This window comes from Dendrobates tinctorius, unplaced genomic scaffold (assembly GCF_039654945.1).
Source record: "Dendrobates tinctorius isolate UK_male_01 unplaced genomic scaffold, ASM3965494v1 ptg000015l, whole genome shotgun sequence".
In the NCBI taxonomy this organism is placed as follows: Eukaryota; Metazoa; Chordata; class Amphibia; order Anura; family Dendrobatidae; genus Dendrobates; species Dendrobates tinctorius.
Genome location: NW_027361683.1, coordinates 34,761,970 through 34,834,058, shown reverse-complemented (window position 1 = coordinate 34,834,058; position 72,089 = coordinate 34,761,970). Strand labels below are relative to the sequence as shown.

Below are 72,089 nucleotides of genomic sequence, written 5' to 3'. Positions count from 1 at the left end.
TTCTCGGCCCTCAAAATCGGACCGATTTTTTTTATATGGTATGGGTGACTCCAGCCTTATGGTGGAGTCATGAACACTGTCACTGCGCTCTTGGGGTAATTGTGATCTGCCGGCCACTCTTTTGGTCTACATCTCTTTGTCAGGCAGGTTCTATTTAAGTAATTTATTGATTGAGAACAGGTGTGGCAGTAATCAGGCCTGGCTGTGGCTAGGCACTTAGAACTCAGCTTCCCAAAAATGTGATAAATCACAGTTAATTTATGTTGTTTTTTTTTTTTTTGGGGGGGGGGCAATCACTTTTTCTCACAGGGCCTTGTAGGTTTGGATTTCTTTTACATTTAATAATAAAGACCTTCATTTAAAAACGGCATTTTGTGTTTACTTGTTATCAATGTCTAATATTTACGTTTGTTTGGTGATCTGAAACATTTAAGAGTGACAAACATGCAAAAGAATAGGGAACCAGAAAGGGCAAACACTTTTTTCACACCACTATAGTGCCTCAAGTAATTTGGACCCCTATACTGCCGGAGACAGGGGAACAGTAAAGAGTGAGGATTTATTATTGTAGTCAACATGGAAGGCTCTAGTCCATCTTGTAATCTGTGACTGTAACTGTGATCAGTCTCTAATCTCCCACTGCTTGCGTGCCCATCACACTAAACTCCTGAGTGATAGTAGCTGTGTGCAAACCCACTGACACAAGCAGCATAGTAGACACTTCTCATTAGCTTGAGAGGATTGTACAATATCCCAGAATGCTTCTTGAACACGTCATGAAGGACGGGATTAGCCTGCAGGAAAGCAGCATGGTACGGTAATGTGTTTTGATGATGATTTATTTTGTGTACTTATGTGTCTGTAAAGAGATTTCTGTGTGTTCTGTAACAGAAAAAAATATAATGCACAAAAAAGAGGATAAAGCAGGAATGCTGGGATTGTAACGGCTACTGTGAGAATAATTTACAGGTGACTCTCCTGCAATTGTTTTTTTGCAAGCTTTTTTACAAATGTTCTTCCTTTAAATAATGGGTTCACATAAAAACAGGCAAGGATTATTCTCATATTTCTGATGCATTGTCACACAATTAGCACACGTTTCAGTTTATGGGTGTCATGTTGTGCTGCCTGTAAGATTTATGTGCGTAAAATATATTGCTCAAAAAAATAAAGGGAACGCTTAAACATCATTCCAAATGCTTTAGTGTTCTCTTTATATTTTTGAGCAGTATACATTGAGTACTACAGTATTAGACACGAGATTTGTAAAATATCGCCAGTTCGAAGAAAAAACTGCATATTGAATTGCAACACAGCATGTCAAATTGTGCAGCGGATTTTCGCCACAGATTTCAGCTCTTGCAATGCAAAGCATGAGATCTATGGAAAGTCTGCAGCAATTACGCAGTGAAGACCACAAAGAAAACACAATTTGGTACAGTTTCTACAAAGAAAGCACTAATTTAATATAATAATAATAATAATTTTTATTTATATAGCGCCAGCATATTCCACAGCGCTTTACAATTTAACAGTTTCAAACATAACAGTCAAAAGTATCAACTTTAGCAATAATACAAAATAAGATGACCCTGCTTATGAGAGCTTACAATCTACAATTTGGTGGGGGAGATACAGAGTACAGGTGTGTATTTACAGTGATGTATTTACAATGATGGTCCAGCCCTCTTGAGGGAGTGGGGGATAGATTGGGATATTGAATGGGCTACACACGCACCCTTACACATAAAATAACTGATTAGGGAACATGATAGGCTGCTCTGAACAAATGTGTTTTGAGGGAGCGCCTAAAACTGTGCAAGTTGTGGCTGGTCCTAATTTCTTGGGGTAGAGAATTCCAGAGGATTGGCACAGCATGGGAGAAGTCTTGGAGTCAGGAGTGGGAAGTACGGATTAGTGCGGAGGTTAATAGAAAGTCATTTGCAGAGCGCAGCGGTTGGTTAGGCTGATAGACAGAAATGAGGGAGGAGATGTAAGGGGGTGCCGCACCTTGGAGAGCTTTGTGGGTGAGAACAAGTATTTTGAATTGTTGGATCCTCTAATGAATGGGCAGCCAATGTAATGACTGGCGAAGAGCGGACGCGTCCGAGTACCGATTAGCCAGATAGAGGACCCTGGCTGCAGCATTAAGGATGGACTGGAGAGTGGAAAGTCGAATGATGGGGAGGCCAATTAATATAGCATTACACTAGTCCAGGCGGAAGTGGATCAGGGCAGCAGTGAGGGTTTTTGTTGTTTCCACGGTGAGAAAAGTGTGGATTCTGGAGATGTTCTTTAGGTGTAAGCGGCAAGAGCGGGCAAGAGATTGTATATGGGAGGTGAAGGAGAGATAGGTGTCAAACATAACAACCAGACAGCACGCCTGCTGCCGGGGTGTTATTATGGTGCCACCCACAGAGAGGGAAATGTCAGATTTAGGGAGGCTGATAGACGGCACGAGTAGAGGAAGTTCAGTTTTGGAAAGGTTGAGTTTCAGATAGAGAGCGGACATGTTGTTGGTGACTGCGGATAGACAGTCACTGGCGTTCTGTAGTACAGCGGGGGTAAGGTCAGGGGATGACGTGTATAGTTGTGTGTCATCAGCATAAAGATGGTACTGAAAGCCAAATCTGCTGATGGTTTGTCCAATTGGGGCCGTGTAGAGAGAGAAGAGAAGGGGGCCAAGGACTGAGCCCTGAGGTACCCCAACAGCGAGAGGAAGAGGACATGAAGTGGAGCCAGCGAACAAAACACTGAAGGAGCGGTCAGAAAGATAGGAAGAGAACCAGGAGAGAGCAGTATCCTTAATGCCTAGTGACTGGAGCCTAGAGAGTAGAAGATGGTTAACAACCGTGTCGAAAACCGCAGAAAGGTCGAGGAGAATGAGCAGAGAGTATGATATATGCTTATCTGTGAAGACGGTAAATTCTTTTTTATTTCAAGCAATTTTGGTTTTCATGTCTTTTAAACTGATTCTAAACCTATTTTCTGTCTTCCTTGCTTTTTAACTCAATACAAAAAAAAATTAAACTTGTATTTAATGTCCCCATATGGACTCAAGTCAAATCCACACTGAGTGAGAATATAACAGCTGGGACTGATGTTGCCTGAGGCATAGTCTAGTATGAATAGGTACACACCAAAAATCATTATGATCATGGTCAGGACTTTCTTCTAGTAACATAAATGTTTGACATTGCTCATATATTGTCTGAGTGATGACTCTTGAATAGTAAATTGTGTACCAGGGCCTCTTAAAGGGAATATGTCAGAAGAATCGACCCTAAGTCTTCTATATGGTCATGTAGGTCATAAGAAGCTGAATAAAAAGATACCTTGATGTCTGCAATCCAATGTCTTATTCCAGACAAATCCTTGTTTTTCTTAATATGTAAATGAGCTGTTCCAGGCTATGGGTCGGACACATATCTGCACGAGACTCTGCCTACAGAGCTAATTATAAATGGAAGGGGGCATTATCAATATGAGACATGTAGATCAGGAGAGCAACGTGTCTATCATTACATGTCTCACATTGGTAATGCCCTATTTCATTTAAAATATGCCTTGGGGGCAGTGTCTCATGCAGATCATTGTCAGGCCCATAGTTCTTAAAAGCTCATTTTCATATAAGAAAAACATGGATTTCTCTGGAATAAGACGTTGAGTGTTCATAGAGTTTTGAAGCCAGCTATGAAGCACAGGGATCATAGTGAAAAAAGTGCAGAAGGACTTACAATGAATATTCTGCTCCCTGCACTGTTCCCTTCCCAGCATCACATCAAAGAGTAGAGGTTGCGGGAGGAGGGTCACAGCACGGGACAGCATGGCTGGAGCAAGGCGCTGTTATTAGTTCTGTCTGCTGTGTCCCCCTACTCCACAGTGTGGTCTAGAGTCCTCTCCAGATGATCAATAAATTATGTGGCCAACCTCCTCCATGGCTTGGCTGAACGCATAATATCATAGAAGATTAGTATATGAGTGTGTAGGGATGAGCAGATTCTCAGGATGCAGTGATGAGACACGAGACAGGGTATGACTTGTGAATTCAACTTTTATAACTTGGAGCCGCTGGGGCTATGCTGAACAAGAAAAAGAGGCACCAACAATCTGTCCTCGCAGGGACTCAACAAAATAAACAATACTTTTCTTGTATTCAAAGTGACTAACCCGGCTAGTCCGGGTGTCGAGGGCCACGTATGGCCAAACTATGGGTCCTTATTTCCTATAGTCCACTTATCCTTCCAGGTGTCGCTCGGGAACGTAGGTGCGGCCGCTTAGAGGTCGCTGATGCGGCTGTCATGACGCCTCGATATCCTGGGATAATTTGGGCTCGACAGGCCCTGAAGAAACTGTGCTGGTGGGGCACAACAGGCCCTGAAGGATCTGTGCTGGTGGGGCACAACAGGCCCTGAAGACTCTGTGCTGGTGGGGCACAACAGGCCCTGAAGACTCTGTGCTGGCGGGGCACAACAAGCCCTGAAGAATCTGTGCTGGTGGGGCACAACAGGCCCTGAAGGATCTGTGCTGGTAGGGCACAACAGGCCCTGAAGGATCTGTGCTGGTGGGGCACAACAGGCCCTGAAGGATCTGTGCTGGTGGGGCACAACAGGCCCTGGATAATCTGTGCTGGTGGGGCACAACAGGCCCTGAAGAATCTGTGCTGGTGGGGCACAACAGGCCCTGAAGAATCTGTGCTGATGGGGCACAACAGGACGTCTTTAATGGCTCTCGTCTCACAGCGCATTGATGACGCAGTTTCCCAAATGACGAATGGCCGGCCTCTGCTCAGGGTCCCTTTGTAGACGGGACGTGGGCCTTTATTGCCACCTATGGCGAGGTGGCATCCACTGAGGCCGGTGATGGCAGGGCCGCAGCTGAGGGAGGAGGCAGGGGGGCAGTGTCCAGGCCGCTGCAGCCGTTTGACGTGTCATCGCAGTGGCGACCTGAGGTAACAGACCTGTCTCAAATGGGCGGGGGACAGCAGGCGTGGCTGTGTGCAACTGTAGGCGGGGAGCGGCCTCCGGTAAAAGTCTCTCACGTCTACCTTGTCGGTGAATGCGTAACTTTCTCCTCACAGGCTTCTGACAGTGTCTCTCACACACCCCGCCCATAACCCCCGCTCTCTCCAAGTCACCCGGCTTCTTGCCTCCTGTCACACTCCCGGCCAACTGCCACTTGAGCGCGCCCCCTGCCCCTTTTATCTTCACCCCGCCCCCTGTTGCCCTGACACCTTCAGTCGTGTCTCTCTCTTTACGGTCCCCCCAGTATTGTTCCCTCAGGATCCCTGATGGCGGTCCCCTGGGTACCGGCCCAGTCACTGTCTGGGAGTCCTCCTCCCCACATTCCCCCACCCTGTAATCTCGCCAGTGCTCGGGCGAGAGCCTTAGTCTATTGAGATCGGTCTGTAGGGGTTTCAATGTTTGTTGCCATATGAATTGATCTTGTTCATATCGTTCAGGGGGTTTGCCGGCTGTTGACCGCTCGGAACATCTTAGTTCAACTGGGGCGGAGTGTTCTGGGGTGGTGGACATTGGTAGGCTGATTGGTGCAGGCGGGCTAATTGTGTCAGCTGATTCATTACTGAGTGGAGGGCCTCTGTGTTCTGGAGGACAATCTTCGTCGTCGTCCAGGTCCCAACATATGGAAGACGGTACAGATGATGATGGGGAAGGCTCCAGTTGCTTCGGGTCGGTGGAAGTACACAGGCGTAACATATTACGATGCACAATACGAGTGGGCAGTGTTTAATCCTCCTCTGGTCGTATTTCGTACACAGGCCCGTCTGGATGGATACGGCGTAAGACCCGATAAGGATTCTCTTCCCAACGCGGCTCTAGTTTGTTCTGGGGGCGTTGATCTAGTACAAGCACCCGGTCCCCGCTTTGGAGGTGGGGTTGCATTCTTCCCTAGGTGTTCCCAGTCTCGGAGCTTGGTGTGTACAATTCGATGAAGAGTTTGCAGCCGGTGGCGATGATTTCGGACCCAAGACGACACTCCGGTCCAGGGCTGAGGCTCTTCCGGGTCCAACTCCACCTCCGTGATCCCTTTACCCTCTCGTCCGAACAACAGGGAGTAGGGGGTATAGCCAGTAATTTAATGTACCCGATTGTTATAGACCCAAGCTAATTCAGAAACATATTCGGGCCAACGGGCCTTCTTGTCACTCTCCAGAGTGCGCAACATCTGAATCAATGTCCGATTAAATCGTTCACAAGCCCCATTTCCTTGCGGGTGATACGGTGTGGTCCGGGACTTGTCAATTCCATAGAGTTGATGTAGTTCTTCCATAACTTTTCCCAAAAAACATGCTCCCTGATCAGAATGTATTCGTTGAGGACAGCCGTATACTTGTATAAAGTTTCTACAAATTGCGGAGGCAGTTGACTCTGCGGTCTGATCCCGAATGGGAGTGACCACAGCGAACTTGGTGAAATGATCTACCATAACAAGACAGTGTTCGTATCCCTGAAATGTGGGCCCAATGGTCAGATAATCCACCGTCAGGAGTTCAAGGGGCGCTGAGGTCACAATAGTCTGTGTTGCGGCTCGCTGAGCGGGTGGTTTGGCTAATTCGCATAAGCGGCAGGTCCGGCAAATTTCGTCCACAACAGCCGGCAGGCGCGGGTGGTAAGCTTTCTGTTGCAGCCATTGCAAAGTTTTTTTTTTGTTCCGAAGTAGGCCCCTTTTTCGTGAGCCTCCCGAGCCAGTACATGAAGTTGGGCTCCTGGCGTAACCACCTGCCAAACCCTCATCGACGTTGTTTGTGATGTTATTTTACGATACAATAGTCCCTTTCGAATAGCCAACCTCTCCCATTGTCGCAGCATACGCAACAGGTCTTGAGTCAGATTTTGTCGTTTAGAGTCAGTGGGTAATTGCCCAGCGGCGACTCACGTCCTGAGAATGCCAACCTCTTCATCTTCTTGTTTCTCTTGTATCCGCTTATCCCGGGATTGTTCCAGTATGCCCCTTGGGGTCTCAGAGGAAGATATTTTTTTATTGTCAGTTGTGAGCACGGCAGCAGTGAGAGCGAACGGTATTTCCTCTCCTTCTAATTCTTCGTCTCGATTCTGTCCTGGAGTTGTATGTCGAATCCTGGAGAGGGCGTCTGCATGGACATTCTCGGCCCCTCTTTTGTAGATAATCTTATAATTGTACTTCGCCATCCGGGCCACCCATCACTGTTCCAGCTCCCGCAATTTGGCGTTTTCCAAATGAGCCAGCGGGTTGTTGTCAGTTCGCACCACCACCTCGGAGCCCGCTAAGTACTCTGCGAATCTCTCCGTCATGGCCCACACCACTGCGAGGAACTCGAGCTTGAAGGAGCTGTAATTGTCAAGGTTACGCTCGGAGTCATGGAGTGAGCGGTTTCCATATGCGAGCACCCTCTCCCGGCCATCCTGAACCTGTGACAACACAGCCGCCAGCCCGTGAAGACTCCCGTCAGTGTGCAAGATGAACGGTTGTGAGAAATCCGCATAAGCCAACACTGGGGCACCCGAGAGCGCAGCCTTGAGGTCTCGGAAGGCCTCTTCCTGAGGATGTTGCCACTGGATTTTTCGCCCATTGGCCCCAGAGGGAGCCCCCTTCAGCAGGTCGTGCAGGGATCGAGATCGACATGCAAAATTCTTTATGAAACGACGGTAATATCCGGCTAACCCCAGAAAAGCCCACACATCTTTTACCGTCTCGGGGGTAGGCCATTCCTGGATAGCAGCAGCCTTCTCCCGGGATGGCCTCACACCCTCTGCCGAAACAACATGACCCAGATACTCAATCTGAGAGCGAAATAGGTGGCATTTCTGAGGCTTCACCTTCAACCCGTACTTTTGCAACCGACTGAGTACCTGTCCCAACCGCTTTAGGTGGTCCTCGAAGGTGGCGGCATAGACGATGATGTCGTCCAGGTAGATCAACGTGGCCTCAAAATTGAGATCTGGCGTAGGCCAGCCCAAACGGCATTCGATTAAACTCAAACAGTCCCATGGGCAATATGAACGCCGTCTTGGCTCTATCTTCTACTGACATGGGCACCTGCCAGTACCCACTGGCCAAATCCAGGGTCGAAAAATATGTTGCCTTCCCCAAGGAGGACAGGGATTCTTCTATGCGGGGCAGTGGGTATGAGTCTTTAAAAGTGCAAGCATTCAGTTTACGATAATCCACACAGAATCGTAGTGTACCATCTTTCTTCCGGACCAACACGATTGGGGCCGCCCAGAGGCTTTGACTTTCCCGTATCACCCCTTTTTGCAGCATCTGGGCCAGCAAAGTTTTCACCTCTTGATAGAGTTGTGGGCAAATCTGTCGATATCGTTCCCGGATAGGGGCTGCTCCCACTGTGGGGATTTCATGAGTGATGGTGGTGGTACACCCAAAATCGTCCTCATGACTAGCAAATACTTCATGGCACTGTCCAAGCAATGTTTTTACCTGCGAGAGTTGGGCTGCAGTTAACCCAGAAAGCTCAGCCCGCATCTGCTTCAAAATATTTTGACCCTTCTCCTGTGCCGAGACTTCGTGGGCCTGTAAGATTCGAATCGTTACTTCCCAAGGATCCTCGGGGTGTACTCGTAATTGAACCGCAGGAGCTGGCAGCACTTCTTCTAAAGGCCTTACTAGTATGGCCAGTTCAGTCCGTACTTTCAGAACGGTGTCTCGGTCTTCAAGGTTAACGCAGCGTACCAGGATGGTTCCTTTTTGCACTGTAGCCAGGGAACTGACCACCAGTATGCCAGGAGGTAAGCGCTCCGAGTGACATGGCTCCACCTGCAACTCCACGCCCTCCAAAGGTATCGGGGCTCGAATTGGCAGGGCCACCACAGTCTGTCCAGGAGGTAGCACAAGCAGGGGAGCTGCTGACGCGATGACCTTGCCCAGAGCCTCGCCCTCCTGGCAGTCCTGATGCACCCGCGCACCTCGCACCAGCTGCTGGAATACCTGTCCCTGTGCTGTGCGAGAATCCCACTGCTTAAGAATCTTCTGTGTGGGATCATTTAGTAGTAAGTTGCCGAACTCTTGTAAAATATTCATGCCTAGGGTGACGGGGTGCCGTTGACCAGCTTCTCCTTGAGTTAGCACCACCCCTCTGCGACCAAGGGATTTCCCGCACAACGTCACCTGCACCCACACTACCCCGGCAACCGGGACCGTCAGTTGGTTAGCGGCTATTATTAATTATTATTAATTCTTAAATACAGGACTGGATATTCCTCCCCATTTACTTCCGGGGACAATACAGCTCCTTACCTGACCTCTGAGGGAGCCGTCTGGACCACGAATTCTCTACTGAGATCAGATGCAATCAAGACCAGCTGCTTACACAGTGCACGCTTCAACTCTTTGAATGCCATCTTTGCTTCAGGAGACCATTGGCCGTCCACATCTTTGTACCCTTAAGAAGGTTGGTAAGGGGTGTGGCTATCGTGACAAGATTCGGGATAAACCAGCGATAGTATCCCACAACTCTCAGAAATGCCCAAATCTGTTCCTTGGAGACCAGTTGCGGACATTTTTTTGATTGTCTCCACCTAATTCACTTAAGGCTTTATTTCATCTCTTCCAACGATGTAACTCAAGTATTTTGCCTCCTCTTTCCCCATGGCACACTTTTTTAGGGTCATGGTAAACTCCACCTTCCTCAGCATTTCCAGTATGGCCTTAACCTTTGGTAGATGACTTCCCCAATCCAAGCTGAAAATCACAATATTGTAGAGGTAAGCTGCTTATTTTTTGTGAGGGGCTAGGATCTGGTCCATGGCCCTCTGAAAGGTAGCTGTGGCTCCTTGCAGCCCTAACGGCAATCTGATATACTGGAAGCACCCATCAAGTGTAGAGAAGGCAGTCTTCTCCTTGGCACTTTGGGAGAGGAGGATTTAACCGAACCCTTTCGCTAGGTCCAGGGTGGTGATGCATCTGACCCTAGCCTCTCAATTAATTCATTGAGGCGAATCATCGGATGTGCATCAAATTTGGCCACCTCATTTAGTTTCCAATAGTCGTTACAGAAAAGCCATTCTCAATCAGGTTTCTGTACAAGGACAATGGGACTGGACCAGCCGCTCTTGGACTCCTCGATGATGCCCAGACTGAACATTCTCTTCACCTCCTTCAAAATCACCTTACAGTGGGCTTTGGGGATACTATATGGCTTTTATTTCACCCGCACATGTGGTTCCAACAGGATTTCATGCTACACAACCTGTGTATGTCCTGGCAACTATGAAAACAGGTCCAGGTTCTGCTGAAACTGTTCTCAGCACTGCTGTTTCTGGACCTGTGACAGTGTCTCTGCCACTGTGACATCATCAACCTTGACTTCCGGATTGGCCCCCAAGCACATACAGTATCTTCCACTGGTTTATGTCTCGCCATGGTTTAAGCAGATTGACGTGGTTAACCTGATACGGGGCTTTCTTCTCTCAGGCTGGTGGACTTTATAGTTGACGTCACTCAGCTCCTCAACCATCTCGTATGGCCCCTGACACTTGGCCAGAAATGTACTTTCCACCTTGGGCATCAACACCAACACCCGGACTCCAGGATTAAATTGTCTCAGCCTTGCCAAATGACTGTAGATTCTTTGCTTGAAGGAGGCTCTCCTTCTGAACAGCATCACCCTCACGATCTTGTCTTGAATCTGGGCCACATGCTTGCTGATACTTCGGTGGGGGATAACCTCTGCTTCCCAGGTCTCCTTCGCAATATACAGAAGTCCCCGAGGGTGCAGTCTGTATAACAACTCGAACAGTGAGAACCCCGTAGAGGCCTATAGAACTTCTCAGAGAACAGCACGTACGGGAGTAGGTAATCCCAGGCTTGGCCATCCTTTTCCATGACGTTCTTAAGCAGGGACTTTATTGAACCTCTCCACCAGGTCATCCATCTGCGGATGGTACACCAGCGTCCTGAGTTGTGTAATCTGGAGAGCCTTACATAACTCTGTCATTACCTTGGACATGAACGGTGCTCCTTGGTCCATCAGGATCTCCTTTGGCAGGTGGAAGAAAATCTGAACTAGCTCTTGGGCTATGCTCCTGGTGGAGGAGTTTCTCAGTGGTGCCACCTCTGGGTATAGTCCATAACTACCAGGATATATTAGTGCCCTCTGGTGGAGTTAAAGGCTTCACCAGGTCCATGGGAATCCGGTCACATGGGATCTCTATAATACATAATGGCTCTAGAGGACTACGGAAGTGGGTGACGGGAGCAGTTAGCTGACAGGTAGGACAAGGCTGGCAATAATTAACAATCTCTTGGTGACACCCGGGCCAGTAGAACCTTTGAACTACCTGCTCTGGGGTTTTGTCGATGCCCACCCAAGAAATGAGAATGGACCAGGTATACTACCCTATGCCTATATGGACTCAGTACTAACCGCTGCTCCAATACTTCCCCTCTCAGTTTAGTGACCTGATATAACAAATCCCCATTTACTGCAAAATATGGAAACCTGATGTTGGCCCCCAGCTCTTGTTCAATCCCATTTAACAGTAACATTGTCGCATGTCCCTTTTAACATAAGGTCCTCCATTTGAGCAGTCCCAAAATTCCGCCCAGAAACCCCCAACTCAGGAATCTTAGAGTCATGGGTCACCTTCTTGTCCTCATCACCAGCAAGAACACACAGGGGAACTCATCCGCTTCCAACTGCAATGGGGATTCTTCATGATTGAACCAGTTCCTATCTGAGTAACTTGGCAGCCCTGCCTTTCGCCATAAGTCCCAGGACAAGCTAACGTCCCACCCTATTATTACTGGTTGTAGCAGGTCTTTAACTACTCTGACCTCATGGGACTCAGTTCCACAGTTCGTTTTTATAGACACTCTAGCAACGGTGTAATATTTGGCATCCCCGTGAAAAAAGTGGAAGCCTACGAGTTTTCCTGGGATCAACTGGTGGAGGACTGTGACCCTTACCAGGGTCACCAAACTCCCAAGTCCAAGAGACCGGACACCAGTACCCCATTTTTTGTCACAGGACATGCCTATGGCCCCTCACCAGGCTGACAATATTATGCCTATCAAGCCTGCAGTGTGGACTATGAGCAGCTCCTTATGCAGCAGTCCATCCGTTCGGTAGACATAGGACAACGGTTGGCTATGTACACAGGACCGTGACGTCTCCAACACACTAAGACCTTTCCAGGGGCATCTAGAAACCTTTCAGCGGTCCTTTGAGCCCTCAGTCTCCCCCAAGTTGTGGCTCTATTACCCTTCTTTTCTGAATCAAGCTCCTTCTGGGTACCCTAGTACCGACCTGTTTCTTTAAGACTTCTTGACCACCTGGTACCTTTCCCTAAGGCCAACCAGGTTGTCCTCATTTCGGTGGTCTCCCTGTGCAACCCAGGTCTGCACTGGCCTTAGAAGGGAGTGGATGAATCTGTCGATAACAACTCACTTGACCATCTGGGCTAGGGTGAAGGACCCTTGCTGCAACCACTTCTGTACAAGATGCAGTAAGTTGTACACTTGGGAGTGAGAGGGTTTGTCACAGCAATATGCCCTGTGGTAGACCGTTTGAGTTCTAACAGACACAGTTACTCCTGAGCGTGCCGATATCTCATTAATTTGGAATACTCATGTGCATCCTGTAAGACCAGATCATAATAAGCCTTTTAGAGTTCATTCTTTAAATAGGGGGCCCACACCTCCACCCACTGCTCTAGCAGCAGCTTCTCCCACTCTGTTACCCTTATGATGACAGTCTAAAATGCCTCAACATCACCTGGGGTTATATTTTGCATGGCTCGCCATACTGCCTTCCGGACGTATGAGTCATCACCTTGACTTGGGGACTTGGGAAGAGGCTGCCGGCCTTCCGCAAACAGCCTCTGCAAGGAGTTCCATCTGCCACATAAGCACTTTCTGTTGCCATTGCTGCTGCTGTTGGAGCTGCTGTTTTGTTTCCTTCTGTGTTAGTTAGCTGCTGCTGTTGGTATTGGACCAGATGCTTGATCAGCTCCTCCATGTTGTCTGACTTCGCTTCCTGACTCACCGCTACCTTCACCCAAGCCATGCAGGTTATCCACAGCCAAGACATGTGATCCCTGAGGTAGTTGCCCGCACTTCTAGCACAAACTGAAGTACGTCGGCTCAATCGGCTGCTCATAGAGTTAGACACAGGAACACTGTCACTTTAAAGTTTCCACTGGTTAATTGAGGTACAGCATAAACCAGGGCAAGGTTTGCAACATAAACACAGCCTTTCTGGCATAACAGGAAAGCAAAACAAAATAAATGGCACTGTCCATATTTCTGCAGGGATCTGCCCGCTCAGGAACAAACATAAAAAAAGGTTCAACTTTCCTTATCTTCAAACACAGCTCTGGAGCTACTATCTCTGGGCACACCCTAACCGGAATGAGCCAGAAGCCTGTGTATTTATCCTCTGGTGAACAGCCTCTCACTTATTCTTCACAGCTGTTCACTAATTGTATCCCTAAACATGGCATATTAACCCCTCTCAGCACTTAGCGTGCTGGAGCATTTTTTCTAGATTCATATCACTGAAGCTAATAACCTCAGTGATACATATCTCCCCTCCATTACTTTGCCAGTTACTTTGTCACAGGCACTGTGATTTCTATGTATGCCCCTGCTTGCAGGGCAATAATAATGAGGGCAATCTTGCCTGTTGCTCAGAGCCCGAGGCTCGGGGGGGCGTGTCCCGATTTCCCTGATCATAAGTGGCATTGCTGGGAAGGGAAGGGGGGCTTAGACACTTTTCTTGCACAGGGACCCCAAACTGAGTGCCCGTCTCTGCTTCTATAGATGTGACACTGTAGTGTTTACAATAATATTGTACTGGGTACAGCTGACCATATACATTAAATGATTAAGCCAAACAAAGCTTTGGCCAATTGTTCGTCTGGCAGCCACCCTCTTTGGTGATCCAACACACAGGAGAGCTATTTTGGCCAAGCGCTCCTGTGTTCTCTAGGAAAAAAAACTGTTGCTAGAAATGTCAGGCTATGGCTTATGTCTGGGGTAACAAAGTGCTTGGCATCCCTAAATTGAACATGCCCCATCAACATCTCTCCTTGACGAATAGATGTCTAGAGCACCCATACACATTACACTGTCATCTATTAATATCGGTAAGTATGGACAACATTAATCTAATGTGTATGGGTGCTTTTACATTACAATATCTGTCACCAAATAAACATTATCGTCTTGATTCACCAGAGTGATTATGCCAGAATTCTTGAATAAATCATTTTGAAAAGTCTCAAAATTTTTGCCTATCTTTGGGTTGCGTAAAAATGATGTGACTTGTCATTTTCATGCCAGTTCTGCCTAGCTCCACCAACATGGGCAGAGCTGAGCAGGACAGTGGTATGGCAGGGGCATGATGCCACAGCTTGTATACGTCATGACTAGCTGTGGACTACCTTATGACACAAATCTTATTCCAGTGTCTGATTGGATTAGGATTTGTGATGAGAAGCATGGAGGTGCGCGCTACTTGTCAGAAGCTCCTGATTCATTAACAGGTATGCGCTTTTTTATAAATCAGGAATGTCTGACTCCAATATGCCCCCTTCTTTAAGAAATTCAAGAAAATTGTTGGTCTTGATGATTTGAGGCATATGTGTACAGAGATTAAAAAACTAAGGTGTTTAAAATGGTAGATCAATTATTAAAAATCTGAATATTTATCATCTTCTTCCCTAGAAAATCCATTTCCATGGTCTCCTCTGCATTCTCATCTTCTATACTCTGTTCTACATGACATGCAGTGTGTGTTCAGGATTCATGAGGTAAGGGCTTTGTTATCTTTTCACAATTAAATGGAAGAGTATTAGCCAGAAGTGTAGCTAGGTGTTCAGCTCAGGGAGTGGAGCGAAACAAGTGGGCACCTAACCGGTAATCCAGTATTCTGTACTCCCATAGTTCTCCATACAGTATACTACAATCTCCAAAGTTCCCTAAACAGTATACTGCACTCCCCATAGTCCTCATCCATTACAAAACAAAAAAAAATATGAATGAGTGACATGACATTTACAAGTGGCACGTTGGGTACTTGTGCTGTAGGAAAGTCCTGGCCCTGCTCTCCCCATAGTCCTCCATACATACATTACACTGCACTCCCCATTGTCCTCTATATAGCATAATGATTGCTCCATAGTTCTCCATACAGTATACTGCACTCCCCATAGTATAATGCTCTATCCATGGTCCTCTATATAGAATAATGCACTCCCCATAGTACGCCAAATAATATAATGCACAGCCCATTTTCCTCCATACACTGTTCTGCACTCCTCATAGTCTTCAATTTAGTATTCTGCACTCCCCATAGTTCCCCATACAGTATAATGCACTCACCATAGTCCCCCATACAATATAATGCACTCTCGTTTGTCCTCCATACAGTTACAATGCTCCCCATAGTCATCCATACAGTATACTGCACTCCCCATAGTCCTCCATATAGCATAATATAGTTTTCCATACAGTATGGTGTGCTCCCCATAGTCTTCCATACAGTATAATGCACTCCCATAGTGCTCCATACAGTATAATGCTCTCCCCATAGTCCTCCATACAGTATAATGCACTCCCCATAGTCCTCTATATAGTATAATGCATCCCATTGTCATCCATACAGTATACTGCACTCTCCATAGTCCTCTATATAGTATAACGCACCACATACTCCTTCATACAGTATAATGCACTGACCTTTTGTGGCTTACCCTTCTTGTGGAGTGTGTCAATGACTGCCTTCGGGACATCTGTCAAGCCAGCAGTCTTCCCCATGATTTTGGAGCCTACTGAATCCGACTAAGGCTATGTGCACACGTTGCGGATTCTGCTACGGAGCCGCAGCGTTTCTGGCCCTGCAAAGGTAAAACCAAAAACGCTGTGCACATGCTGCGGATTTTTCCACGGGTTACAATCCGCAGCATGTCAATTCTTTGAGCGGATTCCGCTGCGGTTTCACACCTTCACCATTGTGAGGTGTGAAACCGCAGGGCTAAATCGCAGGCTAATCCGCAGGTAAACTGCAGGTATTTTGACCTGCGGATTTACCTGGAGATTTTTCAAAATCCGGGCGGAAAAATCCGCAGCACTTCCAACTACATGTGCACATAGCCTTAGGGACCTGTTTAAATGCTTAGGAAGCCTTTACAGGTATTTTTTGTTCATTATTGTAATTTACTGAGATAATGACTTCTGGGTTTTCATTGACTGTAAGCCATAATCATCAACATCAGCAGAAATAAACACTTGAAATAGATCACTGTTTGTAATGACTCTACAAAAATATATGAGATTCACTTTTGGTATTGAAGAACTGAAATAAATTAACTTTTTGATGATATTCAAATTTATTGAGAAGCACTTGTATGTATCTGCATCCCATCATAATTAAGCAAAATGTAAAAAAAATGGAGCAGCGCAAAGGTATATGTGAAGATTGAATATATAAAATTTGAACTCTATAGCTGCTATATAGACTAAACCTGTAGAGTTAAGGCACTAGGAGTACAAATTGGCCAATTTGCACATGGCAGTCTGATATGACAAGGCGTACCTTGTAGATGGAGACATACTCTATTAAATAAAACGAGTAACTGTTGCATTAATTTCTATTTCATAAATCAATAGTATATGTGAAAATAAATAACTTTGTAGCATACCTTATCAGGAAAATATGCTTCTATCTCTGCCAAAATTGATCAGTCTTTATCAAAATTCTCAATTCTGAAGTAAAATCTGCATTCAGTATACAATAGATAGACTTTCCCATTAGGCTGGGTTTACACGTAGCCGAAATTACAGCGAGAATTCCGGAATTCCATTCCAAAACTAGCATTTTGCAAGCGTAATTAGCTTGCAAAATTGCTAGCGTTTTCCAAGCGATCTGGAGCATCGCTTGGAGAACTGTTTGACAGGTTGGTCACACTCGTCAAACACAGTGTTTGACGAGTGTGACCAACTTTTTATTATTGAGGCCGCCTATGCGGCCTCAATAGCAAAAGATAGAATGTAAAATACAATAATAAAAAAAAAATATTGCTATTCTCACCTTCCGACGTCCCGCGCAGCCTTCCCGCCTCTCTACACGCTCCGGGTCCCAGTAATCCTTTGCGACAATTACCGCGATGACGTCTGTTCTCGCAGGATCGCGACGTCTCGCAGTCATTCGCGATGACGTCGCGCGAATGACCGCGAGACATCGCGATCCCGCGAGAACGGACGTCATCGCTCACAAAGGCTTACTGGGACCGGGAGCGTGGAGAGAGGCTGGAAGGCTGCGCGGGACGTCGGAAGGTGAGAATAACAATAGCTTTTATTTTAAATTCTATTTTTTACAGGGATATGGTACCCAGAGCCCGGAGGACAGTCTCCTCTCCTCCGGACCGTGGGTACCATCCGCAAATGTTCTGCTTACTTTTCACATGGTGTGCACAGCCACATACGGAAAGTAAGCAGAACAATGCATTCCTATGGGTGCGGGATCGCCGCGATCCGCAAAATTAATGAGCATGCTGCGTTTTTTACCGCGAAGCGATTCCGCCACTGTAAAAACCGCAGTATTAGCACAGCATTGCTGAATCCCATAGGAATGCATGGGATGCTTATTTTTCGCGTTTTCACGGCAAAATCGCGCGGTTAAAACCGCAGTGGAAACGCGAAAAAAACGCCACATGTGAACTCAGCCTAAGTGAGACAGGAGATGGCGGCTGCTACTAATGAGATTCTATGTATATAGAATGGAGAGGAGCTCTGTCACTAGCTCCTCTCTCTTCCCGTCTACATAGAATTGTATTTCAAGTTCAAAGTGGTCTGATGGCCGTCACCTGAATACAAAAATCACCAAGCAGACTATTATCATCATATGTAATTGGCAGCAAAATGGAGGTGCAATGAAATGTCTTCATATTTAGCTAACATTACATGACTGTAGCACCTGTCCAAGCATGCAGAGTGCAGAACATAGGGCCTCAAACACAGACTTAGGACCTCATCAATCCAAATTGGAGCCAGGAACAGCAGTAGTGAACCTCATAACAACTAATTAGAAAATTAATATTTACTTACTTGCCATGAAAATATGAAATATACATAAACATTTTAACTCATGTTCACTTGATACTTACTGTCAGAGTTTAAGAACTAAATTAATGCTATGCAACACTGCTTGGTGAATTCTTCATGTGGATAAATCAAATACACTAAAGACAATTTATTATCAAGTATATTTCTAAAAAAAATCAAGTTGTCCAATATTAGAATGGAGGTTCTGATTTTGCTGCTCTGCCCTTTCAGTGGGGATAGGCTTACAACAGCAGCCACACACCATAGGCAAGAGTGATGCTATTTTTGCTATTTTATAAAAAATAAATAGCAGCCACTTTCCTAATCCTGGGCAGCCAACTCCTTAATCTTGGGCAGCCACCTTCCTAATCCTGGGTGGCCACCTCCCTAATCCTAGGTGGCCACCTCCCTAATCCTAGGTCGCCACTTCTCTAATCCTGGGCGGCCACCTCCTTAATCCTAGGTGGCCACCTCCCTAATCCTAGGCGGCCACCTCCCTAATCCTAGCCGGCCACTTTCCTAATCCTGCGCGGCCACCTTCCTAATCCAGGGCAGACACCTCCCTAATCCTGGGCAGCTTCCATACTTTTTGTTATTTTGTAAAATGTTCAAATAATCTTCAGAGAAGTGACAATTTAATATTGTGTATATCACTACATATAGATGACTCTAATTATCAGTACAAAAACTCTCTCTCTATCTCTAGTATCCAAAGTTAGTGTCTGACCCATTAAAGAGCCTTAAATCATGACTAGGGGTATCAACCAAGCGAGAGACACCCATGTGTCAATGGTACAATTTTTTCTTCTCATCAGTGTGGGTTTCTTGAGTCCTGATTGAGGTGCTAGAGAGCATTGCCTGGAAGACACCCTATTCCAGCTGGATGTCTGTGAGAAGTACTAGTATCTTCTAAGAGCTCCTTTGATGTGATCATGATGTAAAAACTCATTCTCGGTTATTTTTTGCTAACTTAAAAAAATATATTTGATTTTTTTTAGGATAGAAGCTTTTGATTGGATGTTACCATTTAGACACACAATTACACCATCTCTCAGATGCTCCCAGTATCTAGGTGGGTATTAAAATGTGCTTTACAAAGGTCCATTTAACAGACCCATTAACCAATGCAGATTAAGTAAATACGGGTTGATCAGCGCTCATTTTACAAATGGGAACAGAACGATCGTTCATACAATTGTTCTGTCCCCACTCTTCATGCAAGTTGTTGGGTGCACATCCTGTTTACATGGGGTGATTTGTGGCCACTAGAGTTGAGCGACTTTGGTCGGATCGGGTTTCATGAAGCAAAATTTGTTTCAGATGAAACTGGTCCGACTAGGGCAAAAAAAGTCGGAGTTTCGACCGAAACCCGACCCCAATGCAAGTCAATGGGGAATAAAAGTCGGCATTGAGTGGATGAATGTCATCTGCTCAATGCCGACTTTCATTTGCCATTGACTTGCATTGGGGTCGGGTTTCGAACGAAACTCTGACTTTTTTTGCCCTAGTTGGACCAGTTTCATCTGAAACAAATTTTGTTTCATGAAACCCGATCCGGCCAAAGTCGCTCAACTCTAGTGGCCAACAAAGATTTTTATGCTGTCATAAATGATCCGATCACTCAATAAACTAGCGTTTCACTTGTTTGTCGGGTAGTTACTGGCATGTTTACAGGGGCTGAATTAGGTCCCATATTGTGTTCACTAGATCCTGTTCTTTTTTATAAATAGTATACGGTACTTTAATTTTTCTGTCATCAACGTCTAGATACAATTCTTCTTAGAAATCTGGATGTGTTACCATATTCATATTTATTACCCTGTACTTGGCTGCAGATTTTCAGGGCATTAGGTGTTACGTAGTCTGTAGTCAATCTTTTAACTACAAGGTCCAGAATATTGTGGAATACCAAATTAGTACTCTACTCAGTCTTCAACTACTTGTCTTATATATGAACAATCTAGACATTTATTTATTGTGCTCACTTATATAACGCCATTATATTCCAAAGCACTTTACAGATATTGTCATTGCTGTCCCCAATGGGGCTCACAATCTAGACTCCCTATCGGTATGGCTTTGGAATGTGGGAGGAAACCAAAGAACCTGGAGTAAACCCACCCAAACACGGGGAAAACATACAAACTCCTTGCAGATGTTGTCCTTGGTGGGATTTGAACCCAGGACCCCAGCGCTGCAAAGCAACAGTGCTGACCACTGAACCACCGTCCTGCCCATACAGTACCTATGTAGAACTGTCAGTTTCTAGATTGCTGGATGTCAGATTGAAGAACTTAAAGGGGTTGTTCATTCATACCCTTTAATGCCCTTTATAAATATCTATTTTTAAGACTTTACCACTTTTGTAATCTGCTTTTTTATAAAAATTCCTTGTGACATTCTGCTTGAGACTCCCCTCAAATGTAAAGTCACAGAAGGTAAGCACTTACATGAAATGGCCATATAGGGAGAATGGTATAAACCAATTACAAAAGTGACTAGGGCTTAAAAGTAAATATTTATAAATGGCTTTAAAAGGCTTTACAGGTATCAGACAACACCTTTAAAACTGTTGCTTATAAATATTGCCTAACATACTGTAGGTACCTCATTTTTTTCAATAAAATGAGATTGGCAAATAATCTAAAGGTAAAGTGGACCAAACTCATAATATAGCTGTCAGACAAAGGTCCCTCTTGCCTCTCCATACAGCGGAGTCACTCCTTTCAGTAATAATGTCCCTCATGCTGTGCCCCTTCCTGTTACAATGTCTCCCATCCTGGGAGATGTAGGAGTCATGAAATTCATGGGAATAGATAGTATCTACCCACCCCCTAAAGGAGGGAACTGGGACAAACAAATTTTACAAAGAGAAACAAAATGGATTTTCTGTCTACAAACCATGAATCCTATTGGGCCTAATGAGCAGCTCAGCTTTTCTTTCCTTTATTATAGTTTGTAATTAGGGTAAATTACCACTAGAGACAGCTGTTGCTGAGTGGGGGGGCGCCAATGCACAGGTTAATGGGTTGCCAACCTCCACGTTAGGTAGGATTTTAGTGTAGAATATTAATAGGGATCTCGTAGATCACATCCCTTCTTTTCTTTCTTTCCCCAGAGGATCCGTCGTGTCACTAAAATGTATAAGGAAATTCGGTCCCTCTCTGTTGCTGTCTGTGACCCTTCTATTTACTATGTCACCTAATCCATCTATTGCTTATGATGTCTTGTTATTGTAATGATTTATTTGGTTATTGGTTTCTGTCATAAGGTTTCCTGCAGTCTGTAGGGCTATTTACAAGATGGATAATTGTCTTGCTAAATTTATTTATTACAAGGTTTAATCATCCTGCATTTTGGCATGATATCCTTGTTATGCTCTGTCTCTGTGTTAAAGGGAATCTGTCACCCCATTTTTGGACTTTCAGCTGCCGGCAACGCCGTTAGGGGCTTATTTACAGCATGCTGTAGATAAGCCCCCGATATAACCTGAAAGAGAAGAAAAACTAGTTATATTATACTCACCCAGTGGCGGTCCGGTTTTGGTCTGATGGGTGTCGCGGTCCGGTCCGACGCCTCCCATCTTGTAGCGATGACGTCCTCTTCTTTGCTTCACGTCGTGGCTCCGGCGCAGACACACTGTTCTGCCCTGGTGAGGGCAGAGCAGAGTACTGCAGTGCACAGGCGCCAGACCAGGTCAGAGAGGTCCGGCGCCTGTGCACTGCAATACTTTACTCTGCCCTCAACAGGGCAGATAAAGTATGCCTGCGCCGGAGCCGTGATGGGAAGCAAAGAAGAGGATGTCATCGCTACAAGATGGGAGGCGCCGGACCAGACCGCGACACCCATCGGACCAAAACTGGACCCGGACCGCCACTGGGTGAGTATAATATAACTGCAGGTCAGAGAGGTCTGGCGCCTGTGCACTGCAGTACTTTACTCTGCCCTCAACAGGGCAGATAAAGTATGCCTGCGCCGGAGCCGTGATGGGAAGCAAAGAAGAGGATGTCATCGCTACAAGATGGGAGGCGCCGGACCAGACCGCGACACCCATCGGACCAAAACCGGACCCGGACCGCCACTGGGTGAGTATAATATAACTGCAGGTCAGAGAGGTCCGGCGCCTGTGCACTGCAGTACTTTACTCTGCCCGCAACAGGGCAGATAAAGTATGCCTGCGACGGGAAGCAAAGAAGAGGACATCATCGCTACAAGATGGGAGGCGCCGGACCGCGACACCCTCCGGACCCGAACCGGACCCAGGGTGAGTGTAATCTAACTCATTTTTCTTCTCTTTCAGTTTACATTGGGGGCTTATCTACAGCATTACAGAATGCTGTAGATAAGCCCCTGATGGCGGTGCTGGCAGCTGATAGTCCAAAAATGGGGTGACAGATTCCCTTTAAGCTGGCTTTACCTGCCCCGTTATTTACATAGATCAACACTATGATCAACCTAAGAAGGTTTAAGCATAGTCACAGACGCGGATTCTTTACTGTAAGAGCAGTGAGACTATGGAACTCTCTGCCATATGATGTTGTAATGAGTGATTCCCTACTAAAATTTAAGAAGGGACTGGATGCCTTTCTTGAAAAGTATAATATTACAGGGTATATACACTAGTTTCCTTAATATTGCGTTGATCCAGGGAGCAAGTCTGATTGCCGTATGTGGAGTCAGGAAGGAATTTTTTTCCCCAATGTGAAGCTTACTTGTTGCCACATGGGTTTTTTTTGCCTTCCTCTGGATCAACATGTTAGGGCAAGTTAGGATAGGATATGGGTTGAAATAGATGGACTTAAAGTCTCCCTTCAACCTTAATAACTATGTTACTATGTTACTTTACTTACACCACCACATTATACTCCTGGCCGGATATGATGTGGGTGGCCTCCGCCGGATGTGACATTTGCGGTCCACACTGAACTTCTTGCGCTTCACAGACCAGAAATTCGGAACATGCGGTCCAAGGACCGGAAGCCCGCTATTTTTCTCAGCGTGTGACCATTCAAAAGGGTAGCAAGAAAGGATGCAGTAAGCAGTAGCTCATTCTGGGCATCAGATATGTGCCCCTGACTCCCCTGATGAATCTTTGTTGAGGAAATGCATCGGCAGAAATCATGCTTGGGAGAGACCAATGTTGGACATATGGAGCATGAAATCACACTGATGTTGGACATTTAGACTCAGCCTGCAAGAAGCAGTGAGATTGTTCCTGTCTCCTTGTTAAGTATAAATAAGTGATGTAAAGCTAAGCCACTCTGGGATCTTTAGAATCACAGGTCAAAGTGAGTTTGTGAATGTGACCTGATGTTATAGGATGATTTTATTTCCCCAGGTGGTGAAAACCCATTGCGTTAATGGATCACCCCCAGGGCTGTGGGGTTACTCGGTACTGGGCCGGTGTCTCAAAGGGATGTGTCATGGCGGCGTTGACTCGGTCCGTGGCCCTGGGTGTCCATGTAAAATAGGTGGAATGAAGCTGAATAAAGTTTATAGGTAGGTAGTTCGTGACGCCACCTTATGGTTCTCGGCAATGAAGGTGTTGAGCCAATGTTGCAGTGCAGATCCTCTAGGACAGATGGTATAAGGTAGCAAAGATGGAATAGCTCTCCACAGGTAGAGCTCTAGTCCCAGGGCAGTGATAGTAGGTGTTGAGGTAGATAGTGTAGTGTTGGGCACAGAGATGTAGTAGCAGTGCTGAGTGGGTTGGCGCAGGAAGAAGGCAATGACACAGCTGAATGCAGTTTCAATTCTTTTACTCACGTCTCTGGTACAGACAGGTGCCTGCTTCAGAGCCGCAGCCTCCAGGTCAGGGACTCAACCAACTCCCAGGCAGATGGAATTAACCCTTCCAGCACTCCCTTTTGTGTGCCTATTCTGAACGTCTCCTTTCTAGAGCTAATCAGAAGTACTTGTAGTTCTGAATTACACTCAAGTTCCTCCTTCTTGATGTTACTTATAACTCCACTCGTATGACGGGCGGCTGTAGCCTACTTCGGGGACTCCATACAATCATGTCCCAGCTCACGCACAAGTTGCCGCTGTGTCTTCGAGTCTTAGGTGGGAATAAAGTGGTGACAACTTCTATTCCTCCGGTTTCTGCTGTAGGATCATTAGTATCACACACAGCCTCGGATACCGGCACCCGGCCTTGGTGCATTATACTTAGGAAAGGGCTCTGCACTAGCCCCAATTCTCCGTCTCTCTCCTCCTCACGTTCCGTTCTTATCTATCTTCCCTCTGAACAACTGATCCTTCTTTCCTTCTCTTTCCTTGCTAGCAGCTCCAGCTCACAGGAGGCTGCTGCATCTACGTCCTTTCCCTCCTTCCCCCGTAGGGGAGTCTGACCTAACTTCCTGTCAGCTTTCCCCTCTAAGCGCCACCCACCACCCAGCACCCTTCATGAACCAAAGCAGCTGCCATAAAGGGTGCTCTGCTGTTCTAAGGTGTCAGTGCTGGATGTAGGTGCTGGAGTCTGGTCAGCTGTTACCATCTTACCTGGGAAGTGGAATACTACACCTCAGGAAGAGGTGCAGTACTTCTGTGGCGACTGAACCCTCAGGAGGCGCCACATTAACTGCTCTCATAGGGCTCATGATATGTAAACATTTAATTTATCACGTTCCTATTCTTTATCTTGCTACTACCAATTTAAGTAGCTGTTATACTTCCATATGGTTCACCTTCAGCAGGCTTTATGCAGGGTTCAATACAGCCTAAAAATCCATTTCTTTATAGGTGTTTGGATGTTCACCTTCCTGGTTTTGAGGTATGACCAATCGGTCCTGCATATGGGACTAATACATTTATATCTATACATGAGTGGATAGTTACTCAACTGAATCATTTAATGCATATTGTTACTTGTTAATGTAATCAGGGCTCTGTGTATATTGAATACAGTTCTGATTTTTTGAGCCCACGTATTAATAATCTGATGTGGCGGTCTGTTAGCATCTAGTGTATTTGCAACATTTGAGGCCGTCCCTTACATTGATCTAGAACTCTACCACAGGTATACAAGGGGAACTGGCTGGGTCTTGCATAAGGACTATAGTCTATGTCCTAAAATGGGTCTATTAATTGATATAACGATAAATTGATGATGGTAATCTGCTACTTATTTCTTATCTATGCGCAATTGTTTAGCACATCTGCACTTTATATGTTTTGTTTAGTAAGAGTTTTTTAAGTATCTCAATAAAAGTTAATTTATAAATTTTCCCAAGCTGCTAGTACCTACAGTATTTAATTTTTCTTGGGTCTCAGTACTGCCCCTATTCCTTCATTTTCCAGATGATGAGACTCTGATTTCCAAAGTCCCAATGTGGCTTTTGGAGCAACCTGTCAACTTCTACAAGCAAGGTGTCTACAGTTGCTTAAAGAGATGGGAGAAGTGTGTGTCCAGCCTCGGTCTGGCTTGGCGGGGTACCGGGTAAATGCCCGGTGGGCCCCGAGGGTCGCTGGGGCCCTTTAAAAACTCGGCCCCTTTACAAGCGTGGGCCCTTTAAAAGCGCGTCCCAGTATTGCAGTGCCGCGCGCGCACGTACCTGGCTGGCTCTGGCTCCACTCCCCCAGATAAGGACCTTGTGTCACCGTTCTTTATGGGCGGTGACACGCCCCGCGCTCTGCTTTCCGGCTCCTGGCTGGCTAATAGCGCTGTGTGAGACACTGTGACGCCGACCGGGCTGAACTCTGCTCTCCCGGCTGCTCCCTCCAACACTGCTCAGTTCTCTGTGTACTGCCGGCTCCAGTGGTGAGTAGTAGACATACTGTGGAGTGAGTCTGTGTCTGTGTTCTCCTCCTGTGTCCTGTCCCTGCCGTCCTGAATCTCAGGCAGCTCTGCCGGCTCCTGCTGTCCTGCAGTGCCGGCAGGCTGTGTGGTGTGTGAGTGAGAGTGACACTCTCACTTTCTGCTCTCCAGGCTCCCTCTGTCTGACTCCTGCAGCCTGCGCTGTGTAGAGCTGGCTGTCTGGTGAGCTGCTGTCTGCAGTGCTAACAGTCACCAGGTGTGTGTACGAAGTGTATGGAGCGCAGCAGCCGTGTGTGTACAAGATGAGCGGAGCAGAGTCGTGTGTGTACGAGGTGTACAGAGCGGAGCCGCTTGTGTATGAGCTTTACGGAGTGGAGCCGCTTGTGTATGAGCTTTACAGAGTGGAGCCGCGTGTGTACAGAGCGGAGCCGTGTGTGTACGAGGTGTACGGAGCGGAGCCGCATGTGTATGAGCTGTACAGAGAGGAGCCGCGTGTGTACAGAGCGGAGCCGTGTGTGTACGAGGTGTACGGAGTGGAGCCGCATGTGTATGAGGTGGACAGAGAGGAGCCACGTGTGTACAGAGCGGAGCCAGATGTGTACGAGGTGTACGGAGAGGAACCGTGTGTGTACGAGGTGTATGGAGAGGAGCTGCGTGTGTAAGAAGTGTATGGAGCGGAGCCGTGTGTGTACGAAGTGTATGGAGCGTGTTATGAGCTCATTTTCTGCTCCACCAGCTGGGAGTTCTCCTTCCGTTCTCCCTCTGGTGGTGACAGGAGGTAGTGAGGTTGGTTTAATTGGTAATGGTCTGCCACCTGACAAGGAGGATAATGATTCCATCTCTGGAGTATCAGACTGGATATAAGACAGCCAACGCCCTATCCTGGTGCTGGTGATTCAGTCTGCTTCTCAGGTCTTGGACTTCAGCTGTGCTCCAGTCTTCTCAAGTTAAGTTTGTTTTTGCTAATGTTCACACTTGCTCTTGTTGGTCAACTCAGATTTTGTGTGGTCAGCCAGCCCGGCTGGGCTGTGCTGAATTTCCACTCTTATTTATCTGTATTTGCCAATTTGCCTTTATGTCCTTTATTAGATTGGCCTCTTTTTTGCTCTGTCTCAGAATATTTCAGAGTGCTGATATAGTGGGAGAAGTCTAGTGACTTCAGGGTTAATTTTGTTATCAGAAGTGTTGGACATTATTTTGGGTAGGGTTTTTTGGCAGATTGCAGACAGTTTCTTTCCTTTCCTGTCCTTTCAAGTTAGTTTGGCCCCATCGTTTGCTCAGCCTATTTTTCTGCCTTTGTTTGTGTTTTCATCTTGCTTCACCGTCAATACATGTGGGGGGCTGTCTTTCCTTTGGGGTCTGCTCTGGGGAAGTTAGTTTTCCTCTTTTCTTACTTTAGGCTTATTTAGCTCTCTGGTTGTGATGAGGCGTCCAGGACCATCGTAGGCACGCTCCACGACTACTGCTAGTTGTGTGTTAAGATCAGGGATCTGCAATCTGCATAGTTACCAACCTCTCTGGTTTTCTGAGACTTAGCGTGTGTTGCTTTTTTTTCTCCTCAGTGACCCATTCATAACAGGAGCGGAGCCGTGTGTGTACGAAGTGTACGGAGTGGAGCCGCATGTGTATGAGGTGGACAGAGAGGAACCGCGTGTGTACGCAGCGGAGCCGCATGTGAACGAGGTCTACGGTGCGGAGCCGCGTGTGTACGGGACCTATGGTGCAGGGGGGCCTCATTTGAAAGTTCGCATCGGGGTCCATAACTTTGTAGTTACGCCACTGCATGTGGGGCTGTGCTGTATACCAATGGGGGGCTGTGCTGTATACCATGTGGGGCTGTGCTATATACCATGGGCCTGTGCTGTATACCATGTGGTGCTGTTCTCTATACCATGTGGGGCTGTGCTATATACCATGGGCCTGTGCTGTATACCATGTTGGGCTGTGCTATATACCATGTGGGGCTGTGTTATATACCATGTGATGCTGTGCTATATACCATGTGGGGCTGTGCTGTATACCATGGGGCTGTGCTGTATACCATGTGGGGCTGGGGCTGTGCTATATACCATGTGAGGCTGTGCTGTATAACATGGGCTTGTGCTGTATACAACGTGGGGCTGTGCTGTATACCATGGTGCTGTGCTGTATATCATGTGGGGCTGTGTTATATACTATGTGAGGCAGTGTTATATACAATGTGGGGCAATGTTATATACTATGTAGGGCAGTGTTATATACTATGTGGACTGTGTTATATACTTTGTGGCTGTGCTATATACTATGTGGCTGTGTTATATACCATGGGGAGTACATTATAAATTATATTCTATGGGGGAGGCTGTGTTAATATGGGGAGCTACATTATATTCTATGGGGAGGTGGGCTGTATTTTATTCTATTCGAGGCTACATTATATTCTATGGGGGGGCTGTATTATCTTATATTCTATGGGAGGTGATCGCATTATATTCTGCGAAGGGGCTACATTATACTATATGAGTAGGCTACATTGTATTCTATGAGGGTCTGCATTATATTGTATGGGGGGCTAGGTTATATTGTATGGGGGCTTTATTATACTTTATGAGGGGGCTACATTATATTCTATTGGGGCTGCATTATACTATATGAAGAGGGCTACATTGTATTCTATGGAGGGGCTACATTATACTATATAAGGGGCTGCCATATATTCTATGGAGGGGCTGCATTATACTATATGAGGGGGGCTGCATTATATTCTATGGGGGGGTTACATTATATTCTGTGGAGTGGCTACATTATGCTCTAAGGGGTGGCTGCATTATACTATAAGAGGGGTGCTGCATTATATTCTATGGGGGTTACATTATATTGTATGGCGGGGCTGCATTATAGTCTGTGGGGTGGATGCATTATGCTCTATGGGGTGGCTGCATTATACTATATGTGGGCTGCATTATACTGTATTGAGGACTATGGGGAATACATTATACTATATGAAGAATCATAGAATTGTAGAGTTGGAAGGGACCTCCTGGGCCTTCTGGTCCAACCCCCTGCTCAAAGCAGGATTCGCTAAATCATCCCAGTCAGATGTCTGTCCAGCCTCTGTTTGAAGACTTCCATTGAAGGAGAACTCACCACTTCTTGTGGCAGCCTGTTCCACTCATTGATCACTCTGTCAAAAAGTTTTTTCTAATATCTAATCTGTGTCTCCTCCCATTCAGTTTCATCCCATTGCTTCTAGTCTTTCCTTGTGCAAATGAGAATAAAGATGATCCTTCTACAATGTGACAGCCCTTTAGATATTTGTAGACAGCTATTAAGTCTCCTCTCAGTCTTCTCTTTTGCAAACGAAACATTCCCAAATCCTGCAACCTTTCCTCATAAGACAGGGTTTGCAGACCATTCTGGTCGCTCTTTTCTGAACTTGCTCCAGTTTGTTGATGTCTTTTTTAAAATGTGGCGCCCAAAACTGGACACAATATTCCAGATGAGGTCTGACCAAAGAGGAGTAGAGGGAAATAATGACTTCACGTGATCTTGACTGTATGCTTCTGTTAATACATCCTAGAATTGCATTTGCCTTTTTTGCTGCTGCATCACACTGTTGACTCATATTCAGTCTGTGATCTATTAGTATACCCAAGTCTTTTTCACATGCGCTGTTGCTTAGCCCTATTTCTCCCATTCTGTATATGCTTTTTTTCATTTTTATTGCCCAGATGTAGTACTTTGCATTTTTCCCTGTTAAAAACCATTCTGTTAGTTGCTGCCCACTGCTCCAGTTTATTTATATCTTTTTGAATCCTCTCTCTCTCTTCTCTAGTTATAGCTATCCCTCCTAGCTTTGTGTCATCAGCAAATTTAATCAGTTTACCCTCAATTCCTTCATCTAAATCGTTGATAAAGATGTTGAACAATACAGGGCCCAGGACAGAGCCCTGTGGTACCCCACTTGAGACATTCTTCCAACTGGATGTGCAGCCATTTACGACCACTCTTTGGGTCCGATCACTAAGCCAGTTATGAATCCACCTTACAGTTGCCTTGTCCATTCCATACTTAGTCATTTTTTCAATAAGGATTGTATGAGATACTTTGTCAAATGCTTTGCTGAAGTCAAGATATACTATATCTACAGCATTTCGTTGATCCCCCCAATCAGTGATTCCGTCATAGAAGGAAATTAAGTTAGTCTGACATGAGTTATTAGTTACAAACCCATGCTGACTCTGTTTAATCACTTCATTCTTATCCAGGTACTGACATACATGTTGTTTAATAATTTGTTCAAAGATCTTTCCTGGTATAGAAGTCAGACTCACCGACCTATAGTTGCCTGGGTCCACCTTCTTCCCCTTTTTGAAGATAGGAACAACATTTGCTCTTCTCCAGTCTTCTGGAACTTCTCCTGTTCTCCAAGAATTTTCAAAGATTATGGAGAGGGGTTCAAAACTTTCTTCTGCTATCTCCTTCAGTACTATGGGGTGCATTATACTATGGGAAGTGAAGTGTACTACATGGATGACTGGCGGTGTATTATACTATATGGAGCACTATGAGGAGTGTATTATACTATATTGAGGACTGATCAGTGTATTTTAATATATGGAAGAGTGTATTATATTATATGGAGGACTGAGTGTATTTTAATATTTGGAGGGCTATGAGGAGGGTCTTATACTATATGGAGGACTATGGGGAGTGTATTATACTATTTGGAGCACTATAAGGAGTGTATTATACTATATGGAGGACTGAGCAGTGTATTTTAATATATGGAGGGCTATAAGGAGTGTATTATACTATATGGAGGACTGAGGAGTGTATTATACTATATGGAGGACTATGGGGCACATTATATTATATGAAGGACTATGGGGTGTAAACTGTAGATGTGCTGCTGATAACATGATACTGTATGGGGACAGATTGATCCATTAGTGATTGTTCTGTCCCCATCATTCTTTCTCAGACGGTGGAAAGAGGCCGGGAAACAAGTGTTGAACGACTTCAATATTGTCGATCACACTCATTTAGCGGCCCGAACTCAGCGCATGTAAATACAATCGAAATGCTTCTGTGTGATGTGCAATATGTTAGCATTTGGGGCCCCATTTTAAACTTTGCCTAGGGCCCCACTTTGGCTAAAACCGGCCCTGCTCATACACATGACATGATGCAGCATCACAGCTCACAATCTCTGCTAGTGCCTCCTATATAAGATACTCACACACCACACTCTTATATGGCCTAATATGTCATATGAGGCATGTATACCGACCGTACAGACCACACTATCATCATTCTGTATGCCATACATAGGCAGAGAGTGCGGTCTGTACAGTATCTAAGACGGCGACAGTCTGTATGTCTTATAGGAGGCCGACAGTCTGTATGTCTTATAGGGGGCCTAATAGGAGGCCGACACTCTGTATGTCTTATAGGGGGCCTAATAGGAGGCAGACAATCTGTATATCTAATAAGGGGCCTAATAGGAGTCCGACACTCTGTATGTCTTATAGGGGGCCTAATAGGAGGCCGACACGCTGTATGTCTTATAGGGGGCCTAATAGTAGGCCGACAGTTTGTATGTCTTATAGGGGTCCTAATAGTAGGCCAACAGTCTGTATGTCTTATAGGGGGCCTAATAGGAGGCCGACACTCTGTATTTCTTATAGGGAGCCTAATAGGAGGCCGACACTCTGTATGTCTTATAGGGAGCCTAATAGTAGGCTGACAGTTTGTATGTCTTATAGGGGTCCTAATAGTAGGCCGACACTCTGTATGTCTTATAGGGGGCCTAATAGGAGGCCGACAATCTGTATATCTAATAAGGGGCCTAATAGGAGTCCGACACTCTGTATGTCTTATAGGGGGCCTAATAGGAGGCCGACACTCTGTATGTCTTATAGGGGGCCTAATAGGAGGCCGACAGTCTGTATGTCTCTTAGGAGGCTTAATAGGAGGCCGACAGTCTGTATGTCTTATAGGAGGCTGATAGACTGTATGTCATATACGAGGCCAATATGCCATACATACCCCAATATCGGCATCCTATATACTGTACATACCACACTGTCAGCCTCTTATAGAAAGTATCTGTTATAGGAGACCGAGATTGCGGTCTGTATGATATATAGTAGGATGAGAGTGTGGTCTGTATGATGTATAGGAGGATGAGAGTGCGGTCTGTATGATATATAGGAGGCTGAGAGTGCGGTCTGTATGATATATAGGAGGCTGAGAGTGCGGTCTGTATGATATATAGGAAGCTGAGAGTGCAGTCTGTACGATATATAGGAGGCTGAGAGTGCGGTCTGTACGATATATAGGAGGCTGAGAGCGCGGTCTGTACGATATATAGGAGGCTGAGAGTGCGGTCTGTATGATATATAGGAGGCTGAGAGTGTGGTCTGTACGATATATAGGAAGCTGAGAGTGCAGTCTGTACGATATATAGGAGGCTGAGAGTGCGGTCTGTACAATATATAGGAGGCTGAGAGCGTTCTCTTTTGCACACTGTACAGCTTGCTAAAAGGCACACGTTTTACTGGGAAAGGCCAAAAAATGAACACGTGATAAAACCGTTTATGGTAGCCATAGGGTGGGCCCCTAGAGTCAATTCCCCTGGTTGGACCTAGGCACCCCAGTCCGACCCTGTGTGTGTCCCTAAGTGGCACCTATGTAGAGAAGGACTAATAATTGTGCCAAGTTTCATTGCTCTCAGCCCACAGGAAGTGGGTCAGGGGAAAACCTTTAATGAATGCCCCTCGTACATCTCCAGAAAAAGTAAAAAAAATATTTTTTAAAGTACAGTGTGAGAAAGTGTATATGAGATGGCTGGATGCTGAGGTCATGCACATCATTAGGCACATTTATTAAAGGGTTTTTCCAGGCATATGATATTCATGATCTACCCTTAACCTCTTAGTGACGGCGCTAATTTGCAGCTTAACCCCTTCACCCCCAAGGGTGGTTTGCACGTTCATGACCGGGCCAATTTTTACAATTCTGACCACTGTACCTTTATGAGGTCATAACTCTGGAACGCTTCTATGGATCCCAGTGATTCTGACATTGTTTTCTCGTGACATATTGTACTTCATGTTAGTGGTAAAATTTCATTCAAATAACTTGCGTTTATTTGTGAAAAAAACAGAAATTTGGCAAAAATTTTGAAAATTTCGCAATTTTCCAACTTTGAATTTTTATGCCCTTAAATCACAGAGATACGGCACACAAAAAACTTGATATCTAACATTTCCCACATGTTTACTTTACATCAGCACAATTTTGGAACCAAAATTTTTTTTTGTTAGGAAGTTATAAGGGTTAAAAGTTGACCAGCGATTTCTCATTTTTACAACACCATTTTATTTTTAGGACCACATCACATTTGAAGCCACTTTGAGGGGTCTATATGATAGAAAATACCCAAAAGTGACACCATTCTAAAAACTGCACCCCTTAAGGTGCTCAAAACCACATTCAAGAAGTTTATTAACCCTTTAGGTGCGTCACAGGAATTTTTTTGAATATTTAAAAAAAAATGAACATCTAACTTTTTTTCACAAAAAAAATACTTCAGGTTCAATTTTTTTAACAGGAGAAATTGGACTGCAAAAGTTATTGTGCAATTTGTCCTGAGTACGCTGATACCTGATTTGTGGGGGGGAACGATTGTTTCGGCGCATGGCAGAGCTCAGAATGGAAGGAGTGCCGTTTGACTTTTTCAATGCAAAATTGGCTGGAATTCAGATCGGACACCATGTCACGTTTGGAGAGTCCCTGATGTACCTAAACAGTGGAAACCCCCTACAAGTGACCCCATTTTGGAAACTAGACCCCCAAGGAACTTATCTAGATATGTGGTGAGAACTTTGAACCCACAAGGGCTTTACAGAAGTTTATAACGTACAGCGGTACAATTAAAAAATCATATTTTTTCCACAAAAATGATCTTTTCACCCCAATTTTTATTTTCCCAAGGGTAACAGGACCCTAAAAGTTATTGTGCAATTTGTCCTGAGTATGCTAATACCCCACATGTGGGGGTAAACCACTATTTGGGCGCATGGCAGAGCTCGGAAGGGAAGCAGCGCCATTTGACATTTTTGGCTGGAATTGAGATCGGACATCATGTCGCGATTGGAAAACCCCTGATGTACCAAAACAGTGGAAACCCCCCACAAATGACACCATTTTGGAAACTAGACCCCCTAAGGAACTTATCTAGATGTGTGGTGAGAACTTTGAACCCCCAAGGGCTTCACAGAAGTTTATAACATAAAGCCTTACAATTAAAAAATCATATTTTTTCCACAAAAATGATCTTTTCACCCTCAATTCTTATTTTTCCAAGGGTAACAGCACCCTAAAAGTTATTGTGCAATTTGTCCTGAGTACGCTGATACCCCACATGTGGGGGTAAACCACTATTTGGGCGCATGGCAGAGCTCGGAAGGGAAGCAGCGCCATTTGACGTTTTTGGCTGGAATTGAGATCGGACACCATGTCGCGATTGGAAAACCCCTGATGTACCTAAACAGTGGAAACCCCCCACAAATGACACCATTTTGGAAACTAGACCCCCTAAGGAACTTATCTAGATGTGTGGTGAGAACTTTGAACCCCCAAGGGCTTCACAGAAGTTTATAACATAAAGCCGTACAATTAAATAATCATATTTTTTCCACAAAAATGATCTTTTCACCCTCAATTCTTATTTTTCCAAGGGTAACAGGACCCTAAAAGTTATTGTGCAATTTTTCCTGAGTACGCTGATACCCCACATGTGGGGGTAAACCACTATTTGGGCGCATGGCAGAGCTCGGAAGGGAAGCAGCGCCATTTGACGTTTTTGGCTGGAATTGAGATCGGACACCATGTCGCGATTGGAAAACCCCTGATGTACCAAAACAGTGGAAATCCCCACAAATGACCCCATTTTGGAAACGAGAACCCCTAAGGAACTTATCTAGATGTGTGGTGAGCACTTTGAACCCCCAAGGGCTTCACAGAAGTTTATAATGCCCGGGCATGAAAATAAAAAAATCGTATTTTTTCCACAAACATGATCAATTAGTCCCCAATTTTTTCATTTTCCCAAGGGTAACAGGAGAAATTGGACCGCAAAAGTTGTTGTCCAATTTGTCCTGAGTACGCTGACACCCCATATGTGGGAGAAAACTACTGTATGGGCACACGTCGGGTCTCGGAAGGGAAGTAGTGACGTTTTGGAATGCAGACTTTGATGGAATGGTCTGCGGGTGTCATGTGCGTTTGGAGAGCCCCTGATGTACCTAAACTATTGAAACTCCCAACAAGTGACCCCATTTTGGACACTAGACCCCCCCACGGAACTTATCTAGATGTGTGGTGAGCACTTTGAACCCCCAAGTGCTTCACAGAAGTTTATAACGCTCGGACATGAAAATAAAAAAATCATTTTTTTCCACAAAAATGATATTTTTGCCCCCAATTTTTTATTTTCCTAAGGGTAACAGGAGAAATTGGACCCCAAAAATTGTTTTGCAATTTGTCCTGAGTAGGCTGATACCCTACATGTGGGGGTAAAACACTGTTTGGGCGCATGGCAGAGCTTGGAAGGGAAGGAGCACCATAGGACTTTTTCAACTCAGAATTGGCTGGAATTGAGATCAGACGCAATGTTGCATTTGGAGAGCCCCTGATGTGCCCAAACAGTGGAAACCCCCAATTCTAACTCCAACCCGAACCCCAACACACCTCTAACCCTAATCTCAGCCCTAACCCAAGCCCTAACCCTAGCCCTAGCCCTAACCCTAGCCCTAACCCTAGCCCTAACCCTAACCCTAGCCCTAACCCTAGCCCTAACCCTAGCCCTAATGGAAAAATGGAAATAAATACATTTTTTTAATTTTATTATTTTTCCCTAACTAAGGGGGTGATAACGGGGGGGTTTGATTTACTATTTATGGCGGTTTTTATTTTTGGCAGCTGTCGCACGCTAAAAGACGCTTTTTATTGTAAAAATAGTTTTTGCATCACCACATATTGAGAGCTATAATTTTTCCGTATTTTGACCCACCGAGTCATGTGAGGTCTTATTTTTTGCGGGACGAGTTGATGTTTTTATTGGTACCATTTTCGGGCACGTGACATTTTTTGATCGCTTTTTATTCCGATTTTTGTGACGCAGAATGAACAAAAACCAGCGTTTCATGAATTTCTTTTGGGGGAGTGCGTTTACACCGTTCCGCGTGTGGTAAAATTGATAAAGCGGTTTTATTCTTCAGGTCAGTACGGTTACAGCGATACCTCATTTAGGTCTTTTTTTATGTTTTGGCGCTTTTATGCAATGAAAACTATTTTATATAAAAAATAATTATTTTTGCATCACTTTATTCTGCGAGCTATAACTTTTTTATTTTTTCGCTGATGATGCTGTGTGGCAGCTCGTTTTTTGCGGGACAAGATGACGTTTTCAGTGGTACCATGGATATTTATATGCGTCTTTTTGATCGCGCGTTATTACACTTTTTGTTTGGCAGTATGATAATAAATCATTATTTTTTGCTTAGTTTTTTATTTTTAATTTTTTAGGGGTTCGCTAAAGGGGTTAACTAATGGGACAGTTTTATAGGGCGGGTCATTACAGACGTGGCGATACCTAATATGTGTACTTTTATTGTTTTGGTTTTTTTTTATTTTCAAAAAATGAATTTATTGGGGAATATTTTTTTTTTGTTTTTACTAATTTATTTGGCGATTTTTTTAAAATTATTTTTACACTTTTTTTTAATTTTTTTTTTACTTTATTACATAGTCCCAGGTGGGACATCACTGTCCTGTGACAGATCGCTGATCTCTCACATCACAGATCACTGTGACAGATCAGCAATCTGTCACAGGCAGTGCACAAGGCTTCCTCATGCCTGCGCTTTGCAGGCACTGAGGAAGCCAGCTTCCTCCAGGCCCCCGAAGGCCCCCGTCGCCATCTTGGATCCGGGGGCCTGGAGGAAAGGAGTCCCCCGCAGCAGCGCTGCACATTGCGCTGCCGTGGGGGGCTCAGGGAAGCACGGAGGGAGCCCCCTCCCTGCCGATGCTTCCCTTTAACTCCCGGTACACCGCGATCATGTTTGATCGCGGTGTGCAAGGGGTTAACGTGTCGGGGGCGGTCCGTGACCGCCCCTGACACATAGTGCCGGATGTCAGCTGCGATAATCAGCTGACACCCGGCCGCGATCAGCGGCGCTCACCACGTGGGCGCCGCTGATCGCGCTAGACGTACTATCCCGTCCATGGGCATAGGGGCCCGGGTCCCATGGACGGGATAGTACGTCTGATGTCAGGAAGGGGTTAATGACCAGGCCAATTTTTACAATTCTGACCACTCTCACTCTATGAGGTTACAACTCTGGAACGCTTTAACGGATCCCGCTGATTCTGCAACTGTTTTTTCATGACATATTGTACTTCTTGTTAGTTCTAAAATTTCTTCAATATGACTTCCGTTTATTTATGGAAAAAATGGAAATATGGCAAAAAATGTAAAATTTTTCAATTTTCAAACTTTTAATTTTTATGCCCTTAACCCCTTTCTAACATCTGATGTAGTATCTGGATCGACCGCCAGGGCCGTGGGGTACTCGGTACCGGGCCGGTATCTCAGAGGGAAGTGTCACAGTAGCGGTGACCTGGTCCGTGGCCCTGGGCGTCCATGTAAAAAGGGGTTAAAGCATGGCTGGTTAAAGTTTATGAGTGGATGATATGTGATGCCACCTGTGGTGCTCGGCAATAAAGGGGTTAAGCCGATGCTGCAAACAGATCCTCTGGGACAGATGGTGTGGTGCAGCAATGATGTTGTAGCCCTCCACAGGCAGGGCTGCAGTCCCAGGGCAGAGTAGATGAAGAGGATAGGTGTTGAGGAAGAGGGTGTAGTGTCTGGCACAGAGATGTAGCAGTGCTGGAGAGTTTGCAGGAAGAAGGCAAGGACACAATAGGGGGCAGTTTCTTTTACCTTTACTTTGCTTGGTAAATGCAGTCCAGAATTCCAGATTACTGATGGAACAGAGGCTGGCCGGCCTGGAAGCAACTTAGGAATCTCTCTATCAGATGGGTGGTGTAGACTCCTTTCTAGTGCTTATCTTAGGTACTTGCAGTACTGTATTACACTGAAGTTCCACTTGCTTGTTCTCATTTAGAACTCCCTCGTATGGCAGACAGCTGTAGCCTTCTTCTTCTTCTTCTGGCTCACTCGTTGCTGTTGTGCCTCCGAGTCTTATGTGGGAACAGAGCATTTACAGCTTCCTATTCCTCCGATTTCTGCTGCAGGAACATCAGTATCCATACAACCTTGGAGACCGGGCTCCAGATCATGTGCTATAGCTAGAAGTGAGCACTCAACTCTGCTCAATCTTCCAGCTCCTCTCCTCCATGTCCAAACATGTTTTCCTCCTCACACAAACTCCTGATTTCCCCTTCCTGGCCCCCAGAGAGTAGCTCTTCCCCCAGTTTTGGTTCAGAGCTCCCTCTGCTGGCCTGGAATGAGAACTGTGTTGTGATTAACTGACAGAGAGACCCTTCATTGCTTCCAAGCATGACATCACACTCCCTAGGAGGAAGGTAATGCCACTGTGTCGACCATACTCCTGGGGGCGCCTCATTCCCCCCTAGTGCAATTCAGTACTCCCGGACTGAAGAAAACATGTAAAAAATAAAAAACAGATGAACAATTGTAAATGTAACAAGATTTAAAAAATGAAAAATTACAAAAACCAAAGCTCAAAAATAGTCCATGTCCTGAGCAAGTTGGTGACTATGTACAAGATAGTTTTGACCACACATAGTCCTGTGGCCCAATTGTCCATCAAAAACAAAATAAGATATTTTGGCAACTTACCAGACCTCGCTCTCATTAGGTAGGCTGGAGTGCAGGTAGTGGAATTCACAGGAATGTGATTGTAGAGGTCGACCAGATCTGGCAACTTCTCTGGCCACAGATTCCTCTCTTCCAAAGGCAAGGTCTTCAGTAGATCAATCACCACCTGGTTCATCTTTTCACACATGCCATTGGTCTGTGGATGGTACTGTGTTGTCCTGATCTTCTTGCAACCGTACAAGTTACAGAATTCCTGGAACACTTCTGCCTCAAAGGCTGGACCTTGATCTGTAAGCACTCTCTCAGGATATCCTTGTGGTCGACAAAAGTGTTGTTGGAATGCTCTGGCTGCTGTCCTGTCTGTTTGATCCTTGACAGGCACGACTACCAGGAATCTCGAGTAGTGGTCGACGATGGTAAGAGCATAAACGTAGCCTGAACGACTTGGGACCAGCTTCACATGGTCCAGGGCTACTAACTCGAGTGGCTGTTTGGTTATTATTGGCTGCAAAGGAGCTCGCTGGCTGTTACGGTCCTTCCTGCGCAGGTTGCATTGTCCACACTCCTGGCACCAATTTTCAATGGCCTTCCTCATACCAGCCCAGTAGAATCTCTCTCGGAGCAAAGCCTCCAACTTCTTCCATCCGACGTGTCCAGCTCCATTGTGGTATGCCTCCAAGACCATTGATGCCTCCCTCTTTGGGACTACCACTTGGCAGACAAACTCATGAGTGCGGGCATTGATATTCCTCCGGCACAGCTTTCCCTCATAAATGAACAGCCGGCCTCTTTCCTTCCACAACTGCTGGGTTTCTTCAGGAGCATCTGAATTTGGGCGTGAGTCTGCTTGTGACAGTAGCTCCTTTACGAGGCGGACTGCGGGGTTGTTATCCTGCGTTTCTGCCCAGTCATGATGAGGCAATGGATTTAGGGTGGCCTCTTTCATGATAGATCGTCTGTTTCTCACTCCTTGAGCACACTGGGCCGCAATTGACCGGTGGAAGGCAGGTAACTCTATTTCTTCGAGTGCCTCAGGGTCTTCTCTTGCATCTGGCAGATTGGGCATTCTGGACAGCGCATCAGCATTGGCATTCTTGTGCCCTGCTCGGTACTTGATGGTGAATTCATAGTTAGACAGCCGGGCCATCCATCGCTGCTCCAGTGCACCTAGTTTGGTAGTTTCCAAGTGAGTCAACGGGTTGTTGTCTAACATGATTAAGACCTGAGGAGTCTAAACGCGTTGTTCTGCAGTCATCCGACTGATATGCTGTACCTGCTGGAATTTTAATATGCATTGGCACAATAAAATGGATTTTTAATTTTCCATTCCTGGCGCTGGAACTTTCTTCCCTTTTTTCTAGGGTCATCATTGGGTTACATTCTCGTCGGTCAATGTCTACAACTATCAGACCTTGAGATTTTAACTCTAGTCGCCCCACTTTAATGGTAATCTCTTTACATCCTACTTGCGGCAAAGACTGACCATTGCTGGCAACTACTGTGAGTTCATCACTTGGGCCGCGAGTAAGTTCAGAGTCAGCCCTATACCGCTTGTAAAGGATATATGGCATAGTTGTCACCTGAGAGCCAGTGTCCAGCAAAGCGTTCATGGGGATTCCGTCAATCACCACTGGGAGGACCGGTCGCCCTCCAACATACTTGGCTCGTCAGTTCTTTGGGCCTTGTTGTCCTACTCCTGGGGGTTGGCCCTCTGCCCCAGGGGTTGCTTGTTTAAATAACCGAATTTTGCGATGTGGCCTGCCTTGTGGCAGTGACGACAGATGGGACGTCTGTTCTGGTCATAGCGATCGTTGTCTCTCCCTCGGCGTGGCGGGATCCTCTTCTTCCGTAGCCATGGGACATCCTCTGGACTGGAGGCCAGCTGGATCTTCTCCCTTGATGACACCTGCAGGGACTGCACAGTTTTGGCAAGTGCAGCCATATTTTTGGTCAGCTCTTGGACCTGAAGGCGCAGTTCTGTAGATGGATCATTATCCAGAGTCTGTGCATCAGCCTCTACAGGGCTGGGAGGGAAAGATGCTGCTTCTTGGTGGTATGTGATCGTTGGGCGCCTAGGGGGCGCTGGGCGGCTGACATTTGGTTCATGTAGCACCCGAATAACCCTGTCTTTGAAGTCTGCAAAGTCTAGGTCAGGGTTTTGTAGGGCTATGATGTGCAGCTGTGCTCTGTGGGTACTGGATAGGAGTCCCTCAATAAATTAACAGTCTGTCTCAATCTTTCACACTGTCTGGGTCAATCTGCTTTATGGCTCGCAGCGCCTCCTGTAGGTTAAGAGCATAGTCCCGTATACTGTCCTGCACTCTCTGCTTACACCCAAAGAATCTTATTTTTATTTCAGCTGCAGTGCGGGTGTCAAAGGTGCTTCTTAGCTTAGCCAGGATCTTTTTAAGTCTCTTTATCAGTGTCCTGCCAGGCTTTTACTTCTCTTTGCGCTGCACCAGTTAGTTGCCCAATAAGGATGTTCACTTTTTGGTTTTCAGACAGAGGATACACCTCAAACAAACTGCACAGTCTCTCTTTAAATTCACTCAGGGTATGTGACTCCCCTAAATATTGCGGTAGGCAGGCTGCTCCCGGTATATAGGGCATGGACAGCGGCATTATGGGGACTGCTGCGGTGGGCGCTGATTCTTGCAGTGCTCTGGAGGCAGCGCTGGCTGCTGGATTCTGCGGTGCCATTGGAGCCGCAGCTGCGCTGACCCCTGCATCCTGCGGTGCTGTGGGGGGTGCGGTGGTGTCCACCGCTGCATCTGCTCTTGCCTCAGACATTCTCCTCCCCCCTAGTTAACATTGGCCAGGCCCCGGGGTTGCGCTGGCTTACCGGTTGCCGCTCCACCGGCTGGATGATCAGGGGACGCCGGGACTGCAGGCTTCTGCTCCTCACTTCCCGCGCGCTGGCCTCTTCCCGTGCAGCACTTCACTTTTTCACACTCTTCGGCTGGCTCCGCCCATGACGGCCTGCCCCTTTGGCTTCCCGCGTGCGCCAAGCGGCGGGGTAATGCCGGCAATTGCACAGATAGTTTATGGCACACAACACAGTCTCTGGCACACAGGACACGGGGACACCGGGCTCCATAAATCCTGTTCGTGACGCCAAAATGGATCGCCCGCCAGTGCAGTGGGGTACTCGGTACCGGGCCGGTATCTCAGAGGGAAGTGTTACAGTAGCAGTGACCCAGTCCGTTGCCCTAGGTGTCCATGTAAAAAGGGGTTAAAGCATGGCTGGTTAAAGTTTATGAGTGGATGATATGTGACGCCACCTGTGGTGCTCGGCAATAAAGGGGTTAAGCCGATGCTGCAAACAGATCCTCTGGGACAGATGGTGTGGTGCAGCAATGATGTTGTAGCCCTCCACAGGCAGGGCTGCAGTCCCAGGGCAGAGTAGATGAAGAGGATAGGTGTTGAGGAAGAGGGTGTAGTGTCTGGCACAGAGATGTAGCAGTGCTGGAGAGTTTGCAGGAAGAAGGCAAGGACACAATAGGGGGCAGTTTCTTTTACCTTTACTTTGCTTGGTAAATGCAGTCCAGAATTCCAGATTACAGATGGAACAGAGGCTGGCCGGCCTGGAAGCAACTTATGAATCTCTCTATCAGATGGGTGTGTAGTCTCCTTTCTAGCGCTTATCTTAGGTACTTGCAGTACTGTGTTACACTGAAGTTCCACTTGCTTGTTCTCATTTAGAACTCCCTCGTATGGCAGACAGCTGTAGCCTTCTTCTTCTTCTGGCTCACTCGTTGCTGTTGTGCCTCCGAGTCTTATGTGGGAACAGAGTATTTACAGCTTCCTATTCCTCCGATTTCTGCTGTAGGAACATCAGTATCCATACAACCTTGGAGACCGGGCTCCAGATCATGCGCTATAGCTAGAAGTGAGCTCTCAACTCTGCTCAATCTTCCAGCTCCTCTCCTCCATGTCCAAACACGTTTCCCTCCTCACACGAACTCCTGATTTCCCATTCCTGGCCCCCAGAGAGTAGCTCTTCCCCCCAGTTTTGGTTCAGAGCTCCCTCTGCTGGCCTGGAATGAGAACTGTGTTGTGTGTTGTGATTAACTGACAGAGAGACCCTTCATTGCTTCCAAGCATGACATCACACTCCCTAGGAGGAAGGTAATGCCACTGTGGCGACCATACTCCTGGGGGCGCCACATTTCCCGTCCACGGTACCCGGGCCCATATGACCGTGGACGGGATAGTACGTCAGCGCGATCAGCGGCGCTCATGGGGAAGCGCCGCTGATCTCGGCCGGGTGTCAGCTGATTATCAAAGCTGACACCCGGCACTATGTGCCAGGGGCGGTCATGGACCGCCCCCCGGCACATTAACCCCTGGCACACTGTGATCAAACATGATCACAGTGTACCAGGGGCACAGGGAAGAATCACGCAGGGAGGGGGCTCCCTGCTTGCTTCCCTGAGACCCTCGGAGCAGCGCGATGTGCTGGCGCTGCTCCCAGGGTCTCCTCCCTGCAGGCCCCCTGATCCAAGATGGCCATGGGGGCCTTTGGGGTCCTGCAGGGAGGTGGCTTTCTCAGTGCCTGCTGACAGCAGGCACTGAGAAAGCCTGTGTAGCGTCTGTCAGATCGCTGATCTGATACAGCGCTGTACAAAGTGTCAGATCAGCGATCTGACACTAGATAGTGATGTCCCCACCTGGGACAATAAAATAAAGTAAAAAAAAAAATCACGTGTAAAAATAATTTAAAAAAAAATTCTAAATAAATAAATAAAAAAAATTCTCTAATAAATTCTTTTTTTTGTAAATAAGAAAACAAACAAACAATAAAAGTACACATGTTTAGTATCACTGCATCCGTACCAACCCGCCCAATAAAACTGTCCCAAAAGCTAACCCCTTTAGTGAAACCCTTAACCCCTTACCTACATTGGACGTACTATTCCATCCATGTGACCTGGGACCTAAGTCCCAAAGACGGAATAATACGTCCAACGCGATCAGCGCCGCTCACGGGGGGAACGCAGCTGATTGCAGCCGGGTGTCAGCTGATTATCACAGCTGACACCCAGCACTATGTGTCAGGGGTGGTCACGGACCGCCCCTGGCACATTAACCCCTTGCACACTGCGATCAAACATGATCGCAGTGTACCGGTGGCACAGGGAAGAATCGCGCAGGGAGGGGGCTCCCTGCGTGCTTCCCTAAGACCCCCGGAGCGACACGATGGGCTGCATCACTCCGAGGGTCTCCTCCCTGCAGGAGGCATGGAGGAAGCCTGCAGCAGCGCCTGTCAGATTGCAGATCTGACACAGCGCTGTGTAAAGTGTCAGATCAGCGCTCTGACACTAGATAGTGATGTCCCCCCCGGGACAATGTAATAAAGTAAACAAAACAAAAAACACTTGTAAAAATAATTTAAAAAAAATTCCTAAAGAAATTTAAAAAAAAATATATTCCCTATTTTTTTTTCTAAATAAAGAAAAAAAACAATAAAAGTACACATATTTAGTATCGCCGCGTCCGTAACAACCTGCCCTATAAAACTGTCCCACTAGTTAACCCCTTTAGTGATCCCCTTCAAAAATATAGCAAAAACACAATGCTTTATCATCATACTGCCGAACAAAAAGTGCAATGACACGCGATCAAAAATACAGATATGAATAAACGTAGTACCGCTGAAAACATCATCTTGTCCCGCAAAAAATGAACCACCACACAGCATCATCAGCGAAAAAATTTTAAAAAGTTATAGCTCGCAGAATACAGCGATGCAAAAATAATTATTTTTTATATAAAATTGTTTTTATTGTATAAAAGCGCCAAAACATAAAAAAATTATATAAATGAGGTATCGCTGTAATCGTACTGACCCGAAGAATAAAACCGCTTTATCAATTTTACCACACGCGGAACGGTGTAAACGCCCCCCCAAAAGAAATTCATGAAGTGCTGGTTTTTGTTCATTCTGTGCCCCAAAAATCGGAATAATAATGGTACCAATAAAAACGTCAACTCGTCCCACAAAAAATAAGACCTCACATCACTCTGTGGGTTAAAATACGGAAAAATTATAGCTCTCAAAATGTGGTGATGCAAACCTATTTTTACAAAAAAAGCGTATTTTAGCGTGACAGCTGCCAAACATTAAAACCCGCTATAAAACCCGCTATAAATAGTAAATTAAAACCCCCTGAATCACCCCTTATTTAGTGAAAAATAATACAATTTAAACAATGTATTTATTTCCATTTTCCCATTAGGGTTAAGGTTAGGGCTAGGCTTAGGGCTAGGGTGAGGGCTGGGGTTAGGGTTAGGGCTAGGGTTAGGGCTGAGATTAGGGTTAGGGGAGTGTTGGGGTTAGGGTTGGAGTTAGAATTGGGGGGTTTCCACTGTTTAGGCACATCAGGGGCTCTCCACACGCAACATGGCGTCTCAATTCCAGCCAATTCTGTGTTGAAAAAGTCAAATGGTGCTCCTTTCCTACCACGCTCTGCCATGCTCCCAAACAGTGGTTTACCCCCACATATGCGGTATCGGCCTACTCAGGACAAATTGCACAACAACTTTTGTGGTCCAATTTCTCCTGTTACCCTTGGGAAAGTAAAAAAATTGGGGGCAAAAATATCATTTTTGTGGGAAAAAATGATTGCATTGAAAAAGTCAAACGGCACTCATTCCTTTCTGAGCTCTGCCATGCGCCAAAACAGTGGTTCCCCCCACATATCAGGTATCAGCGTACTCAGGGCAAATAGCACAATAACTTTTGCAGTCTAATTACCCTTGGTAGAATAAAAAAAAGTAAAATGTTCATTTTTTTTAAACATTCAAAAAAACCACTGTTTTTGATCTTTTCGCCACCAAATTTTTATTTTCCCAAGGGTAACAGAAGAAATTAGCCCCCCAAAGTTGTTGTTCAATTTGTCCTGAGTACGGCGGTACCCCATATTTGGGGGTAAACCACTGTTTGGGCACACGGCAGAGCTCAGAAGGAAAGGAGCGTCATTTGACTTTTTCAATGCAGAATTGGCTGGAAAACAGATCAGACGCCATGTCGCATTTGGAGAGCCCCTGATGTGCCAAAACAATAGAAACCCAAACAAGTGACACCATTTTAGAAACTAGACCCCCCAATGGAGCTTATCTAGATGTGTGATAAACACTTTGAAACCCCCAAGTGCTTCACAGAAGTTTATAATATAGAGCCATGTAAATAAAAAAAATCATATTTTTTCCACAAAAATGATGTTTTCACCCCCAAATTTTTACTTTCACAAGGGTAACAGGAGAAATTGGACAAAAAAGTTGTGTAATTTGTTCTGAGTGCGCTGATACCCCATATGTGGGGGGGACCACTGTTTGGGCGCATGGCAGAGCTCAGAAAGGAAGGAGCGCCATTTTGGAATGCAGACTTTGATGGAATGGTCTGCAGATGTCGTTGTGTTTGTAGAGCTCCTGATGTGCTTAAACAGTAGAAACCCCGCACAAGTGACCCCATTTTGGAAACTAGACCCCCCAAGGAACTTATCCAGATGTGTTGTGAGAACTTTGAACCCTCAAGTGTTACACTAAAGTTTATAACGTAGAGCCGTGAAAATAATTTTTTTTTCCACAAAAATGATTTTAGCCCCCAATTTTTTTATTTTCCCAAGGGTAAAAGGGGAAATTAGAAGTTGTTGTGCAATTTGTTCTGAGTATGCTGATGCCCGTATGTTGGGGTAAACCACTGTTTGGGCACACGTCGGGCTCGGAAGGGAGGGAGCACCGTTAGACTTTTTGAATGCAAAATTGGCTGGAATCAATGGTGGCGCCACCAATGGAGGAGCGTTTGGAGACCCCCTGATGTTCCTAAACAGTGGAAACCTCTCAATTCTAACCCTAACCCTAAAATTAAAATAAATATATTTTCTTTATTTCCTTATTTTTCCCTGACTAAGGGGGTGATAGGGGGGGGTTATTTACTATTTTTTATTTTTTTATCACTGTGATAGGGTCTATCACAGTGACCAAAATGAACAAATAGGAAAAATCTTAAAATTGTTTCTGGGTACCGGCCGGAAGATCTCGATGGTCGCACTGCGCATTCGCTTGCCATTTTCTTCCCGGAAGAAGATGGCGGCGCCCATGGGGAGAAGCAGGAGGGTCAAGGAGCACCGAGAGGTACCGGGGGGATCGCATCAGAGGAGGGAGAAATTAAATGGCTGGGCTGCTTAGTGAAGGGGTTCTGTCAGTGGCATCAGCAGAAATTAAATGGCACATCTGACTTTTTTTTTGCGGTCGCTGTTATACGGTTAAAAACGGTGATCGCAAAACTGGGGTCGGTAAAAACTGCCCCGAATCATGTTCTCTGGGGTCTTGGTGACCCCCGGCAGCAGAGACCTCGGAGAAAATCCAACTCTGGGGGGGTACCCTTAACTACTGCCGTTAAAAGGCGTATTGGCGGTCGATAAGGGGTTAAGATAGGTCATCAATGTCAAATTGCTTGGAGTTCAACACCCAGCACCTCCACTAATGAGCTGTTGTAAGAAAAGAGTGGATGAAAAGACAAAGGGTAATTATTACGCTGTTCTCCAGTGGCTCCGCGGAGAGAGACACGAGCAGACAACCACAAGACTGCTGAATCGAATTCTGAGGCGTGACAGTAACCCCCCTTCTACGAGGGGCCACTGAACCCAAAGAAATCCCAAACTGCTGATGCCACTGACAGAACCCCTTCACTAGGCAGCCCAGCCCATATGCAGATTTTTTGTGCATTAACCCCGGCAATATGCTCCAAACCGATACCCTTCCCTTTAATGTGATGTTGTTGTTGACATCATATATGGTTGTGGCCAAAAGTATTGACACCCCTCCAATTCTGTCAGATAATACTCAGTTTCTTCCTGAAAATGATTGCAAGCACAAATTCTTTGGTATTATTATCTTCATTTAATTTGTCTTAAATGAAAAAACACAAAAAGAATTGTCCTAAAGCCAAATTGGATATAATTCCACACCAAACATAAAAAAGAGAGTGGCCAAAAGTATTGGCACTGTTCGAAAAATCATGTGATGCTTCTCTAATTTGTGTAATTAACAGCACCTGTACTTACCTGTGGCACCTAACAGGTGTTGGCAATAACTAAATCACACTTGCAGCCAGTTAACATGGATTAAAGTTGACTCAACCTCTGTCCTGTGTCCTTGTGTGTACCACATTGAGCATGGAGAAAAGAAAGAAGACCAAAGAACTGTCTGAGGACTTGAGAAACCAAATTGTGAGGAAGCATGAGCAATCTCAAGGCTACAAGTCCATCTCCAAAGACCTGAATGTTCCTGTGTCTACCGTACGCAGTGTCATCAAGAAGTTTAAAGCCCATGGCACTGTGGCTAACCTCCCTAGATGTGGACGGAAAAGAAAAATTGACAAGAGATTTCAATGCAAGATTGTGCGGATGTTGGATAAAGAACCTCGACTAACATCCAAACAAGTTCAAACTGCCCTGCAGTCCGAGGGTACAACAGTGTCAACCCGTACTATCCGTCGGCATCTGAATGAAAAGGGACTGTATGGTAGGAGACCCAGGAAGACCCCACTTCTTACCCCGAGACATAAAAAAGCCAGGCTGGAGTTTGCCAAAACTTACCTGAAAAAGCCTAAAACGTTTTGGAAGAATGTTCTCTGGTCAGATGAGACAAAAGTAGAGCTTTTTGGGCAAAGGCATCAACATAGAGTTTACAGGAGAAAAAAAGAGGCATTCAAAGAAAAGAACACGGTCCCTACAGTCAAACATGGCGGAGGTTCCCTGATGTTTTGGGGTTGCTTTGCTGCCTCTGGCACTGGACTGCTTGACCGTGTGCATGGAATTATGAAGTCTGAAGACTACCAACAAATTTTGCAGCATAATGTAGGGCCCAGTGTGAGGAAGCTGGGTCTCCCTCAGAGGTCATGGGTCTTCCAGCAGGACACTAGAAAATGGTTTGAGAGAAAGCACTGGAGACTTCTAAGGTGGCCAGCAATGAGTCCAGACCTGAATCCCATAGAACACCTGTGGATAGATCTAAAAATGGCAGTTTGGAGAAGGCACCCTTCAAATATCAGGGACCTGGAGCAGTTTGCCAAAGAAGAATGGTCTAAAATTCCAGCAGAGCATTGTAAGAAACTCATTGATGGTTATCGGAAGAGGTTGGTCACAGTTATTTTGGCTAAAGGTTGTGCAACCAAGTATTAGACTGAGGGTGCCAATACTTTTGTCTGGCCCATTTTTGGAGTTTTGTGTGAAATGATCAATGTTTTGCTTTTTGCTTCATTCTCTTTTGTGTTTTTTAATTTAAGATAAATTAAATGAAGATAATAATACCAAAGAATTTGTGTTTGCAATCATTTTCAGGAAGAAACTGAGTATTATCTGACAGAATTGCAGGGGTGTCAATACTTTTGGCCACAACTGTATGATTCCAAATTTATTAGCCAGACACCTGTAAAAAATCAACCCGTAGTCTACATGTGAGACAGCCTCAAACCTCCAGAAACAGTGTTATTAAAAACTAGTGACTCTTTATCTACTTTTTCCTTAGCCTTAAGAAACTTTTTATTGTATCTGAGACACAAAATCATCACATGAACTGTGCCCGCGCAGCACAGACAGAAACAAGCATGAGTATCTAATTTTACTCCCTCCACACTACGTTTTCCCTGAACCAACCTGTGGACCATTGATTCAGCAACCGCCACTTTATCAGGGTCATCATAAATGAGGCCCAGAGCAGAGAAAAAAGTGTCTACAGAGGAACAAACAGGAGATTACTCAGGCAGAGAAAATGCCCGTCTGAAGATCTCCATGGAGCAACGACAGAACAATACCCACACGAAAAATAATTTACATGAAGAAAGAAAAATAGAAAACTTACTTCAGTTCCCATTGACACAATCCAGCAAATTTACCTGGGGTTTGGAGGATGGTTTTAGATTTAGCAGAACCTGTGTAGTGGCGTTTAGCACATGCTAATGTTGCTGCTTGATGTCAGCCACCTATAAAGACAAGGACTGCATCTGCGCGGTCAGGGCATCCACCACGTCCATGATGGCTTTCCAGTACACAAGGAACGAAATGGGCTGGTGATAATGTCACGATGTGCCAGTCTGAAGTAAGAGAGAGAGGGGGCCTGCAACTGTCCCTGGAGCTGGGGCCCTCACTATCCCTGTCCCAGGGGTACTCTTGAAGGTAGAGAGGACTGGGTCTCCAACCTTACTAGGCTCCTGAATGCACACTGAAACTATTCCCGCTACTACCCAGAGAGGTATGGGACAGATGTGAAAAGGATAGCACAAACCAGACAGACGGGAGTGAAAGGAAACTGCAATCACACAAAAACACTCATGAAACTGTAAGGGGATGGTGGTTTTATCCTTTTAAACCCCCCTGAGAAGCTGGGACTGACACGTACTAATGGTGCACGGTGTAGACATCTCTGGATGCCTCATACATCAGAAGAATTGGGTCACTTAATCTGTTTGGTACTCCAGAAAGTTTGTGATTTAGACACGTGGCCTTCCTTGTCTGTGGCTCCACTATAGTTTATGGGAGTTCTTTTTGCAGTAAGCAAAAAAGCATGACCTATTGTAGAGAGCTATGTGCTCTGTCTAACAACACAGTTTTTAACAAGGATTTAGAAGTGAATTTTACTGCAAATCCAAATAAAAAGTGCTTTAAATATTCTTTGAATAAGCTTCCAAATGGAATATTGAAAAATGTTCAAAATAAAGTAGAAAAATAGCACTGGGTGCACTTTAGTAGCTTTTCCCATTGAAATAAGTCGGAAACGTATTCAAAGAGTATTTGACACAGTTTTTGATGTGTATTTAGGAGCAGAATCTATTTCTAAATTGTCGTAAAAAAAACTCAGTGTGCACATACCATTAGAGTGCTGATTTTCTGTAAGTAAAAATTGTACCTATCAGACATTTATGGCATATACTTTCAATAAGCCACAAAAGTCCCAGGAGGCAATACCCCTTCATTTTTAGTGCAGACCCTAGAAAGGCTGAGTATGAGAATTATGGCCCTTGGACCAAAAAAGCTTGTGCATCCTTGGTCAAGACCAATCTTTGTAAAACAACCTCATGATATTATCCCTCCTCCATCAAACCTTACAGTTGGCACAATGCAGTGAAGCAGGTAATGTTTTCCTGGCGTAAATCACTCCACAGACCACGTTCCCACTGCTCCAGAGTCCAGTGCCTTACACCACTTCATCTAATGCATGACATTGGGCTTGGTAATGTAAGGCCTGCATGCAACTGGTCTTGGGAATCTATGTCATGAAGTTCCCGATATTTGTGCTGATCTTAATACCAGAAGAGGTTTTGAGGCTCTGCAGTTATTTGTTTTCAAATAATTTTATTGTTTTTTTAGAAATAAACAGGGTAGGGAAAGGAAGGTAGGAAGGGAGGGAAGGGAGTGGGGGAATAAACAACCTTGTACAGGTACGGAAAAAAATTTTAAAAACTAGAGAACCCTCAAATAGGCATAGAATAACATATATCGAATAACAACATACAAGAAAAAAAAAAATCGACCATCCTTATTATGGGGTAACATTCTTGGAAGGAGATACAGCATTCCAGTACTAAAGCGCCCAGGTTTAAACTTCAAAATATAGTGCCTCTTGTTAAGTCTATTTGATATGAAATTCGTTGTTCCAGGTCTTCCATTTTTTTGAGTATTTGTGAATGTGATTGTTGTCAATCACAAATCTGCGTTCTAAATCGCTGTGTTGGCCTATCTTGTCAAGTATGTCTGAAAACTTGGGAACCTCTGCTTTCTTCCACCATTGTGCTAACATGGTCTTGGTCAATAAGAGGATGTGTATGATAATGTGTCTTACCGAATCATCAAATTGTTCCATGTCTAATGAAAGAAGTGCTCTTTCGGGTGTAATTGTGAAGTCCTTAGCAATGAGGTTAATGTGCTGTGTGACTGGAAGCCAGAGGTTTTTGATTTTTGAACAACCCCAGAAAATATGGTAGAGGTTCCCTTGGTGTCCACAATCTCTCCAGCACAAGGAAGATAGCTCTGTGTTAAAATGTGATAACCTCGTCGGGGTATAGTACCATCTATTTAACAATTTGAAATAACTCTCATGAAGGCCCATCGATATGTTGGAATTGTAAGCGTTTTTGATGGCATCGTTCTAGTTCTCGAGACGGATATCAGCACCAAAATCGGACTCCCATCTCTTCATATATATGCTTTTGTGGCTCGTTAGGTCTTTGACAACAGATCTATACAAATTACACAGACTCCAGAGGTTTTTATTTTTAAGGTTGCACAATAGTGAAGATAGCATTTCATAATTCAAAGTCTTCCCTTTTATGAATTTCCAAATTCTGTCTTTCAACATGGTGTAAAAGACCAGCTCAGATGACGGTAAATTATATTTAACCCTGATCTCACCGAATTTCAGGAACTCCACTCCACTAAAAACATCCCCCACCCTTTTAATTCCAGATTTCCCCCAAACCTCCGGTATCGGGAGATCATCCATCAGTGCCAATGAACATAGAGGCAACTTTAAGATTTGCTCTGCTTTTTTGATATTTTTAGTTGGCTTAATGAGTTCCCTCCAGGCTGAGATTATCGGCCGGAATATAGGATGAGATGAGTTCGCACTAGGCTTTTGCAGAAGGAAGTGAAAGAAAAGCTTTTGCAAGGAACGTCTATCACTAGCATCTCTCTCCAAGCCATACCAAACTGGATGCGTCATGTTTTCAGTAAACCAGTGCCAGCTCTGTTTGATGAGCGAGGCCTGATAATAAGCGTATATGTTGGCCAGTCCTGCGCCCCCATGTTTTTTATTTTTGTACATCAAGTCTGCAGATATTCTTGCTTTTTTATCTTTCCAAATAAATAATCGGATGAGCTCTTGAGCTCTATCAATGGTTTGGTGCGGAAAGCTAACTGGTAAAGTCCTAAATATGTATAAAATTTTGGGAAGGATAAAAGTTTTGACTGCCAGAATCTTCCCAAAGATGGAAGTCTCTAGCTGAGCCAAAAAGGATAGATTGCCTGTAATAGTCTTTATAATGCTGTCTAAATTGGCCCTAACTGTGGCTTGGATTTGAGGCTCTGCAGTTATTGACTCAGCAGTGATGGTGAATTTTATTCACTGTTCTCCACTTCGCGGGTGAGTTTCCACTTTTTCAATACCACTCACAGCTGATGAAGAATTTAGAAGCGAAGAAATTTCATAAACTGACTTATTAGAGTGGTGGCATATTATTACAGTAACATGCTCAAATTCAGTGAGCTCTATAGAAAGAGCCATTCTTTCACAAATGTTTGTAATTGCGGACTACATGGCTATAGGCTGGATTTTACACACCTGTGACAAATGGACTGAATGTAAAACCTGAAGTTAATGATTGGGAGATATGGACCAATACTTCTATCCATATAGTTTATATAGTATTTATTAACTTTAGTCATAACATACTAGAAATTAATACCTCACAGGTGTTTTTAAGCCACTTTGGTACTACTAAACTTAACCACAAGTTTATTCTTTCTAACAGTACATGTGATTTCGGCAGGGATAACCTTCTTCCTAAGTGGCCTCTTCTTTGTCCCTGTTGTTGGCTCCATGATGTGGGATTACTCAGCCACGGTGATTTTTGTTCATGTAATCATCTGCTGTGCAGGTCAGTGATGTATATACATGGGTTACCTGGATTTTTACTGTTTCTTTGAATCACTTGCAGGGTTATTCACTTTGAAATGATGACATTTAATCACAATTGGAATGCTTACATCTGTAGAATGTGGTTATCTACTTCATGGCTGGCAAAACGTGGATCTAACCGTGGTATCAATATGTATTCTGGGGTATTACTATATTGGACAAATTTAAGCTCTGTGGGATAATACCACTAGATCCTACACATGGATTTAAGTGTCATGACTCTGTAGTCGGGTGTCCCAGGACCAGGGGCTCCTTCCCTGTCTCTAATGCTAGGAGTGCTCTATCTCGCCCTGTTCCCCAGATTACTTCTGATGATGAAGATGCCAGGACCACGTACCCTTCCCCAGGGTAGAGGGAGTAGTAGTGTACCATAAAACACCAGCCAGACTAACAAGTTAATACAAACAGGGATAAAGTAAAATACCAATCATACAAATACACACACATAAACAGCAGAGGTAAACACCGGGGAGTGGGAGATAGGGTTAAACCGAAGTAGGAGAAGAAAGTCAATTATCATACACTCATAACCTAGCAAGAGTCACAGATAAATCCACCTAACGCCTTCTCCAACAACAACCACCAACAACCTCCAGACATGCAGCATAAGCTATATCTGACAAAGTGTGCTAGCCAGGGTCCAGATTATATAGGAGATGGGAGTGGCTAACAGTTCACAGCTGAGAGTCTTAATGCGGGAAAACTTCCAGGAGCTCTCAACAGAGCAGACTAACCCCTGCACTGCTTAAGAAATTTACACCATTTAATAAGAAGGTGAAGTGCTTCTAATCAGTGCAGTAATAGGAGAAATCAGACGCTGCAGACTTCTAGCTCCTCCCTATCGCGGTAAGCCTGTGACACTAAATTAGTGGATCCTCTAAGATATAAACCATAATAGACTAATGTGTCATTTATGCTCCAGTCCTAAACCCTATTCATGAGAATTAAACAAAAATGCCAGTTCCACATTGTTAATGTACCCATATATTTTAGCGACTCATCTTAATATATATATAGCAAGTAGGGCTAGAGTCTGAATATGCTAAATGATATCAAAGTTGATTTATTATAACAAAGTAACAATCAAAAAATACATAATACATAATTACAGGCACAAAATGTGATTTGATTCCTAGGTAAAAAGTAGGCCGGGGAATAGGTCTGGACATAATAAGCTAAATACGTACAACTGAAAATAATATTTCCAAGTCTTATAGTATCATATGGATAATCTGGTGCCCATATTCAATATAGCCCTATGGTGGGGAATATATAGGGCTATATTGAATATGGGCATCAGATTATCCATATATTTCCTATCATAAGACTTGGAAATATTACTCTCAGTTGTACGTATTTAGCTTATTATGTCCTGAACTATTCCCTGGGCTACTTTTTACCTAGGGATCAAATCACATTTGTATCAGTAATTATGTATACTGTGATTGCTACTTTATGTTGGAATAAATAAACTTTGATATATTTTAGCATATTCAGACTCTAGCCCTCCTTGTTATACCCATTCATGAGAATATGCCTTTCGGAACGGGATACGTTGCGCAAAACTGAAGATCCTACTGATCATACATTGAAACTGATAACCGACACATGCTTAGTAGAGTATTTACTAGCCTAGGCCCTGAAGTGGACTTGATTGATGATGATGCATTTCAGAGAGAGTATGGCGACTCTCGCAGTGACAGCAACCACTGCCCCCGATGATGACTCATTTGAGTATCCTAGCATGCACTGGGATTCTCAAAAGAAGCGTCATCAAACAGGAAGAAGTAAGAAAAAAATAGTTAAATAGCATAGTGAGGGAACGAAAGGGACTCTTTAATTACAGTATATTAGAATAAAAATTAAATTATTATTATTATTAAATAGATGGAAATTTAGGATTAAAGTAAGTGTTAGTTTCAGATCACTCTTTTAAGTATCAAATTAATGCATGCAACATCTGTATGCAACATCTTTACATGGACACATTTGTAACAAAGGACACACAGTGTAAAGGCCTGTACCTTCATGAGTAAAGGCTTGCTTTTGAAGCTTCCACAATGTGGCAGGTTCACCACCACTGGTCTGTACAACCTGCAGATGTACTTATGGTGGTAAGATACCAGATACTTGGAATGTCTCTGGTTCTCCTGCTGCATTTCTGGATGTTTTCTGTGAAAAATTCCTTTTCCATCAACACCAGAGGAGGTTGCTTCAGACACCTAATAAACTTCAGAGATAAGGTTTTCTTCTAGGTTTGGAATATATTTGATACTTGTTGATAAAACTAAATTTTACTCTTATTCTTATAGTTACACAAGAATTTCCTCTCATATGGCAATGGTGGCTGCAAATAGGTAAACAATTATCCTGTGACAATAGTATCATCTTATTGGGGGTGTTCTGGGGTACGTTTTAATCACTTTTTTTATAAAGGCGGCCATCACTTAGCTGTACAAACATTGGTTGTTTGGGGTGATAAAAGAGTTGTAGGGTTCTTTTTGTCAGCTTGCCTGGCATTGTTCAGGACCATGTTGCATATTGCCAACAGATGTCCACATAGGGAACACGGTGCTACATTACAGATTTTAACACTTGTCTAATAAACGATCCACTGTAACCAACCTTGTAGTCCACATTATAGCTTCTTCCTTTACTCCTTCACTAAATTTTGGGTCTTCCCATTAATATAAGTTGTACTCAATCATTTTGGGTATATGTCATGGAGGACACCAGAGGGGGGGGTGCACACAGATTGCACTGCTGCCACTAGTTTGTCACGGATAACACAGGGTACATCACGCAGATCCTACCACTGTTGCCAGTTTGTCAAGGAAACGCAACTCCGCTGCCTACAATCGTCGGTGCAATTATGCAATTGAGTGACGAATGATGGACGAGGCCGTGGCTGCTTCCACTACTAGGCCTTTTATTGGGGAACTCACAGTGCTTTGATCAGAGGAAGCTCATGCATTGGCATTGTACTTCCCTGTTTCTGAATAAATGAATCTTAAGCTTAAGGCTCATATTCATTTGCGATAAAAACGGACGAGTGCAATCAGATAAAAAATTGGATTGCACTTTGACCAATGTTAATCTAGGAATCATAGAATCATAGAATCATAGAATCGTAGAGTTGGAAGGGACCTCCTGGGCCATCTGGTCCAACCCCCTGCTCAAAGCAGGATTCGCTAAATCATCCCAGTCAGATGTCTGTCCAGCCTCTGTTTGAAGACTTCCATTGAAGGAGAACTCACCACCTCTCATGGCAGCCTGTTCCACTCATTGATCATTCTAACTGTCAAAAAGTTTTTTCTAATATCTAATCTGTGTCTCCTCCCATTCAGTTTCATCCCATTGCTTCTAGTCTTTCCTTGTGCAAATGAGAATAAAGATGATCCTTCTACAATGTGACAGCCCTTGAGATATTTGTAGACAGCTATTAAGTCTCCTCTCAGTCTTCTCTTTTGCAAACTAAACAATCCCAAATCCTGCAACCTTTCCTCATAAGACAGAGTTTGCAGACCGTTCACCATTCTGGTCGCTCTTTTCTGAACTTGCTATAGTTTGTTGATGTCTTTTTTAAAATGTGGTGCCCAAAACTGGACACAATATTCCAGATGAGGTCTGACCAAAGAGGAGTATAGGGAAGTAATGACTTCACGTGATCTAGACTGTATGCTTCTGTTAATACATCCTAGAATTGCATTTGCCTTTTTTGCTGCTGCATCACACTCTGCTCATGAGTCTCTGCTCATCTGCAATTTTTTTCCCACCTCAGGTTGGGATGAGAAAAAAAAAAATCACATCATGCAGTGATTGTCCTCGTGTCTCGGATGAGACTCGCCAATGCAAGTCAGTGAGTGTGTTAAAAAAAAAATCCGATTTTACACGTCCTTGAAAACCCAACATTTCATCTGCCGCTTACAAGAAAATGACAGCGTGACCCGATAAAATTGAATAGATATATACACATAGAATAGATAGACATAAAGATGTCAGTCACATCTATTCTATTATTTCTAAACACTGTTTTTCGGTGATTCCTTTGTATCTCCGTTCATACTGCACCCTCTCACACAAAGGATACACCATTTAAAAGGTAAACTTGCCCCCTTCAGCAAGAAAATAGCCAAACAAAGCACACAGCCACAACTTGATCACAAAATACAGTTTAAATATTAATTTTCATAAACCTGCAGTAAGGATAAATGACCTGCAGGTGCCACCACTGTACCCCAAAGCATACTACCACAAAGCTGCTTACAGACATCACAAACAAATCAAACATTTGCCTTGGGGGCTTTGCAGCTTGCCAAACTGCTTGCCCAGCCTATTTTAACCAAATTGGAGGATTGCACACTTCACTGAAGGTGAGGCACATATGCAAACACATTTGTAAACATGCACTGCCTATTGAATTGCACACTTGCTCCGTTCATACTATACCCACACAAACAAATGATACACCATTTGAAAGGTCAAATTACCTGCAGGTGGCAGCACACTATCCCAAAGCACACTATCACAAACCTGCTTACAGACATCACAAATAAATCCAAACATTTGCCTTGGGGTCTTTCCAGCTTGCTCAAGTGCTTGCCCAGCCTATTTCAGGCACATTAGAGGATTGCACACTTCACTGCAGTTGAGTCATATACAGTGCCTTGCGAAAGTATTCGGCCCCCTGGAACTTTTCAACGTTTTCCCACATATGCTTCAAACATAAAGATACCAAATGTAAATTTTTAGAATCAGCAACAAGTGAAACACAATTGTGAATTTGAACGAAATGTATTGGTTATTTTAAATTTTTGTGGAAATTCACAAAAGGCCAGAATTGTGCAGTGTATGACTGATTGTTGTCCTATGGACAGACTGTCCCACCTCAGCTGTAGATCTCTGCAGTTCATCCAGAGTGATCATGGGCCCCTTGGCTGCATCTCTGATCAGTCTTCTCCTTGTTTGAGATGAAAGTTTAGAGGGATGGCCAGGTCTTGGTAGATTTGCAGTGGAATGATACTCCTTCCATTTCAATATGATCGCTTGCACAGTGCTCCTTGGGATGTTTAAAGTTTTGGAAATCATTTTGCATCCCAATCCGGCTTTAACTTGTCCACAACAGTATCACGGAACTGCCTGTTGTGCTCCTTGGTCTTCATGATGCTCTCTGTGCTTCAAACAGAACCCTGAGACTATCACTATATGGAGACTTGATTACACACAGGTGGATTATATTTATCATCATTAGTCATTTAGGACAACATTGGATCATTCAGAGATCCACAATGAACTTCTGGAGTGAGTTTGCTGCACTGAAAGTAAAGGGGCCGAATAATATTGCATGCCCCACTTTTCAGTTTTTGAATTTCCACAAAAATTTAAAATAACCAATAAATTTCATTCAACTTCACAATTGTGTTCCACTTGTTGTTGATTCTTCACCAAAAATTTACATTTGGTATCTTTTTGTTTGAAGCATGATATGTGGGAAAAGGTTGAAAAGTTCCAGGGGGCCGAATACTTTTGCAAGGCACTGTATGCACACATTTGTATACATGCAATGCTTGTTCGCTGATTACTTCGCCCCCCACACACAAATGATACACCATTTGAAAGGTTAGCTTGCTCCCTTCAGCAAGAAAAAAGCCAAACAAACCACACATTCACGATTTTATCACTAAATACAGTTTAAACATTCATTTTCATAAACATGCAGAAAGTCACAATGACCTGCAGGTGGCACCTCAACCGGAAGACATTTTTTGGCCTCTACTTACCAAACCAATTTATTGTATCACCAATCTACGTATATAAATACCTGTCTGTGTTCATCATCTGATGAAATACATTTACATTTGACCAGTTTGCTTTTTCTGAAATTGCCTGCGCCCCGACGACCAATGTGCGAAAATTTCACACGGGCCAAGTTAGTATATAATTATTACAGTGTTGTGTAGCTTACTGTACATACTGTACATGCATTTTGTCACTGAATAAACTATTTTCTGAAAAAAATGGTTTGAAATCCCCTGAAATTTTATTAACCAGTAAAGTGAAAGCGGACAGCTGGGGAAAGATGTTTAAAGCCTGGGAAGGGGGTAATACCCATGGAGCTTCCCAGGCTATTAATATCAGCTCACAGCTGTATACTTAGCATTTACTTGTTATTAAAATGGGGGACTCAAAAAATGAAATAAAGTAGTGCGGAACCGGCATAGGGAACGTTAGGAGCGTTAGGGACACTGACTCAGGGGAGTGCAGGAGGTCTCCCTGTCCCCTTTCCCTATCGCAGGGCCCACCATTGTAACTGTTTCCCTACCCCTTGTCTTGTTGTTTTAGTTACTTGCCTGCGAGCCGTGTCACACAGGACGGGTCCATGTGACATGCGGTTCCTCCAGTGGTCTCCAACCAATGTATTTCAGCTACGTCTTACTCATGGTTATTATCATAAATAGCCTGGGGAGCTCCATGGGTATTACTCCCTTCCTTGGCTATAAACATTATCCCCAAGCTGTCTGCTTTCCCTCTGCTGGTTAATAAAATTTTGGGCATCTCACTCCATTTTTTTGGAAAATAATTTATTTAGTAATAAAATACATGTACAGTAAGCTACACACACAAACCACTGTAAATATATATCACTCACAAATCTATCTATCTGTATATCTAATTATATATATACAGTATATATTTATATACTAGCTGAAGAGCCCGGCATTGCCTGGGCATAGTAACCAATTGTGGTTAGGTATAACAAATTATAATGATTATATTGCACATAAAAGCTGTGCATCTAATCCTATCCTGTGTGATACTGACTGCTGAGCCGTGTATCTAATCCTATTCTGTGTGATACTGTCTGCTGAGCCGTGTATCTAATACTATTCTGTGTGATACTGTGTGCTGAGCTGCGTATCTAATCCTATCCTGTGTGATACTGACTGCTGAGCCGTGTATCTAATCCTATTCTGTGTGATACTGTCTGCTGAGCCGTGTATCTAATACTATTCTGTGTGATACTGTGTGCTGAGCTGCGTATCTAATCCTATCCTGTGTGATACTGTCTGCTGAGCCGTGTATCTATTCCTATCCTGTGTGATACTGACTGCTGAGCTGTGTATCTAATCGTATCCTGTGTGATACTGACTGCTGAGCCGTGTATCTAATCCTATCCTATGTGATACTGCCTGCTGAGCCATGTGTCTAATCCTCTCCTGTGTGATACTGACTGCTGAGCTGTGTATCTAATCCTATCCTGTGTGATACTGACTGCTGAGCTGTGTATCTAATCCTATCCTGTGTGATACTGGGCTCCCCCTGCAGTCTGTGTCAGAGGGTGGTCTGTGTTGGCACGGTAATAAATTGTGTTATTTCCAGCTTTACAGAAGGATGATAACACCATAGAAATTATAAGAATAATAGGCCTCAGTTACCACAACTGTCTACAAAGAAAACCAATCACAGCTCATTTTTCATCTTTTAAACAGCTCTGGGACAGCGTGGCGAGTTTTGAGTGGCGACTTTTGTGTTTGGAATTTTATGTGGCGAGGTTGGTGTATGCGTGGTGAAATGTGTGCTGAGGGTGGTATATGTGTTGAAGCACGCGGTAGTGTGTGGCCCATTTTGTGTGTGTGTGTTCATATCCCCGTGTGTGGTCAGTATCCCATGTCAGGGCCCCACCTTAGCAACTGTACGGTATATACTCTTTGGCGCCATCGCTCTCATTCTTTAAGTCCCCCTTGTTCACATCTGGCAGCTGTCAATTTGTCTCCAACACTTTTCCTTTCATTTTTTCCCCATTATGTAGATAGGGGCAAAATTGTTTGGTGAATTGGAACGCGCGGGGTTAAAATTTCGCCTCATAACATAGCCTATGATGCTCTCGGGGTCCAGACGTGTGACTGTGCCAAATTTTGTGGCTGTAGCTGCGACGGTGCGGATGCCAATCCTGGACACACATACACACATACAGTTAGGTCCATATATATTTGGACAGAGACAACAGTTTTCTAATTTTGGTTCTAGACATTACCACAATGAATGTTAAACAAAACAATTCAGATGCAGTTGAAGTTCAGACTTTCAGCTTTCATTTGAGGGTATCCACATTAAAATTGGATGAAGAGTTTAGGAGTTTCAGCTCCTTAACATGTGCCACCCTGTTTTTAAAGGGACCAAAAGTAATTGGACAATTGACTCCAAGGCTATTTCATGGACAGGTGTGGGCAATCCCTTCGTTATGTCATTCTCAAGCAGATAAAAGGTCTGGAGTTGACTTGAGGTGTGGTGCTTGCATTTGGAAGGTTTTGCTGTGAAGGAAACAGCGTGGCACATGTTAAGGAGCTGAAACTCCTAAACCCTTCATCCAATTTTAATGTGGATACCCTCAAATGAAAGCTGAAAGTCTGAACTTCAACTGCATCTGAATTGTTTTGTTTAACCCCTTAACGACCAAGCCATTTTGTAGGTTAAAGTCCAGGCCTTAATTTTGAAATCGGACCACTGTCACTTTATGTGGTTATAACTCTGGAACGCTTCAACGTATCCCGCTGATTCTGAGAATGTTTTTTCGTGACATATTGTCCTTCATGTTAGTGGTAAAGTTTCTTCGATATGACTTGCGTTTATTTATGAAAAAAATGGAAATATGACAAAAAATTTTAAAATGTTGCAATTTTCAAACTTTTAATTTTTATGCCCTTAAATCAGAAGGATATGTCACAAAAAATAGTTAATAAATAACATTTCCCATATGTCTACTTTACATCAGCACAATTTTGAAACCAAAATTTTTGTTTCTTAGGAAGTTATAAGGGTTAGAAGTTGACCAGCGATTTCTCATTTTTCCAACAAAATTTACAAAACCATTTTTTTTAGGGACCACCTCACAATTGAAGTGAGTTTGGGGGGGGTCAATATAACATAAAATACCCCAAAGTGACACCATTCTAAAAACTGCAGCCCTCAAGGTGTTCAAAACCACATTCAAGAAGTTTATTAACCGTTTAGGTACTTCAAAAGAATTGAAGCAATGTGGAAGGAAAAAGTGAACATTTAACTTTTTTCCCCCAAAATTTTTATTTGGACACAATTTTTTTTATTTTGTCAAGGGTATCAGGAGAAAATGAATCACAATATTTGTTGTGCAATTTCTCCTGAGTACACCGATACCCCATGTGTGGAGGAAGAGCACTCTTTAGGCGCACGGCAGTGCTCAGAATGGAAGGAGCATCATTTGAGATTTTGAATGTCAAATTGGCTGGAATCGAGAGCGGACGCCATGTCTTGTTTGGAGAGCCCCTGATGTACCTAAACAGTGGAAACCCCCCACAACTGACCCCATTTTGGAAACTAGACCCCCCAAGGAACTTATCTAAATGTGTGTTGAGCACTTTGAACCCCCAAGGGCTTCACAGAAGGTTATAACGTAGAGCCGTAAAATTAAAAAATCATATTTTTTCCACAAAAATGATCTTCTATGAGCTATAATTTTTCCACATTTCGGCCGACAGAGTCATGTGCCAGCTTGATTTTTGCGGGAAGAGCTGACGTTTTTATTGGTACCATTTTCGGGCACATAACTTTTTTGATCGCTTTCTATTCTGATTTTTCTGTTCATTTTTTGAATGAAAAAAACAGCAATTTAGGAATGCTTTTTTTTCCCCCTCCGTTCCGCATGTGGTAAAATTAGTATGGCAGCTTTATTCTTCTGGTGACTACGATCACAGCGATACCTCATTTATATAGTTTTTTTATGTTTTGGTGTTTTTTACACAATAAAAACTTTTATAGAAAAAATATTTTTGCATCACTTTATTCTGCGAGCTATAACTTTTGTATTTTTTTGCTGACGATGCTGTATGGTGGCTCGTCTTTTGCAGGACAAGATGACGTTTTCAGCGGTACCATGTTTATTTATATCCATCTTTTTGATCGCTTGTTATTGCACTCTTTCCAAGCGGAATGATGATACTGCTTGGAAAAAGTATAATTTGCTACTTTTTTGTGTGTTTTTTTAAGGCGTTCACTGAATAGGTTAACTAGGGTGATACTTTTATAGATGAGATTTTTACGGACGTGGCGATACCAAACGTGTATTTTTCTGTTTATTTTATTTTTTTTACATAGAAATGTGTAATTTTTAGGGGAGTTTTTAGTGAATTTTTTATATTATTTTTTAATAATTTTTTTTAACATTTTTTTTTAAATGTTTTTTTTTACCTTCTCCCTTTAGGGGACTTTCACTTTCACTTTAGGTATAATACATTACAATGCTCCAGCATTGTAATGCATTATACCAATGCTGAGAGCTGCTGACACCATGCTGTGAGCCTGATCTCACCAGCTCTCTGTAGGTAAATGACCCGGAGGTTGTCATGACACCTCCGGGTCATCATTGTACAGGTCGGGCCCCGCGGTTACATCGCAGGGATGCCGACCTGAGGCAGAGGGAGCCCCCTACCCTCTGCCTCCCCCTCTGAACGCTGCGATCACGCTCGATCGCAGCAGTGAGGGGGTTAACAGTCAGGGGCGGTGGGGGCTCCGCTCCTAGCTGTCAGTGCAGAACGCTCAGCCACTGCAGCGCTGAGCTCCTACACTTATCAGGCAAGGAGAAGCTCAGATTTCAGCTTCTCCTGCTGATCAATGCCGTGCTTGGTCTGTCAGATTGACCGACCAATTACAGCCCTGTGGGTGTAGGGACCAAGTGCAAGAGTCCCTGCCCCCCTTCCTGTGCCTCTCAGCTGTCATAGACAGCTGTCGGCACTGAACTGAAACTGCGTGTTTACACGCAGTAACAGTTCAAAGGCAGGATGTGCAGAGTCCGTCATGGTGCTGAAAGTTACCTCCTGCCATGACGGACTGTGCACGTCCATAGACATTAAGGGGTTAAAATTCATTGTGGTAATTAGAGTTGAGCGACTTTTGTTTTTTTAGGGTCGCGTTTCGTTTCGTGAAACCCGACTTTTCCAAAAGTCGGGTCGAGCAAGATCGTCCGATTATAGGGAAAAGTCGGGGTCGTCCCGAAACACGAAACCCAATGTAAGTCAATGGGGAATAAAAGTCGGCAGTGAGAGGAGGACAGGAAACACACCTACAGTGCCCATTTGAATGCCAAAAGCATCAATTCTTCTTACTTAAGCTTGTCAACCTTAATTAACTTCATAATACAAGTTACGCACTGAAAAATGGGGGTTATTTGGCTAAATTTGTGGGGGGGGAGGGCTGGCTGCAGGTTTTCATGTGCCCTGGGCGAAAGAGCGCCCCTTTAACACATGCCACAACTCATCATGCTCCGATACGGCAGAGAAATAGCGGTATAGTACAATGAAAAATACCTCACTTTTTACATCTCATGACGAGGCCCATCTATTTCTCCATACAAAATCATTGGTCCCATATAATGTTTGAAACAGTATATGATGAGCTCCACATAATGCTACAGTATATGTTGGTCCCCATGGATGAAGCTCCACTGTCTTATGGGCCCAAATAATGCTCCAAACATAATGGGCCCCATTTCTAATGCTCTAGTGTATAATGGGCCCTGTAAATGCTGCTCCAGTGTCTGATGTCCACCTTTGGAATGTTCCAGTGTATGGTGGGCCCCATCTATCATTCTCCAGAGTATAGTGCTCCCCAAAAATTGCTGTCCCAACATAGAAAACAATCAAATAAGTCTCCTCGCTAGGGAATCCCTGTACTTGTCTGGACAGGTGCTGTAGCTTGCTTAACAGCTCGCCAGCCGTTCTCACGCCCAGTATGGATTGCACGTGATTGCACAAAGGTTAGAAAGGGTACCGTATCCCTGGATAACATGTATGGATAGCGTACACATTCAAAATATATGTCTATACAGCATGAGGCAGGCTCAGACGGTGTTAGGCCCAGTATGGATTGCACGTCATTGCACAAAGGTTAGAAGGGGTACCGTATCCCCGGATAACATGTATGGATAGCGTACACATTCAAAATATATGTCTATACAGCATGAGGCAGGCTCAGACGGTGTTAGGCCCAGTATGGATTGCACGTCATTGCACAAAGGTTAGAAGGGGTACCGTATCCCCGGATAACATGTATGGATAGCGTACACATTCAAAATATATGTCTATACAGCATGAGGCAGGCTCAGACGGTGTTAGGCCCAGTATGGATTGCACGTCATTGCACAAAGGTTAGAAGGGGTACCGTATCCCCGGATAACATGTATGGATAGCGTACACATTCAAAATATATGTCTATACAGCATGAGGCAGGCTCAGACGGTGTTAGGCCCAGTATGGATTGCACGTCATTGCACAAAGGTTAGAAGGGGTACCGTATCCCCGGATAACATGTATGGATAGCGTACACATTCAAAATATATGTCTATACAGCATGAGGCAGGCTCAGACGGTGTTAGGCCCAGTATGGATTGCACGTCATTGCACAAAGGTTAGAAGGGGTACCGTATCCCTGGATAACATGTATGGATAGCGTACACATTCAAAATATATGTCTATACAGCATGAGGCAGGCTCAGACGGTGTTAGGCCCAGTATGGATTGCACGTCATTGCACAAAGGTTAGAAGGGGTACCGTATCCCCGGATAACATGTATGGATAGCGTACACATTCAAAATATATGTCTATACAGCATGAGGCAGGCTCAGACGGTGTTAGGCCCAGTATGGATTGCACGTGATTGCACAAAGGTTAGAAAGGGTACCGTATCCCTGGATAACATGTATGGATAGCGTACACATTCAAAATATATGTCTATACAGCATGAGGCAGGCTCAGACGGTGTTAGGCCCAGTATGGATTGCACGTCATTGCACAAAGGTTAGAAGGGGTACCGTATCCCCGGATAACATGTATGGATAGCGTACACATTCAAAATATATGTCTATACAGCATGAGGCAGGCTCAGACGGTGTTAGGCCCAGTATGGATTGCACGTCATTGCACAAAGGTTAGAAGGGGTACCGTATCCCCGGATAACATGTATGGATAGCGTACACATTCAAAATATATGTCTATACAGCATGAGGCAGGCTCAGACTGTGTTAGGCCCAGTATGGATTGCACGTCATTGCACAAAGGTTAGAAGGGGTACCGTATCCCCAGATAACATGTATGGATAGCGTACACATTCAAAATATATGTCTATACAGCATGAGGCAGGCTCAGACGGTGTTAGGCCCAGTATGGATTGCACGTGATTGCACAAAGGTTAGAAAGGGTACCGTATCCCTGGATAACATGTATGGATAGCGTACACATTCAAAATATATGTCTATACAGCATGAGGCAGGCTCAGACGGTGTTAGGCCCAGAATGGATTGCACGTCATTGCACAAAGGTTAGAAGGGGTACCGTATCCCCGGATAACATGTATGGATAGCGCACACATTCAAAATATATGTCTATACAGCATGAGGCAGGCTCAGACGGTGTTAGGCCCAGTATGGATTGCACAAAGGTTAGAAGGGGTACCGTATCCCCGGATAACATGTATGGATAGCGTACACATTCAAAATATATGTCTATACAGCATGAGGCAGGCTCAGACGGTGTTAGGCCCAGTATGGATTGCACGTCATTGCACAAAGGTTAGAAGGGGTACCGTATCCCTGGATAACATGTATGGATAGCGTACACATTCAAAATATATGTCTATACAGCATGAGGCAGGCTCAGACGGTGTTAGGCCCAGTATGGATTGCACGTCATTGCACAAAGGTTAGAAAGGGTACCGTATCCCTGGATAACATGTATGGATAGCGTACACATTCAAAATATATGTCTATACAGCATGAGGCAGGCTCAGACGGTGTTAGGCCCAGTATGGATTGCACGTCATTGCACAAAGGTTAGAAGGGGTACCGTATCCCCGGATAACATGTATGGATAGCGTACACATTCAAAATATATGTCTATACAGCATGAGGCAGGCTCAGACGGTGTTAGGCCCAGTATGGATTGCACGTCATTGCACAAAGGTTAGAAGGGGTACCGTATCCCCGGATAACATGTATGGATAGCGTACACATTCAAAATATATGTCTATACAGCATGAGGCAGGCGCAGACGGTGTTAGGCCCAGTATGGATTGCACGTCATTGCACAAAGGTTAGAAAGGGTACCGTATCCCTGGATAACATGTATGGATAGCGTACACATTCAAAATATATGTCTATACAGCATGAGGCAGGCTCAGACGGTGTTAGGCCCAGTATGGATTGCACGTCATTGCACAAAGGTTAGAAGGGGTACCGTATCCCCGGATAACATGTATGGATAGCGTACACATTCAAAATATATGTCTATACAGCATGAGGCAGGCTCAGACGGTGTTAGGCCCAGTATGGATTGCACATCATTGCACAAAGGTTAGAAAGGGTACCGTATCCCTGGATAACATGTATGGATAGCGTACACATTCAAAATATATGTCTATACAGCATGAGGCAGGCTCAGACGGTGTTAGGCCCAGTATGGATTGCACGTCATTGCACAAAGGTTAGAAGGGGTACCGTATCCCCGGATAACATGTATGGATAGCGTACACATTCAAAATATATGTCTATACAGCATGAGGCAGGCTCAGACGGTGTTAGGCCCAGTATGGATTGCACGTCATTGCACAAAGGTTAGAAGGGGTACCGTATCCCCGGATAACATGTATGGATAGCGTACACATTCAAAATATATGTCTATACAGCATGAGGCAGGCTCAGACGGTGTTAGGCCCAGTATGGATTGCACGTCATTGCACAAAGGTTAGAAAGGGTACCGTATCCCTGGATAACATGTATGGATAGCGTACACATTCAAAATATATGTCTCAGGAGGCAGGCTCAGACGGTGTCAGGCACAGTATGGATTTGACGGCCCAGATTACACAGCGGAGGAGCAGGGAGAGGTAAAGATTGCAAATGCTGGGGCCCTGGCCAAGCAAGGGGGGCCCACTCGTGGGCGTCGGTACTGGCACTGGGCCCCTCATAGTACAGCGGTGTGTCTGACGGCGGTTGTGCACCACCACCGTCAGAGACACTTGATTGCACTATGAGGGACCCTGTGCCAGTGCCCGCGCCCAAGAGTCGGCCTACCCACCTGTCCAGGGCAACGGCACTCGCACGGTGTCTGCGGTAGGTGGTGACCCCGGCCATGGGGGGGGAGGCAGCACAGTTAGGGAGTTTTAGAAAGTGGCATATGTTGGACATTCAGCTGATGCAAAAGGCGAAATAGGTGAAGTACCAGGAAGAGGTGGACCAAAGCAAGCCATTTTTCTGTCACCCTATGTGACATCAGGGGAAGGTGGGACAAAATCCTTGGAAACCCATGCGTGGTTCATTTTAATGATGGTTAGATCATCCACATTTTGGGTTGACAGACGGGTCCTTTTTTCTGTCAGGATTGATCCAGCTGCACTGAAGACTCTTTCCGATAGCACACTTGCAGCTGGGCAAGCGAGCTCCTGTAAGGCATATTGTGCCAATTCAGGCCAGGTGTCCAGTTTAGCGGCCCAATAGTCAAAGGGGAATGACCTGTGTGGGAGAACATCGATATGGGAGGAAAAGTAGTTTGTAACCATAGTTGACAACTGCTGTCTCCTGTCAATTTCCATCGATGCAGTATTACCAGTTGTGTGAGCGGTATTTGAAAAATCAGTCCACAACATTGTCATGAAACCCCTGTCTCCAACGCCACTTCTGCTGTGTGCACCACGAACACCTCTGCCAAGCTGCCCCCGGCCCGTACGGCTCGTGTGAGAACCATCACCGCTGCTGTGTGCTGGGAATGCCTCAAGCAACCGATTTACCAGAGTTGCTTGTTTATTAGCCAATATTAGGTCAAGGTTCTCCTGTGGCATGATGTTTTGTAATTTGCCTTTATAGCGTGGATCCAGGATGCTGGCCAACCAGTAGTCGTCATCGTTCATCATTTTGGCAATGCGGGGGTCCCTTTTTAGGATCCGCAAGGCATAATCTGACATGTGGGCCAATGTTCCCGGTGTCAATGATGCACTGCGAGTGCTGGGTGGAGGAGCACTTTCTGGCAAATCCACATCCCTCCAGTCACGCACAAACCCTGTACCAGACCTTGCCACGCCAACATTTTCACTTGCCCCACGAGATGCATCCTCCTCCCCTAAGTAATCATCCCCATCATCCTCCTCCTCCTCCTCCTCTTCTTCCTCCACCTCGTCCAGGAGAGGTCCCTGAGCAGACAATGGCTGAATGTTATCAAGGATTCCCTCCTCCTCTTCCTCCTCATCAACATTGGCTGCAGACGCCTGCTCCTTAAGGTGCGTCAAAGTTTGCATGAGCAGACGCATAAGTGGGATGCTCATGCTTAGGATGGCGTCGTCTGCGCTTACCAGCCGTGTGCATTCCTCAAAACACTGAAGGACTTTACAAAGGTTTTTCAGCTTCGACCACTGCACGCCTGTCAACTCCATGTCTGCTCTCAAAGTGCCTGGCCGTGTATCCTCCCACAAATGCATTATGGCCTGCCTCTGCTCACACAGCCACTCCACCATGTGCAGGGTGGAGTTCCACCTTGTTGCAATGTCGATAATGAGGCGGTGGTTGGGAAGGTGGAGCAATCGCTGCAGCTTCTGCATACGAACGGAGTGTACAGGCGACCGGCGGATGTGCGCGCACAGTCTTCGCACCTTCTGGAGCAGGGCTGTTAACTCCGGATAATTTTTGAGGAAGCACTGCACCACCAGGTTCAAGGTGTGAGCCAAGCAAGGTATGTGGCTGAGTTTTGAAAGGGCTATGGCTGCCACAAAATTACGGCCATTATCACTAACTACCTTGCCTGCCTCAAGATGTACACTGCCCAGCCATGACTCAGTTTGTCGCTTCAAGTACTCGGCCAGCACCTCGGCGGTGTGTCTGTCGCCCAAACACATCATCTGCAACACAGCCTGCTGACGCTTTCCACTAGCTGCTCGATAGGGGGACACATCGTGTGCAACAGTGGCAGCTGCAGATGGAGTGCTCGTACGACTGCGCTCTGTGGACGAGCTGTCGCTTCTGGAGGAGGAGGAGGAGGAGGAGGGTCGAACGCCTACAGCCAACTGTTTCCTATACCGTGGGCTAGGCAGCACTGTCCCACCACCGCTGTCCCCTGTGGACCCTGCATCCACCACATTAACCCAGTGCGCAGTGATGGACACGTAACGGCCCTGGCCCTGGCCATGCCATGCCGAAACCAGGGGAAGAGTCTTGAGGAGATCATTTGCATATTCCCAGTGCCTTCTGGGATAAGTGAAGAGTCTCCGCGAGCTCAACGATCACTGGGTTTTGGCCATTGCAGCTGAAAAGAGGAAATCGGAGAATTTTGGCTCATCTTTCATCTTTTTAAGAAATCTCAAGATGGAAGAGGCCAGGAGCCATTTGGTGAGCTGCATTTCTTGCTACATGTTCACAGATTTACCAGTGGAAAAGCCAAACTTCACATGCCACAAATGCAAGCTTGTGACCCTGTTGGAGGAAAAGTTGCAAAATCTCGAAGAGAGGTTAGCTACGTTGAAGATCATTAAGGAAGGTGAAGAGTTCTTGGACAGAGCAGAATTATCTCTTCATGTTACAGAAAGAGAAGAAATTCGAAGTGCACCTGAAGAAACAGAGGAATGGAGACATGTGACCCAGAGAAGCAGGAGGATCAGGAGGCAGTCAGCACCCATACTGCTCAGAAACCAGTACCAGGCTCTCACGCAGGAAAACGATGAAGAAATACATCAGGATAAGACTTTGCCAACAAACAGCAACCTTGTACGCCTTCAGAGTCCTCCTGGATGGAGAAAGAAAAATGTTGTGAAGAAGAAACGGAGAATGGTGGTCATGGGGGATTCCCTGCTGAGAGGAACAGAGGCCGCTATCTGCAGACCGGATATAACTTCAAGAGAAATGTGCTGTCTTCCAGGTGCAAAAATTAAAGATGTGTCTGACAGGATATCAGGACTCTTCAGACCTACAGATGACTACCCATTCCTGCTACTACATGTGGGGACAAATGACACCGCAAGAAACGACCTGGAAACCATCTGCAGAGACTTTGAAGACTTAGGCAAGAAAGTGAAAGAACTGGGAGCTCAGGTGGTCTTCTCTTCCATCCTCCCAGTGGATGGCCATGGAACAAGGAGGTGGAATAAGATTCTGCAGGTGAACAACTGGCTACGTCGATGGTGCCGTCAGCAACGATTTGGATTTCTGGATCACGGAGTGAACTACTTATACGATGGACTACTTGCTAGAGATGGGGTGCACCTTACGAAGACTGGAAAGCAGGTATTTGGAAGTCGCCTTGCTACACTTGTAAGGAGAGCTTTAAACTAGAACAACATGGGAAGGGAAGCAAAAGACCAGAAAAAGCCATACACCTGACAAATGCTACTGAGAACTCTGCTATTAGAAGTGGAAAGGAAGAACAAAGACAAAAGAATCTAATTAATAAAAATATTGGAGAAAGAGAAACCAATCACAAACTAAAATGTTTCTATACTAATGCACAAAGCATGGGCAACAAACAAGGAGAATTGGAACTACTAACACAGGAAAAGAAATATGATGTCATTGTAATCACTGAAACTTGGTGGGACAATACACATGATTGGAATACAAGACTAGAAGGATACAACTTATTTGCAAGAAACAGACTTGATAAACGAGGAGGGGGTGTCGCATTGTATGTTAGAAATGCGTATATCTGCACAGAGATTGA

General features: G+C 44.8%; 1 protein-coding gene across 1 annotated transcript; it reads left to right on the top strand.

Annotated features, from left to right (window-relative positions):
- Positions 1-14,736: 14,736 nt before the first annotated feature.
- Positions 14,737-55,785, top strand: LOC141074959 (putative transmembrane protein 244). The gene is made up of 4 exons (XM_073562283.1): positions 14,737-14,768; positions 19,059-19,132; positions 53,200-53,325; positions 55,679-55,785. Exons 1-4 carry the CDS (start codon positions 14,737-14,739, stop codon positions 55,783-55,785), a joined length of 339 nt encoding a protein of 112 aa, XP_073418384.1.
- The last annotated feature ends 16,304 nt before the right edge of the window (positions 55,786-72,089 follow it).

Excerpts from the sequence above, each read along its gene's own strand:
- LOC141074959 (XM_073562283.1), top strand. The coding sequence starts at position 14,737 with ATGACATGCAGTGTGTGTTCAGGATTCATGAG. Across the intron at positions 14,769-19,058 it reads GTGTGTTCAGGATTCATGAG|GATAGAAGCTTTTGATTGGA; the intron begins GTAAGGGCTTTG and ends GATTTTTTTTAG. Across the intron at positions 53,326-55,678 it reads TGTAATCATCTGCTGTGCAG|TTACACAAGAATTTCCTCTC; the intron begins GTCAGTGATGTA and ends TTATTCTTATAG.